Source organism: Phoenix dactylifera, chromosome 1 (assembly GCF_051530095.1).
Source record: "Phoenix dactylifera cultivar Ajwa chromosome 1, Ajwa_hap1_PhDact_Kaust_v1.1, whole genome shotgun sequence".
Classification (NCBI taxonomy): Eukaryota; Viridiplantae; Streptophyta; class Magnoliopsida; order Arecales; family Arecaceae; genus Phoenix; species Phoenix dactylifera.
Genome location: NC_143190.1, coordinates 41,460,022 through 41,521,743, shown reverse-complemented (window position 1 = coordinate 41,521,743; position 61,722 = coordinate 41,460,022). Strand labels below are relative to the sequence as shown.

The 61,722-nt window shown below is 41.4% G+C and overlaps 3 protein-coding genes and 1 non-coding gene across 6 annotated transcripts; 2 read left to right on the top strand and 2 right to left on the bottom strand.

The window, feature by feature from the left end:
* Window positions 1–24,819: 24,819 nt before the first annotated feature.
* LOC103696047 (Met-10+ like family protein) lies at window positions 24,820–34,039 on the top strand. 2 transcript variants are annotated; one of them, XM_008777551.5, is made up of 9 exons: window positions 24,820–25,674; window positions 26,499–26,597; window positions 26,735–26,854; window positions 26,962–27,128; window positions 28,517–28,587; window positions 31,590–31,732; window positions 32,463–32,574; window positions 33,624–33,736; window positions 33,839–34,039. In XM_008777551.5, the coding sequence occupies exons 1-9, from the start codon at window positions 24,841–24,843 to the stop codon at window positions 33,983–33,985; spliced, it is 1,806 nt and encodes a 601-aa protein (XP_008775773.4). In that variant the 5' UTR covers window positions 24,820–24,840; the 3' UTR covers window positions 33,986–34,039. The 2 variants fall into 2 exon arrangements, with proteins under 2 accessions (XP_008775773.4, XP_038973917.3); XM_039117989.3 differs by lacking the exon at window positions 32,463–32,574.
* Window positions 34,040–38,250: 4,211 nt separating this feature from the next.
* Window positions 38,251–39,723, top strand: LOC103696046 (uncharacterized). Its single transcript, XM_039117968.3, has 3 exons — window positions 38,251–39,044; window positions 39,145–39,240; window positions 39,347–39,723. Exons 1-3 carry the CDS (start codon window positions 38,394–38,396, stop codon window positions 39,566–39,568), a joined length of 969 nt encoding a protein of 322 aa, XP_038973896.1. The 5' UTR covers window positions 38,251–38,393; the 3' UTR covers window positions 39,569–39,723.
* Window positions 39,724–55,198: 15,475 nt separating this feature from the next.
* On the bottom strand, window positions 55,199–55,280 carry TRNAS-AGA (transfer RNA serine (anticodon AGA)). Its single transcript has one exon. It is a non-coding gene; the product is annotated as a tRNA-Ser (tRNA).
* Window positions 55,281–56,780: 1,500 nt separating this feature from the next.
* On the bottom strand, window positions 56,781–60,788 carry LOC103696045 (uncharacterized). 2 transcript variants are annotated; one of them, XM_008777545.6, is made up of 5 exons: window positions 60,204–60,784; window positions 59,886–59,949; window positions 58,376–58,540; window positions 57,602–57,667; window positions 56,781–57,498 (listed from the first exon to the last, which is right to left on the bottom strand). In XM_008777545.6, the coding sequence occupies exons 1-5, from the start codon at window positions 60,479–60,481 to the stop codon at window positions 57,250–57,252; spliced, it is 822 nt and encodes a 273-aa protein (XP_008775767.4). In that variant the 5' UTR covers window positions 60,482–60,784; the 3' UTR covers window positions 56,781–57,249. The 2 variants fall into 2 exon arrangements, with proteins under 2 accessions (XP_008775767.4, XP_088557481.2); XM_088701355.2 differs by lacking the exon at window positions 57,602–57,667 and having other exon boundaries at window positions 60,204–60,788.
* Window positions 60,789–61,722: the final 934 nt, after the last annotated feature.

Sequence of the window (61,722 nt, the reverse complement as noted above, 5' to 3'; positions counted from 1 at the left end):
AGGGTGAGTACAAAATATTTGAGATCATATCTTAGTCTTTAAGTACTTGTTTGATTTACGGAAAAAAAATTTTTTCTCATCAGAATATCTTTTCTAAAAAGTTGATTTCTGAAAATATGGTGTCTAGAAAAATAATTTTGGCATGTTTAGTTAACTATAAGAAAGTGGTAGATTGCATAGTGTCTTATATTTGATTGAACATATATTTTTTTATAAAAATTATGTGAAATATCTATTATATCCTTAATAAAGAAAAATACCTTATTTATGATTTTGAGGCTTAAGGGTAGTTTTGGAAAAAAAGTTTCCAATTCCTAACAAGTGAAAAAATAATTTTTTTATTTTCTTTATAAGTTTTTTTATAAAATATAGAAATTTTATTTCTATAAAAAAACTACTTTTTTAATTTTTTAAAAAAAATCTAAACAAACAAAAGATTTGTTTTGTTTTTTTTGTTCATCATACTCTTTTTTTTTTTTTTTTTTTTTGAACCAAATGAATCCTATTCTGACATGAGGTGTCAATCAGTAGGGCACTCTGGCCTATAAAGTTGTCTTTGTGGAGAAAAGTAAAGATGTTTAAGTGACAAGTGTCCATTGTATACACAACCAATAATTGGAAAGGGTATGAGTTAAAACCAGGTACAGCCTGGGGGATTTCTACCGCCTTCCAAAGAAAAATTAAATGTTATAAGGCATGCCTAGCAATTTAGATGGTTATTATAGTAAGAATAGCGCTATCATTTTCTATTTATGTCCTTGGATAACGTTCATCTGAAAAATTCAAAGCATAGATACACCTTGCAGAACTCGATGAATATTTTACAATCCTGAAGGTGATTTCAGGAATGTTTGACAAACATAATCTTGCATTATCTCTTAGAAAATAATTGATGGAGTTCCATTATTATCCTAAAAGGAATAATAGCTTCTTATTGGATCAGTATTATTAAAATTAATTAAAGCCTTTTTTTCTAGTAGTAATTTCTTTATAATACTGCTATTTCTAGATGTTAGACTCTTTTCAGTTATAAAATTATAAGCTAAATCAGTGTACGGCTTTGAGAGACTGAAGTTACATATTACACATCCATTAGCAAATATCTTGAAGTATCCTCAATAGAATCAAGAAATACCAATTCCTGCATTAAAATGTCTCATATGAATTAGAACGAATGAGTAGTTTGTTGTCTTCTTTTCTGAGTTAGGAAATTAAGCACCATATTTTTTTGGTAAAACAAAATTGAGCACCGTTGAATGATGCAATCCGCACCTCACCATAATATATTCTTCTTTTTTTTTCAAGATTAGTCGGAAAAAACCTTTTCTTTTTTAAAAAAAAGTTCGATATACATAAAATAATTTTTCTATATAATATAACTAAAAACTACATAAAAATATTGACAACTGCGTGTGTTTAATTCTACATTAATTATTTGTTAGATAGATCTTGAATATTTATACATATCAAGAAACCCAAATAATACTTTCTGGATGGTCTTTTTGGATGAGATTCTAAATTATTACAAATAATATCAAAGTAGATCCAACTCATAACCTATGTGGACTAGGAGACTATAACGTGAGTATATTTGAGCCGACCATGAGCTAATCATGATATTTGTGATTTAATTTGAGTGGATTTAGATTCTTAGGCTGGCAAGAACGCCAAAGCTTAAATAAAAGAAGTATGTGATGACGTGGCAACCTTCTCGTCACTTAATTTTAGAGCTCGTGAAGCTTCGCTTGATGAAAGCTCTTGCGTTATGCCCTCTATAAGCAGCGACGAATCTGTGGTTTTGGGCCCTTCCACTGCCGTGGTCAGGCGGCGTGTTATGAGGTGATGGAGATGGACGATGACCTTTGGTTCGCCTACTTTTAAATGGCACTCCAAGGGCACCCAATTAAAGTAGAGAAAAAGGAATCTTCTATTCTTTATCTTTTTTTTTGATGATGACTTATTCCTTTTTCTTTTTTTTTTTCTCTCGGAAGAAACCAGCTCTGGGTCACATTACATGATAAAAAGGTACCAGAGCGCAGTCTTTCATCAATTTAATGGCATACTTAGATGCAATTTAATGAAGCTGATAATATAATCATTTCAAACATATAATTAACTTATATGCAACATAAATAAAAAGTTAAAATATATGCAATTATTTGCTTTATATATCAAGTTAGGTCTACCGTGGTACAGTTAGAATTTTGGAGCCCAAATCCAACCTAAATTTATAAAAGCTCAATCTAATGCTACTTAGATAATGAACGGGGTCGGGTAGGCGGATTCAAGTTGAGCCTAACTCAAGTTGCACACCGATAGAATAGTGTGCAGCTATAACTTTTGTAGTCAGCAGTTAGAAAACATTTAGACCTATTATTTGGACGAAAGCATTCCTTATTTAATCTAAGGGCTTGAGTTGAGGCATATCGATCTAGTTCTAATCAAAATCAACAATTTTGTATTGCAAGGCTGAAATCTTGGGCTATTTATATGGATGGAATGAGACCATTTACTTTGGTCCAATGCAAAATATAGTCATTTTCCCTATATATTGATGGAAGTCGTGACCAACTCAGCTTGAAAAGTTGGTCTAGGTAAAGCGTATGAATCTTTTTTGGGCATTTCAGCTTCAAATAAAAAAGTCAATCTAGACAATTTTGTTTATCAAATAGTTAGTATTGATGGTATTGGAGCAAAGATTGCATAAAATATGGTAAGCACAACAACGGGCATTGTACTATTATTTTAGTTGAAATCTAAATTCTAATGTGGTAGATGTCACTATCGTTGATTTCATTGGCTTTGCATTGTTCTTTTTGTAGCGTGCATACTAGAAATGCAAGCAACTTTATCTAACTCTTTTAAATTTTTTGGACATGAGAGATTTTAAAAGAGCTTAATTTCAAAGATATTTGACTTTTTAAGAATTGTAATTTTCATTTCACATTATGATAACTAAATAACCAAAGAGGATATAAGATAGTCGTAAATAAGGGTTTAAGAAAGCTCGTATCAAGGGAAAAATAATTATGAAATTAGTGCATGGAATATGTCTCCTCTTGCACGCCAAAATGCAACTTGAGAAGGTTTTACACCTATGAATCTTTTAAGTTGCCCTAAAGACTCATTTGGTTTGTGGGAAGAGGAGGAAAAAAAGTATGGTTAGCAAAAAAAAAAAAAAGAGAAAAACCTCATGTTTGGTTAAAGTTTTCAAAGAAGAGAGAGAAAAAAATCCAATAAAAAAAAAATTCCCATAGTTCATGAAAAAGACAAACTCATATGGGATATGAGAAAGTCCAATTCCTACCTACTAGGAATTAGGATAATTTCTTTTCCAAAAATACCTTTAAACTTTTAGATAGAATGGAATAAGATTTTTTTTTTATATTAAGGATATAACAGATATTTTTCATAACTTTTTCGGAAACATAGATGCTCAACCAAACAACCAAATATGCAAAAAATTGCTTTTCTAGGTATCATATATCCAAGCATCAGTTTCTCAAAAAAAATATTTTTTCATGAACCAAACAAGTTCTAAAAAAATAAAAAACCAATAAGATCACCATGGAGAACTGGAATTGTCCATGAAGAACCGTAGTCAACCGATTAGGAAAAAGTTGGACTAGAACTGGCCTAAATTACATGAGTTTTAGAGGCACGCCTGGTTTCCCCGGCTAACCACCAGGCCAAATTGGCCTGGCCCATTAAATGCTCAACAAGGTTGCCTGTGCTTTAGATCTTTGTTACATCGAGCAGCCTAAAATACAAACCCGTTTATGTTTTCTAGAATCCATTCATGGTTGGGTCCAAACTCCAGACCCAACCATCTGCAACTTTCTCAGGCCTGGGCCTAGCTCGTCTCTCTTGGGCCTGGTCCTAGCTCAAGGCCCTAACTTTTTAATATTTTATTCTCTTTTCTCTTTTTTAAGGTTGCGTATTCAAGTTGGTAGAGCCAAACTGGCCCCTTTGACACCTCTTATTACATAGTATTAGGTTGTGTCTTTTCTTTCTTTTCTTTTTTTTCTTTTTTTTTTTTTGCCGAAGGATGATTCACAATGATTTGCTATGAATACAACCAAAGCCGAAGAAATCAAAATATAACATATCCCAAGGCCCCTAAGGCAAGAGACCTATTAGTCCACAACACCTCATTAAAATGATGAGTCACAAAGGAAACCATTTAGTCTACGACTCCATTAGCTTCTCGATATATGTGCCTCATAACAAATAAGGTGTCCCCTCTCAATAGAGTCAACTACCTCTCTCGCTTGGCCTTAAATCCATAAAATCATCATGGCAGAGTCACCTTTTACAAAGATGGACCCAGCTCCCAACCTGCACCATGCAAAGTTGATCCATGCCCATATAGCTCTCCATTCCGCACTAATAACTGAGGTATCAAAGATCAGGTTACCACCCACAGCAACTAGCCTCGTATCCGAGCCTCTGATCACAATGTCCGCTCTACCTCTGGAGCTACCTTCCAAAACACAACCGTTAAAGTTTATCTTGAGGAAGCTCAGAATGGGGGCTCTCAAAATATGAACAGCGTCCTGGACGCTACATGAGCTAAGGAGGAGTCCAACGTATCTCAAGCTATCAAAGGTACTTCATCAGTGTGCGATTGAGTGATCTCCACAGCTTGAGCAAGGGCCTTCTCCAGCGTGAGTCTCAGGGGCAGGATGCCCTCTCTAAATGTCTAGGCATCCCAAGCTAGCTAGATATGATAAGCAATATAAGTGGCATCAACAACAATAGGTCTGGACTACGACCTGGTAGAGCTTTTCCGAACATACTCCAAAAAGGTATATACCAGGTTGCCGACTGAAGCACCACCAGAGGGGTGCCAGCCATTCTCCACACTCGGATCGCTCGCTCGCACTGGAAGAGAGCATGGTCAACATACTCCTCAACCTCACAGCTTGGGTAGATTGGGAAGATATTCAAGCCCCTTATGCCTAGAAACCCCATAGTCGGAAGACGAACTTAGAAAAGCTTCCAGATAAACAGAGCAACCATCGGATGAACTCGGAGCCACCCGATCTAGCCGCTATCATGCCTCTGAGCAGGCTCTCCTGAGGAGATGATAGAGATCCCTAGTCCGCACTTTTGGACTGCATATGGATCTCCAGATCCTCACATCTGGTACCTTGTGACTAGGTACCTCAAGGGCTTGCACCCTCTCCATAAGATGCCCACCAAAGAGCTGAGTGATCAAGCTTGTGTTCCATCCCCTATCTCCATCGAGGAACAAATCACAAACTCTTATGTTGTCCACCACCTCAATACTGATAGTAGTTGGCCAACACCTCATTAGCAAAGTGTCCACTTAGGTGTCTCTCATAACAGACACGCTCTGACCATCCCTAATCAGCCATCTCGTATTGGCCAACACCAGTAGGGCATAAGCGCAAATCGCCCTCCACATGAAAAAGGTGTTTCTATCGCCTGAATCTCGTCCACTGCAATCTAAAGGCCGTATTTGGCTCTCATCATAGTGCTCCACAGGCAGTCAGGCTCAAGTAGGAACCTCACAGCATGTTTGGCTATCAAGGCTTCCCTCCTCGCCAGTAGAGAATAAATACTGAGGCCACTTTCTCATAATGGCCCCATGCAACTAGGTGTACTCCATGCCCACATTCATGTGCACCCCATAGGAAATTGCGGATTAGCTACTCAAGCTTCATCATAGGCGCTCTCAACATGAGGGTATTGGACATTAGGTATATTGACATAGAGCTGAGGATGGATCTCAGCAAGGTCAACCTTCCCATTATCGATAAGGACCTAGCTTGCCCCCCCTAAAGGCGCTCCTGAATGCTTCGCTCCAAGCTAGCATACTCACCTCTCTTGAGCCTTTGCCTGGTGATCGACACTCCTAGGTAACACCAGGGCCCCTCCTGCTCCGAGATGCCAAGACACTCTCTTATGGAGTGCCTCAACTATAGCTTAGTCTTCAGACTGAAACAGATAGCGGACTTATGTAGGTTCACCTTTTGGCATGAAGCAGCACAATAGTCCTCCAGAATTCTTCTAAGGGCAGTTGATGATCAGTTTTAAGACCACGCAATAGCACATATCTGGTAGGATAGTTGTTGCCCAGATAGACAACCCAAGAGGGGGGGGGGTGAATTGGGTTTTTAAAATAATTTGACTAATTAAAACTTTGTGGATGATTAATTAAAAACTATAGCAAGTTATTTAATTAAGGCCTAGTGCTGTGAGTAATGTGCGGGGAAGAAGATGAGAGACAATACACTACAAACACAAAGTTTTATAGTGGTTCGGAGCTAACCCTTTCTCCTACGTCCACTCCCTAAGTCTCACTTGGGAATTTCACTATAACCCCCTTGGATTACAGCCGGTTGTTTTGCAAGCTCACAACCAAACTTGTTGTTTTACGAGCTCACAACGAACTCGGTCGGTTTTCCCAGGCTCACCGACTAGAACCAACCCCGATTGTTTTCCCGGGCTCACAATCAAACCCTTACACACGTTGGTTTTAACTTGGCTCACCAACCAACCTTAAACCTCTTGATTCAATCCCCCGATTGAATCAAGTAAATACAAGAGATAGAAGAAAACAGAAAATAGCTTCTCAAAAAGCAGATTTAAAACAATATAATCGTAAAGGAGTTAGAAGCCCTCAAACGCTTTTAAGCTGGTGAAGAGGTATGGCTTCTGGAACTCCGGTCTCCTCTTGAAAGAGTGGTCGACTTGAATGCAGGAGGAGGAAGCTTTGATTGTTGGGAAGAAGTTGTTGGAGCAGTAAATGCAGATCTCCCCTTTTTCGTTTAAGAGCACTTGGAGAGCTTGAAAACTTGAATGCTTGGAGTGGAATATCTGTTCTCTGCCTTGCTACAGTCCTCTGTGGCTATTTAAGCCAACCCCCACGGAAACTAGCCGTTACTCTGCTTTTTCTGGCCGTTTTGCACACTCTGCGCAGCCTGACAATATGACCGTTGGTGGGTTGGAGTCGACTCGCGCGATCAGGAGTCGACTCGGCTGTAGCAGGAGTCGACTCACGCTTTTCCGGAGTCGACTCGGCAACTGTTCCAAATTTGAATTAAAGTTGCCGTCTTGACTGGGAGTCGACTCGTCTTGACCTGGAGTCAACTCGCCAACTTCTGGAGCTGACCTGGCAATTTTGGAGTCGGCTCATCCACTGAAGTCCGTGGATCCAATTTTGAATTTTGTCCACTCGAGTCGACTCGACTGTCCTGGGAGTCGACTCGAATCTCAGAGCCCGAACTCCCGTTTCTCTGTCTTTTGGCTCATCCAGTCTTGGAGTCGACTCGAACTTCCTTGGAGTCGACTCGGCTCTCAGTTTCCGAAAGTTGGTCTTCTGCCTTTTGACGTGAAGCTTGTCTCGGAGTCGACTCGAGCTGTCTGTGAGTCGACTCGAATCTCAGAGTCCGAAAATCGTTCTCTGACTTTTTCCTTGTGTTCCTCTGAGAGTCGACTCTTACCTTCTTTGGAGTCGACCTGCTAACCATCGGAGTCGACTCGCGTTCCACTGGAGTCGACTCGAATCTCAGACCCGAAAACTGCTCTCTGACTTTTCTTTGTGTTTCTCTTGGAGTCGACTCTTACTACCCTGGAGTCGACTCGTTGAACATTGGAGTCGACTCGCGCACTTCGGGAGTCGACTCGTTGACAGTTTCTGAGTTGAAGCTTTCTGTCCTTCTGTCTGTTCTCAGTCGGAGTCGACTCGTACTGATCTGGAGTCGACTCGAGCTCGTGCCAGTGAACTTGATACGCTTGGAGTCGACTCGTGATACTCGGGAGTCGACTCGAGTCTCAGACTTTGGTTCAGCAGACTTCTTACCTTATCCAAAATACTATGAACCAAATCTAGAGACACTTGGACAGGATTTTCACTGAAACACTCAATTGAATTCATTAGTAATCACAAGATATACTCAAATGCTTTGAGCTCATCAAAATCAAATGGGGTTTTAATCAATCACTCCACAATCTCCCCCTTTTTGATGATGACAAAACTTTGAGTATGTGAAAAATGAATTGCTCATAAAACAATGAAGTAAAATCCATAAATGAATTCAAATGTCTGATAATTTAATTTATCCAAGTTTGAAAGGAGTGAAACATTAAATTTCGGAGTTAGAGCTCCCCCTTTCATTTGGAATTATATAAGCCTTCATATTATGCAATCAATTATTTGGCTTATATGTCATTAATGATTTAGCTTGATTAAAATTCAGATTCTCCCCCTCAACATATGCATTCAACTATGTTTTGATTCTCTGAATTTCCTTTTAATGCTTTGAAGTTTTTGAACTGAATTTTATCTTTTTAGAGGGAAAATCTGTCAATTTGTTCTTGAGTAGGATTCAGCTAATCTCCGAATATCCCTTGAATAGATTCTGGAGATTACTCCATTAGGAGCCCCAAAAGAGAGATAATGAGCCTCGAGGTACCGAATCCACTTAGAACAAATTTGTGTGTGTTATTAAGAGTTTATCTTTTTATTTATTTCTATTGATTTCTTTTACATATTTTTTCATATTTCTCCCCTTTTTACATATTTTATACATATTTCTCCCCCTTTTTGTCATCATACCAAAAAGGAGGTAATCACACACAATCAATGGCACAACCAATCATCAAATGGCACATAATTGAAGATAAAATGTCTACTCATTGTATTGATATGAATGTGAATACATGTGAGAATACAATAAGTAAAGCAAAGCAAGACAAAACACAACTCAAACACATCTATGTCCTCCTCGAGGATGAAGCTCCCCCTCTCGAGGATGTGGCACCTCCTCTGGAGGATGGTGCTCCTCCTCTCAATCGGCTCTGCTCCATGAGGAGGGTGACTGCATCTGTCACATGTCCGAGCTGCGTGATAATAGACGTGGTGGCTCTGCTATGTGTAGTGGAGAGCTCTGTCACCGACGCCTGAAGCCCAGTCACCGATGTCTGAAGTGCGTCCAGCTTGTCGATGAGTACATTCGCTAAGCGCTCGGCCCCCTCGGTGGTGGTGTGCATGTCACGACCTATCTCCTCTCGCATCTGTCGAGTGGAGCTCGTGACCTCACTCATGCTGTGGAACTGGGCCTGGACCAAACTCCGGACATTGTAGATCTCTTCCCGTACATGAGCCGTCATGTCAGTCACGGCTGTCAAGGAAGGGACCAACTGAGAAGATACGGGTACAGGAGTGGGGGCAGGCACCGCACCTCGGAGCTCCCGAAGCAGCTCATCCCTCAGATCTCGGACGATCTCCTGCCGCAGCTCCCGGAGCTGCTCTGTATCAATACGGACCTCCATAGATGGTGGAACTGAGGAGGAAGGTCCGGCAGAGGTGGTAGGAGCAGGAGGAGTGGATGGGAGGTCTGGATGGTCTGGAAGGTCTGGGTAGTCTGAATCTGGCTCAGGACTGGGTGATGGTCTGGTGGTCTGAGCAGTAAGAGTGGACTTCCTAACCCAGATCCCTTCTCTCTTCCGAAACCCCATCCTGTGCATAGTCCCCGTACATAAGCGATCAGTGCATCGCAAGGCACGAGAGGGTTCCCTCTCAGGAATGGGAATCTCGTACTGCCTAAAAAGAAGAGTGAATAACATCCCGTATGGGAGTGAGAGCCTAGGTCTATCTAGGGGCTCACACATATACCTATAAATGAGCTTTGGGAAGTTGATCGGGGTGTCCTGAAGGATATAAGACATAATAGCTAAGTCCCTCTCATTCACAAAATCAAATCTCCCTGTCTTAGGGAAGATGGACCTGGACAGAATGCTCAAAAGGATTCTCACTTCAATAGGAAGTGAGCTAGCAGATACCTCATCTAGGAGGGACTGAGGTGGATGCCCTAAGACGACCGTAAGGGCCGCAACTCTATCCTCAGGGTGTGCGGGAGCCACCCCTACTAATGGAAGGTGAAGGATATGGGCAATGAGGTCCTCTGTGACACGCAACGGGACACCTACTACCGTGCCCTCGATACCTCCATCTCCCCGATGGACGGTGCTGTAAAACTCTTGAACTAGGCCAGGATAGGTGGGAAGGTCCAAGGTGAGGAAGTACTCTAGGCCCTGGGCTCTAAGCCTATCGCCTATGGTGAACCCCTCCCGGAAGAGATAGTCGAAATCGACAAACCTCCCGGAGGTGACGGCCTTCCCGGCCAACGGCCTAACGAGAACCACCCTAGGCGGGGAACGATCCGGAGGTGGTTCCCTCGCGGGATCGTGCCGCGCCTTGGAGCGCCGCTCGGGACCGGCCTCGGGACGGGACCTCTTCCTAACGACGGTCTTACGAGGCATCTTGACCTAAACGAGAAGAAAAATACCTAGAGGACGGTGAAGGACCGACAGAGGAAGCTCGGGACGGACCGGAAATGACCTAGGAACGGACGGAAACTCAATGTCCGGCGAAAAATCGATGGGAAAAGGGCTTGGAGACGATCGGGGATGACCTAGGAGTCGGCTCTAGGGTTTTGTGAACAGTGGCGGCTTGAGAAAAAGTGTTTGCGAAACGACAAACCTAGGGTTAAAAAGTCGGATCCCGACTGCGAGTCGACTCCCCTGAGTCGCGAGTCGACTCGACCTCGAGTCGACTCCAGAATATGCGCGAGTCGACTCCCGACAGTGTGCGAGTCGACTCACCCTCAGCTGCCAACTTTGCGAGTCGACTCCCGCAAATGCGCGAGTCGACTCCCCCTCAGGAGCCGGCTCTGAAACTTACTCGAGTCGTCTCTAACCTTGGCACGCACCTAAAAACCATGCCATAATCGTGCCAAATGAGGGAAAATCACCTAATTAAGGACTGATTTGATGATCACTGCATAGAAACTCTATTTTAACCTCATTCTAATCATCAAAATCAATTAATCTAGTGAAAAACCCACTAGGATGGATCAATCACTCCTAATCCCCTCCTAAGCACACTAAACCTCTCTTCACTTAGGGATTTTGTAAAAATATCTGCTAATTGATTATCAGTACAAACAAATTGGAGTGACACATCACCATTCAATACATGATCTCTTATGAAGTGATGTCTTATCTCAATGTGTTTAGTTCTTGAATGTTGAATTAGATTTTTAGTTAGATTTATGGCACTTGTATTATCACAATTAATGGGGATTTTATCTTGTTTAATGCCATAATCTTCTAATTGTTGTTTAATCCATAAGATTTGAGCACAACAACTCCCGGCTGCAACATATTCAGCTTCTGCAGTGGATAATGCAACCGAGTTTTATTTCTTGCTAAACCATGAGATTAGGTTTTCTCCTAGAAATTGACAGGACCCGCTGGTACTTTTTCTATCAAGCTTACATCCAGCGAAGTCTGAATCTGTGTACCCTATTAAGTTTAGGCTAGATTCTTTAGAGTACCACAGCCCTATGTTCTTAGTTCCAATTAAGTATTTAAAGATTCTCTTAACTGCAGCTAGGTGTGATTCTTTAGGATTAGCCTGATATCTAGCACACATGCACACACTAAACATAATATCAGGCCTACTTGCAGTAAGATACAGTAAAGAACCTATCATACCTCTATAAAGTTTTTGATCTACAGATTTACCTGATTCATCTTGGTCTAACTTGCATGATGAGCTCATGGGGGTGCTGATTGACTTGTTTCCCTCCATATCAAACTTCTTGAGCATCTCCTTGATATATTTTGCTTGATTGATGAAGATGCCTCCTTCAGATTGTTTGATTTGAAGCCCGAGGAAGTAGTTCAGCTCTCCCATCATGCTCATCTCAAACTCACTCTGCATCAAATCAGCAAATTCCTCGCAGAGGCGATTGTTAGTAGCACCGAAAATGATATCATCAACATAAATCTGTACTAATAACATATCCTTATTTTTCTTTTTCAGAAATAATGTTGTATCTACATTTTCCCTAGAGAATTCATGTTCTAATAGGAATTTACTAAGTCTCTCATACCAAGCTCTAGGTGCTTGTTTTAGTCCCTAAAGTGCTTTGTTCAGTTTATACACATGATTAGGGTATTGATGATTTTCAAAACCAGGAGGTTGTTCTACATACACTTCCTCATTTATATACCCATTTAAAAATGCACTTTTTACATCCATTTGAAATAGTTTGAAATTCTTAGAGCATGCATATGCTAATAATAGTCTAATAGCCTCAAGTCTAGCTACGGGAGCAAAGGTTTCATCAAAATCTATGCCTTCTTCTTGATTATAACCCTTTGCCACTAGTCTAGCCTTATTCCTTATAACAATTTCATTTTCATCTAGCTTATTTTTATATATCCATTTTGTACCTATAATTGGATATTCAGAAGGCCTCTCTACTAGATCCCACACTTTGTTTCTAGTAAATTGGTTTAGTTCTTCTTGCATTGCATTTATCCAATTTACATCATTTTCGGCTTCTTCTATATGTTTGGGCTCAAAGTGTGAAACAAAAGCTAGATGGCTATTTAGATTTCTTAGTGAAGCTCTAGTCCTAACCGGTTGAGATGGATCATCTAGAATGAGTTCCTTAGGATGCCCGTGAGCATACCTCCAAGCTTTGGTTAGCCCATGATCCACAATAGCCTCTTGGCTTGATGATTCTCCTTCAATCAACTTTTGATTATCATCTTGTAATCCCATCTCATCTATCTTTTCCTCAAGTATTTCAACATCATCATCAAAATTAACTTTCTTACTAGAGGAGATGTCACTAGAGTCATCAAATACTACATGTATAGATTCTTCTATGACTAAGGTTCTTTTATTAAATACTCTATAGGCTTTACTAGTTGTAGAATAACCTAAGAATTTTCCTTCATCAGATTTAGGGTCAAATTTTCCTAGATTGTCTTTCCCATTATTATGCACAAAACACCTACATCCAAAAACATGAAGATAATTAACCTTTGGTTTTCTGTTTTTCCACAGTTCATATGGTGTTTTCTTTATAATGGGTCTTAATAAAACTCTATTTAATATATGGCAGGAAGTATTAATGGCTTCTCCCCAAAAGTACTTAGGGAGGTTACTTTCACATAACATCGTTCTAGCCATTTCCTCTAGAGTTCTATTTTTTCTTTCCACAACTCCATTTTGTTGTGGTGTCCTAGGTGCAGAAAAATTATGGGTTATCCCCTTTTTACTACAAAATTCGTCAAATAATTGATTTTCGAATTCGGTACCATGGTCACTTCTAATGGCTATGACTGAAGACTCTCTAGCATTTGTTACTTCCTTATGGAACTTTTTAAACATAGAAAATGCTTGATCCTTATGTGCTAGGAACATGACCCATGTGTACCTGGAGTAATCATCTACTATAACAAGACCATATTTATTTCCACCTAGACTTGTTGTTCTAGTTGGACCAAATAGGTCCATGTGTAATAATTCTAGAGGCCTAGAGGTAGAGACACATTTTATGGATTTAAAAGAGTTCCTAGATTGTTTGCCAAATTGACATGCTTCACATATTTTGTTCTTTTCAAATTTTAATTTTGGCAAACCTATCACGGAGTCTCTTTTAACTAATTTAGTTATTGTGTCCATGCTTGCATGACCTAACTTACGGTGCCATAACCAACTAGCATCATTATCTTTAGTTTCATTTACAACTAGACATTGGTTATGTTTTGCAAGATCTTCTAGGTCTACAACATATACATTTCCACGTCTAATCCCTTTAAAACTAAGCTATTATCATTAGGATTTGTTATAATACATAGTGATGGTTTAAACATAACATCATATCCTTTATCACATAATTGACTGACGCTTAACAAGTTATGCTTAAGACCATCAACATATCTAACATTATCTATAAAAGTAGAAGGGGTGATTTGAACTTTACCAATACCAATGATGTGACCTTGGTTGTTGTCTCCAAACGTCACAGCACCTCCCTTCTTAGCTTCAAGGGTGAAAAATTGGTCTTTATCACCCGTCATGTGCCTTGAGCAGCCACTATCCAAATACCAGCAATTTTTGTTGACCTTGGCTGCAAGACACTCCTACACAAGCAAATCATGTCATCTTAGGTACCCAAGTTTTCTTGGGTCCTTCATGGTTAGTCAAGTTGGTTTCTTTTGGAACCCATACCCTTTTAATTTTTCTTTTAGTTTTACTTTTCCTAAAATTACATACATTTGCTTTATGGCCTACTGTACCACAACAAAAGCAGGTTATTTTCTTAGTTTTTGTTTTCCCAGCTTTAACAAAGAAGTTACTAAGAAGTTTTTGCTTATTCCTTGGTTTATATCCTAAACCGGCTTTATTAAACACTGCACGTTGACTATTTAGTATCATGTTTAATTTTTCAGAACTATAGGTAAATCTTTCAACTAAGGATTTGTATTTGTTAAGTTCTTTAGTTAGTGTTTGATTTTCGGCTTTTAGATCATTAAGTTCTTTAGTAAGATCCTTATCTAAGGTTTGTTTATATTTTTTAAGTTCTGAAAGTTCCTTAGTTAGTTTTTCATTATCTTTCGTTAAGGTGTTAGTCTTCTTAATTAAGAGTTGGTTGCTTGTCTTAAGTTCTAGATTTTCTTTGGTAAGATTATCTTTATCCTTAATTAATGAATCATGCTTATGAATATAAGTTTGGTTAGTTACTTTTAGTTCTCTGTTTTTAACATTTATATCCTTATACTCAATCATTAATTCATTGAACGCATCATAAAGTTCATCAAATGTAAAATCAAAATGCGTATCGGAAGTTACCTCGTTTTCGTTGGCCATGAAGCAGAAATTGGCCTTCTCTTCTTGTTCTTCATCTGATGAGGAGGAGGATGAGTCGGAGTCCGATAGAGTAGTGACAAGTGCCTTTTTCTTCTTGTACTTACTCCCCTTCTTCAGTAAGGGGCACTCCGTTCTTATGTGACCCGGCTTCTTGCACTCGTAACAACCAATCCCCTCATTTTCCCTTTCCTTACCTTTGTCTTTGCGGTAGGAATTTGAGGGGCCTCTCCTTTGATGATAGGACTTCTTGTGGTTGATGAATTTCTTGAACTTGCGCACAAGAAGAGCCTCACCACCATCTTCCTCGTCTTCTTCTTCTTCACTGCTGCTGCTGCAAGACAAGTCCTTGTTAGAAGAAGTAGATTTAAGGGCTATTACCTTTTTCTTATGGGAGGACTCTTCCTCGTTGTGTTGTTTCATGGTGAGCTCGTGCGTCATGAGGGATCCAAGAAGCTCCTCAAGTGGTAGCTTGTTCAAGTCCTTGGCTTCTTGGATTGCTGTCACTTTAGCTTCCCACGACCTTGGTAGACACCGAAGGATTTTCCTGACAAGCTCATTGTTAGTATAGTTCTTGCCAAGGCTTTTTAGACCATTGACAATATCAGTAAACCTAGTGAACATGGATGTGATTGTTTCATTTGAATCCATTTTAAATAGTTCATATTTATGAACCAAGATGTTTATTTTGGATTCCTTGACTTGATTCGTGCCCTCATGGGTCACTTCAAGTCTGTCCCAAATTTCTTTTGCTGAATTACAAGTTGAAATCCTATTGAATTCATTACGGTCTAAGGCACAATAGAAGACATTCATTGCTTTAGAGTTTAATTGTGCCTTCCTCATGTCATGTTCATCCCAGTCCATTTCTAGTTTAGGTACCTTAACACCATCTACGTAAATGGATGGGATGTATGGCCCATTTACTACAATGGACCACATCTCATAGTCTTGGGCTTGGATGAATATTCTCATCCTAGCCTTCCAGTATGAGTAGTCAGATCCATTGAAGAAAGGGGGTCTTTGGGTGGACTGACCCTCAATGTGAGAAGATCCAAATGGGGTTGTCATTTTGATCTTTTAACTCTTGAGTGGAAGAGTTTTTGGCTCTGATACCACTTGTTGCCCAGATAGACAACCCAAGAGGGGGGGTGAATTGGGTTTTTAAAATAATTTGACTAATTAAAACTTTGTGGATGATTAATTAAAAACTATAGCAAGTTATTTAATTAAGGCCTAGTGCTGTGAGTAATGTGCGGGGAAGAAGATGAGAGACAATGCACTACAAACACAAAGTTTTATAGTGGTTCGGAGCTAACCCTTGCTCCTACGTCCACTCTCCAAGTCTCACTTGGGAATTTCACTATAACCCCCTTGGATTACAGCCGGTTGTTTTGCAAGCTCACAACCAAACTTGTTGTTTTACGAGCTCACAACGAACTCGGTCGGTTTTCCCAGGCTCACCGACTAGAACCAACCCCGATTGTTTTCCCGGGCTCACAATCAAACCCTTACACACGTTGGTTTTAACTTGGCTCACCAACCAACCTTAAACCTCTTGATTCAATCCCCCGATTGAATCAAGTAAATACAAGAGATAGAAGAAAACAGAAAATAGCTTCTCAAAAAGCAGATTTAAAATAATATAATCGTAAAGGAGTTAGAAGCCCTCAAACGCTTTTAAGCTGGTGAAGAGGTATGGCTTCTGGAACTCCGGTCTCCTCTTGAAAGAGTGGTCGACTTGAATGCAGGAGGAGGAAGCTTTGATTGTTGGGAAGAAGTTGTTGGAGCAGTAAATGCAGATCTCCCCTTTTTCGTTTAAGAGCACTTGGAGAGCTTGAAAACTTGAATGCTTGGAGTGGAATATCTGTTCTCTGCCTTGCTACAGTCCTCTGTGGCTATTTAAGCCAACCCCCACGGAAACTAGCCGTTACTCTGCTTTTTCTGGCCGTTCTGCACACTCTGCACAGCCTGACAATATGACCGTTGGTGGGTTGGAGTCGACTCGCGCGATCAGGAGTCGACTCGGCTGTAGTAGGAGTCGACTCACGCTTTTCCGGAGTCGACTCGGCAACTGTTCCAAATTTGAATTAAAGTTGCCGTCTTGACTGGGAGTCGACTCGTCTTGACCTGGAGTCAACTCGCCAACTTCTGGAGCTGACCTGGCAATTTTGGAGTCGGCTCATCCACTGAAGTCCGTGGATCCAATTTTGAATTTTGTCCACTCGAGTCGACTCGACTGTCCTAGGAGTCGACTCGAATCTCAGAGCCCGAACTCCCTTTTCTCTGTCTTTTGGCTCATCCAGTCTTGGAGTCGACTCGAACTTCCTTGGAGTCGACTCGGCTCTCAGTTTTCGAAAGTTGGTCTTCTGCCTTTTGACGTGAAGCTTGTCTCGGAGTCGACTCGAGCTGTCTGTGAGTCGACTCGAATCTCAGAGTCCGAAAATCGTTCTCTGACTTTTTCCTTGTGTTCCTCTGAGAGTCGACTCTTACTTTCTTTGGAGTCGACCTGCTAACCATCGGAGTCGACTCGCGTTTCACTGGAGTCGACTCGAATCTCAGACCCGAAAACTGCTCTCTGACTTTTCTTTGTGTTTCTCTTGGAGTCGACTCTTACTACCCTGGAGTCGACTCGTTGAACATTGGAGTCGACTCGCGCACTTCGGGAGTCGACTCGTTGACAGTTTCTGAGTTGAAGCTTTCTGTCCTTCTGTCTGTTCTCAGTCGGAGTCGACTCGTACTGATCTGGAGTCGACTCGAGCTCGTGCCAGTGAACTTGATACACTTGGAGTCGACTCGTGATACTCGGGAGTCGACTCGAGTCTCAGACTTTGGTTCAGCAGACTTCTTACCTTATCCAAAATACTATGAACCAAATCTAGAGACACTTGGACAGGATTTTCACTGAAACACTCAATTGAATTCATTAGTAATCACAAGATATACTCAAATGCTTTGAGCTCATCAAAATCAAATGGGGTTTTAATCAATCACTCCACAATAGTGATTACGGATATCGATCCACAGAGATTGGGGTACAATTATTTTCTTAAAAATAATATTTGAAAAAGAGAATTTATGAGGACTATTGAACTAAATAATTTAAAAGAAATGCAATTGAAATGATATCAGTTGAGAGAGAACCTAGGGTAAGGAATTCACCACTAACATCGTAACAAGGATTATTTGTATTTTAATTTATTCTTGGATTAACATACAAATTGGTTACAAGCCTAATAAGCATTTAAACAAAGTTTCACAAAAGTAATTCAGGAACATCCATCTTCAGTTGGCATGAAATATCTACCCTAAACTAATATGGCAGGACACTGCATCTTCCCTAAGCATGGATGATCTTTTATTAACTTCGTGGTCATGAAGAACAGTTGTATAAACTTGACATTTAAAATCATAAAAATTAAACGTGAGATAAAAGAAGATATCCATTAAAACAATAAGTTCATACAACCCCAAGAATAGAAATAAAAAAATACAAAACCCTTATCCTTTTGCTAGGGCTGCATCCAGCCCTAGTGCAGAGCTCAGCCCTCCATGTAAAAGTGAATAGTAGTAGCAACGCAGCAGCGGGCTTCCATCTCTTTTTTTCTTCCTCCCGCCTCTGGTTCTCTCCTCCTTCTGTCTCTCGTGGGAATTCCTCTGAAGGATGGATGGGATTAGCCGACTCCCAAGAATACCGTTCTCTGTTCGCGCTTGGCCTTTTATATGCAGCATACCTCCCTCTCTCTCCTCCTATGTGGCTGATCCGAATGGGAGGATAAGCTCGTGGAGGCTTGATCTTCGGATGCATTGGAGGTGCTGGATGGCTGAGAGGTGATCCGGAAGCAGGAGAGATGAAGATGAATCACGGAGAAGGCGCGTGAGCTTGCTGGGAGCTGGAACTTCGTTCGTGGTTGGGATAACGATCCATGAAGCTGGGGAGAAGTGTGGACGGTGGATGGCTCATGCTGAAGAACTGAATCCGTGGATGATGGAGCTTTCAATCGCTGAATGGCAGAATTCTGTTCTGCTGGGATGCAGGGGAAGTGATCCGAAGGGAGGATATGGCTCATGGGATGAAGATGAATCACGAAAAAATTGCTGGGATCAGTTCGGAAGATGGCCGGGACGTGGAGACTGTTGTGAAGATACGATGGAAAGAGGATTACGGACGGAAGGAGAAGCTTGGAATGTGGAAGGCTGAACGAGGAATGACATGCTTGATTTTCGGAGAGGATAAGCTCTGTTCTCAGGGGATCCGGAAGTTAATTTGAGTCCGCGAGGGGGAGCAGCTGGCAGTGGTTGCTGGTTCTCATCCGGAAGGGAATGGACACGCGGAACAGGAAGAGGACGCTGGGAGGATCTCGGAAGCTGGTAGGAGCTGCACTTATCCGTGGGCGATGGAAGGAATCGGCGGACGATGGAGGTTGGCTTGATTCGGCTAGGAGGGGATCGTTGCTCAATCTGATCTTAATGTTGGGGAAGATCTCACGGACGGGGCTAAAATTTGAGTTTATCCGTGGATCATGGGTTTCATTCCGAAACAGGGGAAAAAAGAATGACGTGGAAGGAGCTTTGACATGGGGTGATGTAAATGGGAAGAAGAGATTTTCGGAAGATGATCTTTGGAATCAATCTGGAACGAGAGAAAATCTGGGAGTTCGGAAGAAGTTTGTGAGGATCTCGGTTTGGGATGTACGGGATGCTTGGTTTGAATGTGTGATTTTCTTTGGCTGGGGACATGCCCATTCGAGACTGTTTGGCTGAGAAGAGGCCAACGGTTATAATTGTTTAGGATCCGTGCGACTATAGATGGTATACTTTGAGATATGAGAGATAAATAATTGAAGAGAATTTATTGTTTTTGAGATTAAAATAGGGGAATTGGATCATGTGGAAAAAAAGTTGGAACGAGTGGGAAGAAATTTAGGTGAACTTGTGAAGAGTCAGAAATTAATGGGAAGCACTGGGTTTTGGAGAAGAGTTCTTGGAGTCGACTCCGGAGGATGTGAAATTGTGAAATGATGCAGTGTCAGTTTAGGCTTTACCTAATTGAGCTTGACTCAAACTGCATACATTAAGCTTAATTAATAATCAAAATTGAATTAAAATGCATTGATGAAGGTGAACATATTTTCTCATATTTAAACTTTAATATATATATATAAATACTAATAAGTGCTATGTAAAATATATTTATTTATACATTATTTAGCACTTATCAGCAGTTGCATTCCTCATGGAGGTTCTAGCTACAAGAAGGCTATCATTTACAAAGAATAGGTGCAAGAGCGGTTGAGCATCTGAGGCCGGCACATAAGCCTTGAGCAATCGGTTTGAGCAAGCTACTCGCAAAGCTCAGGAGAGAGCGTCAGCACAAAAAATAAATAGGTAAGGTGAGAGAGGACAACAACCAACTACAGAAAAGAAAAAGATCATAAGGGTGCCATCGATTAATATCGAGAAGGACGGGGCCTGCACGCAGCTCAGCAACCACCGGATCCAAACCTCATGGAAACCAAAATTCTTCGGGGCACTGAGGAAACAATCCCAACTAACCCGATCATAGGTTCTCTCTATATCAAACTTGATAGCCATAAGACTACATTATTGGGGGGGCCTCAACATATCGTGCATGAACTCCTGAGCAAGGAGGACATCGTCGGTGATACTCTAACCCCCCACAAAGGTAACTTGCTCCGGGCTAATGAGTCTGGGAAGAATCGGTTTCATCCTACACACCAAAATCCGCGCCATTGCCTTATACAAAGTAGTACATAGACTGATCGATCTATAGTGACTAGGATCCGAAGCATCCTATCTTTTTGGGATCAATGTGACATAGGTTCTCTTTCAGGCCTCAAGCATCTCAGCAGCACTAAAGAAGTACTTGACTGCAGCCACCACCTCATCTCATATGATAGTTCAATACCTCCTAAAAAATAGAGGGGGAAACCCATCCGACCCTGGTGTTTTGTCCTCCATCATGGATCAAGAAGCTTCCTCAATCTCCTTCATAGACACCTAAGCAATCAAAGCAGCATTCTCTTGATCTCAACTCTATCTGATGGTGGAAAGGAGCAAGGCCCTCCCCTGCCAAGCGTCTTGGTCCACCTCAACTTGAAGAACTCAAAGATAACATGTCTGATCGCCTCACCATCATTGACGATCTGACTCGTATCATCCCTGAGGGTGCAAATCGGGTTCCTCTGTTTTCTGATGATAATTGACTGGTGGAAGAATCTGGTGTTCCTATCCTCCTTCCTATTCGACTGGACTTGTGACTTATGGTACTAGAGAACCTCCTACTTCCGCAACAAGGAATGATGGAGAAATAGCTTGGCTTTTAGAACAGCTAACTCCCCTGTGGAGAGACTACCCCTTTGATCCTCTCTCGCTTGAAGGTCAACATACTAGCCTCCACAAGTTTGAGTTGTCTGAATATGTTGCCCACCACCTCCCGATTCTACCTCTTCAATCTTTGCTCGACAAACTCCAATTTGCAGGTAACACGATGCATGGCATCCCCTCGAACTGGCACACCCCAGGCTTCTTGCATAGTATCCTAAGACTCGAGGTAGTCAGGCCACAAGTTCTCAAACTGAAAGGGGCACAACTGGCAGTAGCAAAAGCCTAATGATTCTCTTCCAGACACTGGCCCAATCAAGTCAGTTATTGCACCAGAATCTAGGTTTGGAGAAAACAGGGTCAATTAAGCCGTTGTTGGATATGAAGTCACAAAACTCCCTGTAATCAATCTTGTCGGAATAAGGCTTACCCCCTTTCTTCTCATGGGGCCCTTCAATATAGTTGAAGTCAACCACAGTCATGGAGGAAATATTTTGTGTGATTAGATTAGAGGCTTCATCCCACAAAATCTGTCATTGTCAGTATTCAATGCTTGCGTACACACCCAACAAAATCTAAGGTTTATTTGATACTAAGATAACCATTACAACTTGTTGGGTGCACTTGTGGAAGACATCCATAGTGGCCACACTAATATTCCACAAAACAATGATGCCCCCTGCAAGACCATGGGACTCAATTGCATAGAAATTCCAAGACATTGGCAGTCGTTGTCTGGCATAGAGGAGACTCCTTCCAGACAATTGCATCTCAAAAAGCAAGAAAATATTTGGACTATGAATTTGCACCAGTCTCCTGAAGGCAAGGAGAAAGGAGGGCTTCCCCACCCTCCTACAGTTCCAAACTAGAATTTTCATGCTGAAGGTTGAGAAGGAGCACAATCGGGATCTGCTAAGCTACAACCCTTAGGTTTTGGTGCTTGGCCAGTACTTTAGGTCCACCCACCTGCTCCATGGCTTGCTCGTTCCCCTCCAATGCCTCCTTGACTCTCCTCACTATCCCTTTGTGCCCCCCAAGGCTGCAACATCCATAGGTGGCGATTGGTCGTACCTAACATTTTAGGCTGCCGATGACCCAACCCATCCCTTCACTACCTTCGACTGACAACCTTCTGCCGGACCACAGGAAGAAGGGTAAGATGAGGCTTCAAATATGCCACCTTCCTCAAGCCTAGCATCCAATGGTGCCATTGGCAAAGTCCCCTGAGCCAGCACGACATCTCCACTCTTGTCAAAGTCCTTCATTGGGTGCTCGATCAACTGAGATAGTGCTAGAAAAGAAGGTCTCCCAACAGAACCCTTCGAAGTGTCCACCAAAACTAGCCTAGATGATGCATCTGGCCCACAATACCCGCCCACCTCCAAACTGGGCTTCAAGGTCATGCTCCTAGGTCGCTTTAGGTTGGGCTGCCCAGATCCTACACCCACCATACTAACCTTCGAGCCACCCATTTGGTCAACCGGGGCATCTCCCCTCCATTTCGTGTGGCTGCCCAACTTCCGTAGTAGCTCGAACTCGGACCCCAACCTAGGCTCTCCTACCGTGGACCCGACATCCTGCTGCCAGGTGTCATTAATAGTGTAGCCTTTCGGGGGAGATCGACAGCGCCCGACCTTAGTAGGCTTCTGCCACCCATTTGAGTTAGGTGGCAAGCCGAGCAAAGTTGGCCGAGTCTGGGATGAACTCAGCTGCGAGGAAGACGAGCCCGGTCCAGAGGACTCCAGAGTCGACTCAGTAGTCTTCCTCACTCGCTGCGGCCCTTTCTCCACCCCAGGCTACTGAATTCTTGCCATAGTGAGCCACGAACTGAAGATCAATTGCCGCTCAACCTCCTTCCACTTGATCTCCGCCTTAGCGTCGTCCTCGAGAATCTTATCATCCTCTATCATCATCAATGCCGTCTCTTCCATTTCTGGTTGCATCATTGTCTCCACCCCCATCTCCAACAGTGGATATTTGCAATCCTTTTCAGAATACCCAATTCTCCTGCATTGGTAGCAAAAAGACGAGAAATTCTGACACACGAAGGCATGCCAGAAGACCTTGTGCTGACCCCTAATCAGAGTTTCGGGCTTCAACGGCTCTAAAACATTGACTTCAACTTTAACCTTGCATACCCTAATTTTTTCAACTGATAAGTGAAGCCGTCCACCACCAAAGGCCTTCCGGCCGGTGCCGCTATATCTAGGATAGTGGTGTTGTCCCATTACTCAAGTGGAAGATGCACGAGTTGCATCGAGACCATTGTTCCTGGAACAAAATCAGGGGTCCATAGCTCCATTGCTAGCAATTGGTCGGCGATCAGCCAGGGGTCGCCCTCCAGAGCTCCATTGCGGTCCACCTTCGAGTTGAATCGAAAGGTTAGATGGTCTTCGGCCAAATAAAATGCTTCCACCTTACAGGGAAGCTTCCCCCTCGCCTTCGAATCCTTAGCAACCCACTTAGCCGGGACCCTTCGCCCTATACTCCGCGTGATGACTGCTTGGTTCTCCTAGCCTTGCTTGGACGCTTCCACCCGCTTCTCCAACGGCTCCAAAACAACCAAGAAGTGCCTTCACAGATTCTCCAACTCCTCCTTAGTGATCTTATGATCGGCCCACCCTGCCTGCCTCGGTCGTCCCTACACCCCTTTGACATTAGGGATCTCTTTCCTGGTTGCCGACGCTCCTCGTCCCCCATTGTCGGACGAGCCGCCTGTCGCATCGCCACCTTGATCCCCCATTGTCAATCCGCTTCGAAGTTGTTCGATGAATTGTCCGAAAGAGTTCACGAAAATTGATGCAGTCGCTCACTCAATGGGATGCTCCGAAACCTTCTCCACTTTCATTCCTACCCTTCACTTTCATTCCTACCCTTCCGTTTTGGTTGGGTCCTTGATAGTTCAAACTATGGCACTTAAATATGTAAAAGCTTAGATCTAATCAAAATTGCCTAGACTCAAAACTGGGTTTGTATCCATCCATGCCCTTTATAATGTTGCATGCTACCATGTGCATAGCAGCGTGCTAGACTTTAAAGTCATTCATCTCTCTGGACTGATGCTCTATGTCTTTTAGGTATATAAATATATGGGTGATTTGCATTTTATCTCTATTCTACGGCCATCTTATTTTACCCCATCTACTGAATCATAATAATCTTTCATTTTCATTTTGAGGGGTGGATTTTTTTACTAATGATTAATAAAATAAATAATTGTCATGATATTTTGGCAATAAGAGAAAGAGATAAAAATTATTCAGAGGGTCAAACTTGGGAGGAAGATTGGAGTTAATGCCATAAATAATATTTTAAATAGTAAATTCTAAAAATATTAAAAGAATAAAAAATTAATTTCTTATGTCCCATCAAAGGGAAAAAAATTGATATTGAAATACCAGAACTCATTGTAGACAAGTTTATTTAATAACATGGAGTTCCTTTCTCTTTTAATATCCCATTCTAGAGGTTTTTTTAGGGTTTTAAAACTGATTTGGGATGTGGGATGCTGGTTGGTGGGGCTAGTAGGTTCTAGAAGGGTAGGGGTATAATTCTAGTACGAAATGAGAATTAGGTATAATTTAAGCAGGTATAAATTTTGTTAATATATTCTACAACGAAACACATCCTTAAATGAGAATTAGGATTTATAAATAATTTTCGTATGGCATTTTATAAAACGAGACTCTATAAGTAATTAATATCAACACATGGACTTTTTATGATATTTTTGTTATATAGATAGACTATATAAGCTTTGAGTGTCCCTCGAATCCCCAAGCCCTCTACCCCCGATGTTTTCTTTCCTGGCGCTCCGACCTCACTCTCCCTTCCCCCTTTCCTTTCCCTCCCCCCACCGCCTCCTCCCCAAACCCTCCCTCTTCTCCGCCCTCTCCGCATCCCTAACCCTAACCCTAGATCCCGACGACCGGCCACTGCACTACGGCCCCTCCCTCCGCCGCGGCCGGAGGCCCTCCCCGGCGTCGCCCCCCTCCCGGGGCTCCGGGGACGGACCGTTGATCGACAGGGCGAGCTTCGCTCGCGTCTTCGATGTGCCCGCCCTCCGGGTGCCGGTGGAGGAGTGTGCCGCCCTTGAGAGCCGCCTCCGCGGCCACCTCCTCAACTGGCCCCGCGTCCGGAACGTCGCGCGGGTCCCCGGCGACGATATGGAGCCGGAGTTCAAGAGGATTATGAGGGACTCCGAGGGGGACGGTGGAGATCGGCTCCGTTCCCTGGCACGGCGGGTGGATGGGGGATCCGACGGCGAGGAGGTGGTTGCCCTGAGCCCGGTGATGTACAGGGACAAGCTCGCCAAAGATTTCAACTGGCGCGGTTTTGTTAGGTTTAGGAATTTGGCGAAGATCTCGCGGCCGAAGAAGAAGAAGAAGAAGAAGAAGCGGGACGGGGAGGGGGAGGGGATTGAAGCGAAGAAGAGGATGGAAAAGAGTGAGTCTTCTTTCTTGGAGTTGGTCGAAGAAGGTGGAGGAGATGGAGAAGAGGAGGATGATATGAGGGGTTTGCTAGGAGCAGACTTCCATGCTGGGAGATGGAGAGGTCCAACTCGGTTGCTGCTGTTAGATGAGCGGTATGCAAACAAGGGCATCGATGAGCTCCCAGAGGCCGTCAAGGTGGCTTTGATGCTTTTGTGAGTTACTTTATTTGATTCTAAATAAGAATAGAGCATGATTTCTTATATCTTGAGAAAACCCAGTGGTAGAGAGTAGATGCATAAACTACTTTAGTTGGACCGTGTACTATGCTTTGTAAAGTCTGCAAGTATATGCATAAGCTGGAGCTAGGATACTCAATCTTCATCAGTAAAGTGAGTGTCTCAGTTAATAAACTCAAGTAAACAACTTTTTTGTTGACCCTTTATATCTACAGTTTTATTTTCTTAAATTACAATGGTAGACACTTCAAGAGGACAAGTTTACCTCCAGATGGGTTTTCTAATGTGCTTTTACCTGACTGGAGGTTGTTTTCCAGAAATTTCACCTGTAGCTGTTTGAGAAAGATGCCTTGATGTATTACTGTAACAAAGTGAGAGATGCTTTATCCTACATTGAAGGATGCAAAAAGTTCTGGAGGTTGATGTGCTTGTAGGCCTAGATGTTCTCTTGGTATGTTGTTTGAGAAAAGATCTTGAGTGGTGAGATAATAAGAAAAGAGAGAAGGGGCTAAACGCTATTTACTGAGTTTGGCTCACATGTGTACTTCTAAAATATACTAAATGTTGTTTTGCTTTATACTTTATTTTGGTGGATTTAGAGTCAACATGAAATATCAGAGGTCCACATTTGTGGAAAGACTGATGCATGTTTTGCTTGTGGCCTTGCATATTTGTTTTTCTTTGTATACTGAATATCTTGTTAGAAGGGTAAAGGGGCATCTTATTTTTCACTTCCGAATGTTTTCAAAACTAATGTGTAGAGATTTTATTTTTCCCTTTCAGGTTGTGTTACTAGATGATAGTCAGGAATGCATGGCTTCAATATATGAGCTTGTGCAATGCCGTTTGACATTATTTTATAACTATTGGCAGATGAACGAGGTATGTGGCATCTTCGTTTACTCTCCAAATTCCCATAATTTCTTGTAAATCCCTTTTCCTTTTTGCAGTTTGTAAGATTCATTTTTATGTAGTTCTTTTTTTCTCATGAACTGTTTACACTAACTATTTTCTTGCAGCTTTTGGAGGTCTTGCTTCCTGAGAATATGGTTGTTCCAACAGGTTTTGAAACAGTTGGGCATATTGCACACTTGAATTTGCTAGAAGAGCACTTGCCCTACAAGAAACTTATTGCTCAGGTTGTGTTTCAACAATGTACATATACCTATCTAAAGTTTATATTCCTAGCACACTCCTTGTCTCACAATCATTTCTCTAAATAGATAAGGTTCTTTAACTCTTTCAGGTAGTCTTGGATAAGAACAAGCCAAAGATACAAACAGTTGTTAACAAGATTGATGCTATTCAAAATGAATACAGAACGATGCAACTTGAAGTATTGGCTGGCAACCATTCTCTTGTTACTACAATTGTTGAGAATGGCATACGTTTTCAAGTTGATTTAGCAACAGTGTATGTTCTCTTTTCCTTGTACAGATACTAAAATAGATCACTTATTTCTCATAATATAAAAATGGGGCTGATTACCTGATACCTCACCAAGAGCTGACTGGTTGAACATGATCTAGGGCTTAACATTCCAGTTTTCGACACATGAAGAGACTTTTTTATTCTCACAATACAGAGTAAGGGGTTCATTCATGCCACTTACTTCCATTTTTCCTTACTTTTAATGAAGAAGAGGCTCTTGAGAAGTGTCTAAGCTGTTGAGGGCTGTGTATACCAATGTGGGATATTGAAGCGACAACTTAGAAACAAATGCAGAGATCAGTGAGTCTTTAAATAGGATATGCTGATGATAATTGGTTGTTAGGTATGTTAGAAGGCACTCTGGACCTTTCTTTCTGAGATGCTTAGATCAGATAATGTGCAAAAACGTGTGTGTATCTCCAGTTTTTGGCTCAGTGCCTGGTTTTTATGAGAACCTTCCTCACTCCCAGCAACTTTTGTTTGTGGATCTGCCATTCCTATTTTGTTTGCCAAGCCTCCTCTTCGTGCATTCTTAGCTTATTGTTTTTATTTTGGAAGGGTTGATGAAGATCGTTCTCTAGATGGTCTAGGTTTTCTTTTTGGCTATTTTTTTCCATCTTTGAGGGGTCATTCCTTCTTAAAATTGTGAGTGAAAGTCTTTATCCTCCTTTTGGGTGTTCGTTGGGTCTCTATCCTACTTTCCTAGTGAAATTTTGTGATACAGACCACCTTATTCTTTCCGTGAAAAGAAAATTAACAGAAAAGGAGAAAAATTGGTCATAGATGAGAGGGAGCACCTAAGCTCTGAGTAGGTCCTGGTACTGGCTGTGGTTGGGCCCATGAGATGGTCTCTCGGCAACGGTGTTTTTTGTTTCTTTCTTTTTCTTTTTGTTTGTTTTTTGATTTTTTTGGGTGAATGCTGGAACAGCTCAAAGTTAATATTTGTTGGTCATCCAAATTTAAGCAGCCGCACTGGTTGTTTGGTATGCCTTCATAATGTGTGAAGAACATGACTATGTATTTCATGGGACTTTGTAATAACACCAACCTTTTTGACTTAATGCTCTCCTTGATGTTCCTTTTACGATCAAGCTGTTAGTTTGTTAGGTCTTTGGCTGATGGGGGAGCAAGGTGGGTTTGACTAAATATAATAGAGTTTAGAGGATGCTTCTTTCTTAAGTGATTGAGCTTTCTCAATCTTTTCTGTATTGGGTCATTCCCATGTAGGCGCCTAAATCTTCTCTACTCCATTTATGTTTAGAATTTTTATTTTATTTTTAGGGAAATGTGCTTTTTTTCATGTTGATTTGAAACAAATTTTTCAAAATTTTTGGACTACCTATCCGATGGTGTTTTTCATTTCTGTGTAGTTACTGGAATTCCAGATTGGCAACTGAAAGACAAAGGCTTGTTAGTGGCTTTACAAGCTCTGATGTGGTTTGTAAGTTTCCTTTATTTCTTATTTAAATTACTGAATTAGTTTGTTGCTTCAACTACCTGCTGTTTGTTCTACCTATTTTTAGATAAACATTGTATAGCATGATAGGCATATATCAAGTTACATGTAGTTTATTAAATGTTTGCATGGTTTAAGCAAAAACAGTGACATTGTTTAGTCAGAAAAAGTGTGGCTTGGAAACAGTTGATCCATATAACTATTATCTAATATAAATTCTAGGTTTAGGACAAGGATTAAAATGCTGAGTGTGCTGGTTAGCATTGACATGGCATGGCTGCATGGCAATGCGTGTGTGCCTATGCATGCCTGCTGTGCCATGCACTGGTATGGCCCTACCACTGGCAGTTAATCTAGGTAAACTTATTTCATTTCTATATGTGTAATGTTTCTTTAGAACATTATATGTTTTTTATGTATGTTGGAATTATCTTTTGGTTTACTGTTTGTGAATGATATGATCATAAGATGATGGCAGATGATATTTGTTTCATGGATCTCTGACCTTTTTTTTTGGCATCGTTAGTATGATAAAAGAATCACTGACATATGTATATTGGTATATTTGTCAATATTTTCACAAAATTCTGCGGTCATATTCGATCTCATTGGAATAATAGAATAATCGCTCACATCTGAATATTCGTATATGTGTCATTATGTTTTCTACACTGACACCTTATTCTTGTTGAAGAATTCACACAAGGCAAGATATCATACTGCAGAAATGGATTGACATTATTATCCAGAGAACGAATAAGTATTATAAGTGTCACTTAACTGGATCCTTCTTGAATAATTTTAACAAAAGATTGTGAGTATTTTTGCAAGTTACATATCCATGAATTGAATTTGGTGATTGTGCATAAAATGGGTCTAAACATTAAAAAGAAAAAAATATCATAAAAGAAAAGGACACTTCTTTTCTTTCTTCTTTTCCTTGACTTCTGATGTAGCACAGTAAGGGATTAAAATAGTTTAGAGCTAATTCCAACACAGAACTGATTTAATATATTGCAGAAAATCAATCTGCAGTGTTAACAATCTAGTGAAGAAGAATAGTAGCAGAAATAAAAGAAAGCAGTTGAAAGCATGGACTAAATAAAGTGAGGTAACAAGAGAAGAAGAAGAAGAAAGAAATAGGGATAGAAAGAAAGATAAGAAAGGCCCAAGCAAGGTCTGCCGTACCCGTAGGCGTACCTGTTGCCTACCGGGCCGGTACGGTTCGGTTTGTACCGGAACCGGTCCGGTACAAACCGATAGGTGTTTTTTTTTGTTCTGGTTTTCACGTCCGCGCGTGGGTTAAATGCTACCCTGTGGCATTAATGAGCCCGCATGGGTGCGCGGGCGCGCTGCCCTGCACGGGTTGGGGAACTGCGTCGGCGGGAGAATAGCCCGCGCGGTGGTTCACAGTGCGGGGAAACGCGCGCGGGCGCGGTTGCCTAGTGCGCGGAATCGCGCAAGGTGGGGAATCATGCGCGGGCGCATGGGGTAAATGCCACAGAGTGGCATTAATGAGACCATGCGCCCGTGCGGACATGCTGTCCTGCGAGGCGGTTCACAGCGCAGGGATCGATTCCCCAATGCGCGGAACCGTGCAGGGTGCTCTGCTCAAGGAGCGCGTGGCCCTGTGCGCGGAACCGCGCAGGGTGCTCTGCTCGAGGAGCGCGTGGCCGACAGGGCCACGCGCTTTCCCACCAGAAAAAAAGAACGTACCGGTGCAAATTGGCCGGCTTGCATCGGTACCAGCCGCTACACGATCGGTACGCATGCGTACTGGTCAGGATCGGTCCAAAAACAACTGGAACCGGTTTCCACGCTGTCCGGATACCGGTTTCAGGCCGGACCAGTCCGTATCGGGCCGAACCGGCCGGTCCGGTCCGGTTCGGCAGACCATGGGCCCAAGCATGACCTGAAGAAATCATTTCATTCATTCAAAACAAATCACTTACAATGCTTGTTTATTCAGCCATAGATTTTATGTGACTTGCTTTCCAAGCAAACTAGGACTTTGTAAGTAATCTCCAAAATATTTTCTAAAAAAGTCAAAATAGCATATAATCCTATATGGAAAGACGCCTGAAATAACCAAAAATCAAATCGTAATAATTTCATGACTTGTCCAACCCAACTTATACCTAATATAAGATTCTCTTACACCAATTTCACTTAAAGTAGGACTATAAAACTAATTCTAGAAATTATCTAAACAATTTTTTTTGAAAAATATAGAAAATTGAACTACACATTTTTTATTTGCCATCATAGATATAACTTGGATTTCTACCCAGAAAAAAAGCTTTATTTTTTCTTCTTAAAGTTCCAAGAGTATCGATGGCCAAAGGGCAGGCTCTGGGGTCTTCTATTTAGACCTCATATCTACTAAAAAGTTAAACTTCATGGGGCCATTCATAACTTGACTCTATCTAATCAAGGATAGTCTCTCATGGATTATTCATCATCATGCTCTAAAATCTGCAATGCAGAAAGCATGATATCTATGAAGTCTCGTCAGGTGATTATAACTGCCTCAATTTTCAATACTTATCTAGAACTTCATTGTGCATGTGTATGCTTAGCTCTGTGCTTCAGTTGTCTGATAAGGCCATAAGATTTCAATCTCTGATGAAGCTTGTTTTAGTTGGTGTCTGGTTTCATGTCATTGGAGAATAAGAAGCCTTGCCATACTGCTGGTATAAGATCGTGTTTTAGATGTGTAAGCTGTAATTTTTAACTTTTTCATGAGTTTCCAAGTAAGGTTGTCAAGTAGTTGAACAATATTTATCAGATTAATCAAAATCTTCTCATGTTTGTCTTTCTCTTTCTTTCCATAAACATTTGACATGCCATGCCATAACATTAATTACTTTAGTCAATCATACCTGCATCTTGGGTTGCAGCTGTTTGATGAAGCTCATGTTGACTTCATGTTTCCTTTGAAGTGCATTGCAATAAATGGATGATCCTGGTCTGATATCAATGAACAGGTGACGTCTTCTCTGGTGTTGGTCCAATAGCTATTTTTGCGGCAAAGAAAGTGAAGCATGTATATGCTAATGATTTAAACCCCATTGCTGTAGAATATCTTGAAAGAAACATTGTCCTTAACAAGCTTGAGAGAAAAATTGAGGTATGGAGATTCTACCAAATAGCCTCTATGGATCATGATTATTGACTGTCAAGATGAAGTTGTATTGTGAATTATGACTTGTTTACACATTCAACATTGAGATGTGGCACAACTTGATGAATTTTCTAGCTTCTTTGTTTCATTAACTCTGTTTTAGTCATGACATGCTTATGCATTCTATGATAATTTTTGTTTTTCACATTCTAACATATTTGGTGTCTCCAGTGTCCTAGGACCAAATGAAAAGTAACTGCATGAAATCATAATTTATAGCCTGTTTTTTATAGCATGATTATGGTACCTATCAGTTTTATGATATTCCTATTATTTCTGCCATTACTGGCTAGTACTTTTCTCACAATTTATCAGCTATTTTGTATTTTAGAATTCAACTGTGTGATGAATACGGGGCATATGGTAGCCTGTAATGTTTTAATCACTCCAGATTTGAAATGCCATGGAATTGAACAAAGAAAGTCGAGGTTCAACATTTTAATCTTTAAGTTTTTCTAGTGACAGTGTATTAAATAATTGATCCATGTGCATATGCAGATCCATGTGTAGCACTTCTTATTGTTTCTTTTTCCTATCTTGATTTGTTTTGCTTCTACTTGAGAGTATAATTCAGTTGTGACTTTTCATTCTCCTGATGCCGCAAAGTAGCACTGCCTACAAGTATAAATTCTTTTGGTTATTCTTTTGCTCATAAGTCTATTTCCGCTCTTGTCAGGTTTTTAACATGGAGGGCAGGAGGTTCATTGGTTCTATATTTGCTAACCAACGGCCTTATTCTATTACACAAGTGGTTATGAATTTGCCTAATGATGCTGCTGAGTTCCTTGGTTTGTTCAATATGAATTTATAATATTCAATTTCGATTAGCTTTTGCTTCAATTTCTCTTAGTATTTGTTGACTAAATGAGGTTCCAAGGTTTCCTTTTCAATTTCTCTCATTTAATTAGATTGACGGGCTAAGTTTTCAATAACACCTTTATTGCCTTGTATCATCTCCTGGTGAAGTCATTATTTACTGTTATAGCAGAAATGATGGCTATTGATTGACAAGACCAGTTGTTTGACCCCCTTCTTCCTTTCTTGTTTTGCCAGGCTGGGTGGCTGAGTGGGAATAGGGGTAAAATATCAGTTTTGTAGGTTGTTATTATTCGTTAAAATGGGCAATAACAGGCGGCAACAGTAAAAAAAAAACAGCATAATTTGATTGTCATTGTTCATGGAATAAACTCTATCATTGTTCTCTTCCTGTTACGAATTCACCTAAATATACAGAGAACTTGTTAAATATCGGCTGAAGTTTTAATGTGGATTTGAGAACTTCGTCTGCTATTAACTTGCTTTTTCACCAATCTTGAACATCTCATTGGAAGATATAAAAAACTGTTGGGGGATTTTGGTTTTCTGTATGCCATGAATTTATCACTAAGGTCCTGTTTGGTATTGCTCCTGATTTCTGTTTTGTTTTCAAAACATAGAAGAAAAAGGAACTAGTCAGAATAACATATATGATGAAATCTTTGTGTTTCTTCAAATCACTAGCAAAATCTTTATAGTTCTCGGAAGCAAATATTTTATCCTTTCAGAAAAGAATGAAAATAAAGGAAATGGATGGCAGAAGCTTTGTGCAAATGCTATCTTGAATGTCAATCTCCAGATGATATTTCATTAATTTGTAGAAAAACAAAAACACAAAAACAACAACGGTTCTAAACAGGCCCTGAATTAATGGACAAGCTAATCTCGAGCCAAAATGAATTCTGGATGGCTTCATTACTTATAGCTTGTAATTTGTGGATTGTTGTTGAAGTGTCATGTTTTGTTCGTGGAATGTACATAGCACCATGCTCGAGTCTAAAAGAATATGATATGGTTGCAGATGCATTCAGAGGCATCTTCGGGAAGAGACGAGGGGAGAATGGTGACGCATTGCCTAAGATTCATCTCTATGGATTCTCCAAGGCCCAAAATCCAGAGTATGACTTTCATGAGGTTAGGCTCTGTTGCTTGGCAAACAAGAAGTGTCATTTTGATAAGATAATTACATTGAGGAAACTGTGTCCTAATATGTACAAAATGGTTTTCTATTTGCAGCGGATAAACATGGCACTTTGCGAGACGGTAGCCAATGTAGAAATGCATAGAGTCCGGCTTGTTGCACCTGGGAAATGGATGCTCTGTGCATCATTTACTTTACCACAAACTGTTGCATTTTGCAAAGCAAACTGGTCATTAGAGTAGATTGTTGTACATTGGTGCCCTTCTATAATGATATATCCTTGTTTTCACAAGAAAGGTGCAGATAAGTTGCATGCAGACTTTTCTCCTGCGGAGTTGCATGTCTGAAATAATCACGGTACAATTCCTGGAATTCCTATACATTGCTTGAATAATTAGACCCAGAACCAACCTCCTGAAGGCTCACCAACTTGTAAAAAGGCAAGGAGATGACGATGGAAGACGGGAAATGGCAGAGGGTTTTTTTCCCCTCCAGCTAACAAGAAAATTATGCAGGGTTCTTTTTTATAGATGTGAAGAGCACAGCTTCGTACTCGCTTGTAAGAAGAGGCTTTGAGCTGAGTGTAAAATAATATTTGGCATCAATGACTTGAATTTATGACAGTTACTAATATGATATTAATTGGTCACATTGGAGATCAACAAGTCAAAGTATTTTAGCAAGTCAAATCGAGGTGGTGAAATTAATACGTGTTAGTGTCTTGGTGTCTTGATTTCTAGCTTTCGATCTGAAGCATATTTTCGCAATCTTGCACTTTGGGTTGATGGCGGTAATAGGATGATGTTATCAGGTCCCTTTTTTTTTGTTTTGTTGTTCCTTCATAACGAGGAAATGAGGGTTGTGTGCGTGCTTTGGTTCAGTTTTGTGAGGCATCAGGTCGCCTCCAATCGTATGATCCTCGTTAGTAGAACTGGCACTGGTCCATAATAAAGACTGCAGGTACTGGAAAAGCTGATACAGGGTAAGTGTGTAACTTGAATACTTATTGCTTCTGATATGGTCATTGTTTTATATGTTCTTATAATTATTTTTGAAGACTATGTTACATCCTTATGGCTATGGGATGTCTGTGGACACCAAAGGGACCAACCTAACCTACTCTCTCTTCATCTGCTTTCTCCCTCTGTAGGCCATTATTTTTTATATTGGCCGCGTATCTCAGTTCAGATACAACCGATCTTCTCCTCTCTGACCCCACTTTCCTAATTTTGTTGGGCTCTGATGAAAAAGCCTAGCATCCTCCATTCTATTTGCAGCATCCTTTTCAATGGAGGCCGTTTCTCTTCTTCCTTTCTCTTGTTTCCTGTCGTCCCACTTTAGCTTCTTTTTCTCACTTCCCCGTTTCATCCCTTTGTCCCTTTATGGACTATTATGGAGCTGGTCCCCCCTCCCTACTCCCTCCAACTTTTCATAGAACTGGAAGGAAACAAAAGTTCTCGTCCTCCCTTCCACCCCACCTCCACCACCAGGTTGGATTTTTCTCCTCCTTTTTCCTCCATTTTGCCCATCCAATGCCATGTTACCCACGGTAAAATGACTAAATTGCCCTTTTCGTACCATCATCTCTCACGTAGATGTGGATGAGCCTTTCTTTCATGGGCAGGTCGATATAGGAAGGATTCGGACCCAACTGGTTCGTATCCGACCAAGGTCTTTGTCCACCTTCAAGCCAGAGCGGATTTCTATGAATGATGATGCAAACTTACGTGTGGAGGCATGCATGTGGAAACGAACAACAACTTCTTGTCCGCTCGCTTCTTTTATCATGACGTGCAAGTGGCAATGAGGAATTAATTAGACTTCGAAATGGTGCTTGCTGGTTTGCGCCTTTTCATATGATCCAATTTTTGCCGTGAAGTCCGTCTTCTTTATCATATCAAACAATTTCTGCGGTCATTTGTCAATCTTTTTTTGACTTTACGCAGGTTCTTGGCAAAGTAAATATCAGCTTTCCACAAAGGATGTATCTCAACCTACGAACTGCATCGAAAAAAAAAAAAAGCTTCCATATACCCGTTGCAGAAGAAATATTACTTTTTCTTGGGCTTTGCAATAAAGTAATAATTTAAGACCAATAGGATCAGGTCGTGGCCATAGCCTTAAACTTAGGACAGTAGTTTTCGCTGAAAGATATAGTTAACCTATAATATATTACAAACCGTATCAGCAAAACAAAATCCGATTACTCACAGGAATTAAATCACAACATTTTCTTTCTGTCTTTTTCTTTAAAAAAAAATAATCTGGGAACGTCGAAACACGATACGTTAAGCAAGGTGCGTGCAGGGGGCATTCTCGGTATGTAGCAGGGCTAATGTGGACGACAGTTCGCACAAACCAAAAAGGCTGGAAGAGTGGTAGTCTGAAGCAGCCGCTGCTGCTTTTTTTTTTTTTTTTGTTATTTTTTTCGCTGCGTGTCGGTGTGTGGGTCCCCTCCACAGACTCTGACGTCCTTTCCCCCACCAATCATTCCTCGCAGCGGCACGATCCCCTTCCCCAGTCCCTCCGTATCCACCGTGTCTGCTCCCATGCGGGTAAAGAAAATAATATATTTATTATAATAATATTAAAAAAGCTTTCAATTAAAATAAATATATCCAACTAATAAACTATGAATAAAAAAAAAATTCCTACTCTTTTGCAGCTGGACGCGTGCCGGTCTTTTTCCCGTCGCTTTTGCCAGCCGCCACTGCCCGTATCCGAACTCATCGCCCCACTTCTCGTACGACGCAGCTTCTAAGCGGTGGTCCCATTCCCACCCTGCCACGTCATCACCTAAATCCGCCATGGGGACCACCAACGCGGCGGCAGCTCACTGGTCGGCACCGTAGACTTGGAGAAGCCTCTCTACCTCTCCTTCCTTCCATGGGGAGCCTACGAATCCAGCGACGCGGTTGCCTGAACCAAAGGAATCTAGCCGTTTTATTTTGGTGTGGGAACTGCTACCGCTTTCCCAAAATAACACCAACCTAATGATAACAAAATCTCGGTAGAAATTGGACCTATCTTTCTCTTTCCAGTATAACTATCATATTAGTGCCACAATCTTATTACGTCGAACAGATCTTTTCTTGCCTTGATATTGAGCTCGCTCTCTTCCCATGAGCCTACTCCAGTAGACGCTAGTTTTGTAGCCCCTCGTTTTGCCAGTTACGATCGGATGGCTATAACTGCTCATCATGAATCCTCCCTTCTCTTGGTCAGTTCAAGGATACCACCGATGCTACGTAGAAGTTGGCAGCAGGAGGCATAAAACGGCATCATTAGCCACTGGAAGCTATAACGGCCACTACAGTTGTGGTATCCCGGATAACTCAGCGAACGCATATATACTTGATACTTTAAAAATTAGCCATTATTCAGTAAATAAATAGTTGTGGCAACTCACAACTACTCTTTGTCTTCACCCCCTATAACCAATCAAATTTGCACCTTCCTCTGCTCTTAATATTTATATACATTTTCCAGGAAATATATTTATCCATATATGTTCTAAAGAAAGAAAGAAAGAACTATACCGCATTAAATCAAGATTTTGTTTATCAAAATTAATCCAGACAAATTAATACTTGCCGCATGTTACCGTCCGTCAAATATCTAACGATTATAATAGAACTGTTCGAAGCCTGCATTCATAATTACAAGAAAATACATTTTCTATCCTGGGTACCAGGCAAATAACTATAATAAACATTAAGAGTTCTTAGTATCATTGTTGTTTCTATTACCAAATATGGCAAATTTGAATATATATGAAAAATCTTTATCAAATGCATTCTCTTAACGCTAAAGAAACCCCAAAAAAATTATTGAAATGACTTCTTCGAATTAGCTTGTTGATCCTGCAAAAGTATATTTTCATATAATTTAAATTTAATTCAAAAATCTATGAACAGTAATATAATCAGATAGAGATGCTATTTGGTCAAAAGGGCAGTTGTACTTCCACACCAATATCGTGTTCATAGCTTGTCAAACTTGAACCCACATGGCCGTTGAAGTGGTGCTGGTGCGCATCCAATCACATTTCGACTTGCCAGTGCACAGCCTTATATGGAAATAAAGTTTTTCTTTTGTCCCGTTGCATATCGCTTCCCATGAGTATATAGATGGATCTATCGTCATTTTAAAAAAAATTCAATTAATTCCGTTACACCTGAGTATGTGACCGTTCCAAAGACGGCCACTGCGATAGATAACGGCGTTAGCCGGAACTTGGATTGGGCCCCACACGAAGGGCTTTAGGAGCGCGGGTGGGGGAGAGAGAGAGAGAGAGAGAGAGAGAGGGGTAAGGGCAGTGGAGGCCCAGTTGGCAGGAGGGCTCCGACCACGCCCGCCACCAGCAGACCGTATATGCAGCCTTCGCCCAGTTTCCGGACACGTGCCGGTCTCTCTCTCTCTCTCTCTCTCACCGGGACCACCACCTTCCACCGGCCTCGAATGCGCTTATCTCTCTAGATCGCTTTCTTGCTCACTCGCTCTCTTTCTCTGTCTCTAAAGAGGAGGGACGTCCAGCATGTCCGACGCCCCGTTAAACAAATTCAAACCCTAAGTTCCTCTCGTCTCCCCTTTCCTATAAATACTCCCCCTACCCCACATTCCTCTCTCTCCTCTTTGTTTAATTTTCCAATGGCGACTCCAGCATTCCTCCTCTGGTCCTCCGCTGCCGCCGCCTCCTCCTCCTCCTCGCAAGAGAACAGAAACGACGGCGGCGCCTCCCAGAACGGACTCCCGCCCGCGCCGGATCCCATGGCCAAGGACTCCTCCCCGGCGAGGCCGAAGCCGAGGAAGGCCTCCAAGGCGGCGGCCCCCAAGCGCCCCCCTCAGCGAGGCCTCGGCGTAGCCCAGCTCGAGCGCCTCCGCCTCCAGGAGCGCTGGAAGAAGATCACCGAGATCGACCCCGCCCGCGAGGTCCATCCCTTCCCGGGCCAGCTTCCCGTCTACGAATACCCCGCCGCCGTCGCCCCTCTCGCCGCCTACGGCGCTCCGGTCCCCCCTCCCGCGCCCGCCGCCGTCGCCGCCTACGGCGCCGGTTGGGTGCAGTCGCCGGGGATGTGCTACATCCAGCGGTGCCGGCCGGCGAGCCCAGGACTGGGGGGTTACGGCGGTGGCGCCGTCTCCTCCGTCCGATCGGTGCTCCACGAGCAGTACTCGTTAGATCGGTACCGGATGGGGATGGGGAGTGGGGAGGGCCGGTTCCAGGTCGGGATTCCGCTTCCAGAGCCCCCTTCAAACCAAAAGATGCAGTGCTTCTCCGATCAGTGCGAGTTCTGTGCCCGGGTGAGCTCTCTTCTCCTTGTTCTCAACTCCAATCTACATTAGGGTTTCCATCTTTCTCTACCTTTCTTGACGTATTGCGATGGCGGTACACATCATGTAGAAGAAGCGTCTGTTCGGCGACAATCCAGGGTTCAGCGGAAACAACGGCGTGGATTACTTCGAGATGGATCTGGCCGCCGCTATGGCTGTTGATCAAGTGATCCTATGTCCTCGAAAAGCACACTTCCAATCTACTGTTCCATTAATGCATTCCCCTTGTTCGCTATTTTCGTTTATTATTTTTCTCTTTTCTTGAAATGTAGGAATCGCAGGGCTTGTATGGATGCGGGCATAGAAGTGGGAAAGCGATGATGGAGAGCAGCGAGGTGATCAAGGAGTTCGACTTCTTCCCCCAGAGCCGGAGCGCGTCTTTGGGACATTCCGAGTTCGGTAATCGGACGGCTGGAGATGCCTCCTCCTCCTCCTCTTCCTCCGCCGCCGCTTCTCCCAGTTTTGTCGACCTCTCTCTTAAGCTCTCCGTCTAAAAGGAGCCCCTCTCTTCTCTTCTTCAGCTTCTTGTTCTTGTTCTTGTCGTTTCTGTTGTTTTGTTCTTGTTCTTGTTTTTTTTTTTTCTCCCTAAGCTCTAACTCTGGTGCTCCTTGTTCTCTATGTGATTAATGTCAGTAGCTTTTGATTTGCATTTGCTTAATTATGTTAATGAAGTGATTAATTAGTTGCGGCAGAAAATGGAAGATTTAGGAGGAGCGGCCGTACGGGAGAAGAAAGAGCTGAAGAGAGAGAGAGAGAGAGAGAGCGGGAGATCTTCTTATTCGTAATTAAGTACGAAGGGAGTGAATGAATCCAACTCTAGTCCCAGACCACGGTTATTAATTAGCATGTATGCAACGGTGCTAATAACAAACGGTAATAAAACTAACCGGAGTTTACTTTGGTTTCCTCTTTAATTAACCGGCAGGTTAGGTGAACGCGATAACACTCGCGGTAATGCTAAGAATTCGATAACCGCCTGATTGGTGGCTGTAAAAGAGTAACACTACTAGAGTAGTTAGTTTTCGTGAAAGGGAACGGCTGTGGGTTTCGGTGCAGGGAAAAAGGGCGAGAGGCTGTCCTTCCAATAATGTTACAATGTTCTTTAAAGCGAGCTTTTAACTGGTACGTGTTATCGTAATGGATATGAGCATTTGCAGGAGGTTTCCAAAATATTTGATACTTGAATAGTTTGATGCAACTGAGAAACGGGTGAAGCATTCTCTGAGTTCGCCTCATTTTAAGCCTGAGAGGGGTACAGCCAAAAAAGCTATGTACATGCAAAAGAGGTGGATGGAAAAGGTTAGAGACCGAGAGAGAGAGAGAGAGAGAGGGGATGTGTGGGAGCTGCAGGGGGTACGGAGGGTGTCGGAGCTTCTTAGATAAAAGGTGGAATAAATAACATTTCTTTAGAGCAGTACAAGCTCCACGCACTTGTTTCTTCTCTCTTCTCTCTCTGACCGCGTGGTTTTTTTGGGATGAGTCAGTTGGTCGGGGAGTGAGAGAGAGGCTCCTGGTTGCCTCCATTTTTTAATGAGATTGAGAGGATGCCTGTGTGTTCTTTCCTTAAATTTTACATCAAATGGTTAGGATATTGCAATCAGAATCCAGCTAAATGTACAAAACGTAGCTGCTAAGAGAGCGTAGTATGATGTACGGCAGTGGTGTCTTCGATGGGTTTGCTTCGTAACGAGGAATGTTGTAGAGAACTCAAAGGGCTACTTAATGTATTCCTGGTTGTCTGAGCGTAGGGAAACAGGCCTGGAAGTATACGAACAAGTAGTGTGTAGGCTATGAGGAAGTGGAAGGAGAAAGTCTTAGAATATAGAGGAACTACCAGATGTTGAAATTTTGTTGGAAGGAAGATAAATTAAGAAAGTTTGAAACCATCAGCTAGAAGCCACTTAGATTTTACTTAATCACCCTAAGGCTAGAAAATGGCCTCTCCCTACCTTTGCAGGGCTGCACATTTTATCGTCAAGACGGGGACATTCACAGATGGTTGCTAGACTATGGAGCTTTGACCAAATCAAATTAATTCAAGCTTTCTTTAAATTAAGGTTTCCAGATATAACTCAAGCTCTTTAAGCAAATCTTGCACTTGGGGGTTCAGCTAATTTTTGGCTACGTGGTGCTAGATCAGGAAGAACTTATTAGTAGAAATTTTTAAATGTGGATCAACTTATAAGCATGGGCAATTTAAAGAAGTAGATATTGGTGAATTTTTCCCCCACAACCTCAATGCTAAAGGTCGTAGAAGTTGGGATATATGAATGGGTTTGGGTTGTATCTTTGACGTAAAAGAATAATTGTTCTATGCTGATATTAACCATTAGATTGCATTTTGCACATATCTCAAAGTACTCTAAACTTCTTTCTATTGAAGAATATAGTTTAGAAATTGCTATATTTTGTTGTAGAATAGTATTATAAAACAAAATCTACAAAAATAAATTTAGGAGATTAAAAAGATTTTGTCTGAATTGAGGTGTGTGATCAATACTGCGCTAAGAACGTAATTCGCCTCTTACGTGCAGATTTGCGGCAATCTCGTCCCTAAGGTACAACAATCTGGCTCAGCCCGATCCTCCTCTAATGAGTAGGAACACTGGAAGGCATAACCCAACTGACTCTTTCAGATGCTCAAAAAATTAAAAAGATAGAAAGTAGAAAGTTGAAGGATGGAAAAACTCTCTATTTGTGGAAGAAACTCTAGAAAGACAGAGTAGCATTGAGAGAGAGATCAGATTATATTGGATTAATCCTACAAGAATCTATTTATATAGTCTATTCAGAAGACCAAAGAAACATGGTGCTTCCAAATATATATAATATTTCGAAAACACCGTATCTTTTCGGAAACCAACGCTCTCTCGAAGAGTCATAACTCTTTTGAAAGAGGTGTCGAATAAAAAGTATTTTAAAGCATTTAAAATAACTAAAATTTAAGAGATAAGAAAATTTAATTTTTTTAAAAAAATTAAAACTCCAATAATCCCCCACGAAAGATTTAAAATTTTGAAAATCATAAAGTAGAATATTTGGGCAACTTATACTGTGCAATAGGTGAGGTGTCTTGTGGACTTGAACCTCACTTAGTGTTGATAGCATCTATCTTAAAGAACCATAGTGAATTAAACCTTGAACTAAGTCTTTTGACTTAGACTTCTACTTATCACATGCACAGTATGGATTAATTGGGTCTTTATGCGGTTAGCGCCATTTAAAGGCCTTGCATTTAGTACCTTGATTTTTTATGAGAACTTTGTTAGGGTTAGCCCAAACCCCTATTCGCGGCTTATAAAATAATTCTCACATAGTTAGTCCTCTAAGGATATGTGTGACCTATAATACTCTACAAATTTTCTATTTTAGACTCATTAAGAGTATAACTCAACTTTTCTGATATATTTTTGTCACTGATAAGCTCTCATCATAGGGATGGGAGGAAATATACTCTGAGAAATGTGCTTTGACACAATCACTTAATTAGCTTCGTTTCTACCACATTTAACCTCATTTATGGAACTTCAATCACAGAAGTTGAGTATCCATTGTCGGTGACACAATAGTGGGCTTAATCCCTATCCCCCTTGATGATTGTAGGACTCCACTCCTAGACAAACCCTAAATTAATTGATCTGCTAAGTTTTTCTCAGACTTGACAAATTCTAAAAAAAATGATATTACTTTTTTTGAGTTATTTTACAATTTTATAACGAATCTGAATATGCCAGATCATCTTTTTATTGGTACTTTTTTGGTTTATCATTTCTATCATGATCTTACCACAATGGATTGATATGGTCGGAACTGGCTTTGGTACTAAAGATAGCTAGCTCTAAGACAAGATTTTTAATCCACTCTGTCTCAATACATGTGGTATCCAGAGCCATCAATTCGACCTCCATGGTGCTTCGAGATATAAAAATTTGCATCACAACCCAAAAACTTATTCAAATTAGTTAAACTCTCTATTTTTTTTCAAATTTTTTACATTATTTAACCCCATTAGAGAATTCCAACTTAGCCAAACCAACCTCAAGGCTAAAAATTGTAATAGAGACTGTACATGCACTAATGTTATCTTAAAATAAATTCTTAGCATGTAAGATATTCCACCTTTATCTCACTCATGAACTGAGAGGAACTTTTCATAAAGAACTATAACATGTATTAGCATTTCATGATTGACTGGCCAGACATATGCAATCATGCTTACACTAAGAAATATGCCAAATAAAGTAATTTTATGATTTTTGCACGTTTTTCAAAATAGTAGCAATAGAAATTTTGGAACAACTAATCATATGTACATTTTTTAAAGCAACAGTAATTTTTGCATAATTTTTAAAGATGTAGAAAATTTCTGCATGGATTTTAAAGGTGAAGAAAATTAATTTGAACAAAATTTAAAGCTGCAGAAAACTTATGCATGGATTCTAAAGCTGTTGTAGCTTTCTACATAGATTCTTTTAATTTGTAGAAAATTTGTGCATAGATTTTGAAGATGCACAAAAATATTTGTACAGTTTTTAAAACTTGCAGAAAAATAGTTCGCGCAAAATTTAAAGCTATAGAAAATTTCTATATGGATTTTAAAGCGGCAGTAATCTTCTATAAAGATTTTTTAAATCTGTAAAAAAATTTTGCACAGACTTTAAAGTTACAAAAAAATTCTACAAAATTTTAAATATGCAAAAAGCTTTCGTAAAGATTTGAAAGTTACAGAAAATCTGTTTGCACTAAGTTGAGAGCAATATGAATTTCTTAAAAAAAATATTTTTTTCTTTTAGAAAACAACTTGTAAATGATAGAGTTAAAGCTATCTAATTCTATTAAACCAAATTAAATTAGATAAAAAATCAAATAGTAATTTCTAGTATTATCAAGATTCATGTTCTTAGACGATTGGAAAATATAGTTTAGAAATTGCTATATTTTCATTATAGAATAGTGTTATAAAAAACTACTAAGATAAATTCAGAAGATTGAAAAGATCTTTTCTAGATCGAGGCGTGTGATCTGCATTGTCCTAATAACGTGATTGACCCCCTATGTGCGGGTCTGTGGCGATCTCGTCCTCAAAGTGTAACAACCCGGCTCAGCCCAATCCTCCTCTAACGAGCACGATCGCTAGGAGACTTAAGTCAATCAACTTCTTCAGCAGAAAGTTAAAGGGTGAAAAAACTCTGTCTGTAAAAGAAACTCTTGAGAGGAAAAGTATCAGTGAAAGTGAGAGATCGGATTATATTGGATCAATCTCGGAGGAATCTATTTATAGACTTTATTCAAAAGACCAAAGAGATCTGATGGTTTCAAATATATGTAATGTTTTGGAAACACTGTATTTTTTTGAAATCAACATTTTTTTTATAGAGAGTTTGAAAGAGACATCTGATTAAATTTTATTTTAAGAAAATAAAACTCCAACACTTTTATCCGCATGCAGAGGTCTCGAGCACTATCCAAAGCACCCCACCACCCAGCGGACAAAGATGCATTCCGAGTTCAAGACCTCCCTTTATGATCCTTGTCTTCATGATGTTATTGTTGAAGTAGGAGGATCTTTAATATTTGAAACCGGTCTTGAAGCGTGAATTAACACTGCCCTTAAGCGAATTTTGCCTCCACTATGTTGCTGTTGGTGATCCAACAAATTCGCTCCAGGATACAACAAAATCGAAACAGAATCCTAGCTAGCAAAATTAGGATTCCCTAGAGTAACGGAATGAAAGATTTTGTAGAAGAAGTTATCTTAATCTGTGAATGACATTGGTAATTTATAACCCTGAATTAAACTCTGAACCAACACAACTTTTGGAACAGTGTCTGTTCAAAACATAACTGCTAGTGCAGTTATTTTGTGTAAAACGGATAAAAACTGCCAATATGAATTTTATTTTACATGGATAAAAGTGCCAAGTGCCAATCTTTGATAATATAATATTGGCTTTCCCTCCACAACTTCCCACCAAAAGTTACTTTAACATGTGTAGGATATGAATGCTTATAAAGCTATCTAAAAAAACTCTACACAAGTAATGTGGGACTAAAACCCCTCTCAACATTACACACTATTAAAAGGAAGGAGACTTCCAATAGTTATAGATAATGGATCCATAGTATCCCCTCGATTCATTTTAGCGGTCATAGGATTTATGTGTTTGTAGCCACATCAGTGGGCAGCTATATATGCAGATAAATATTATTATATATTGATAGTAATGCTACTTTTATCTCTGTTACTTTAATAAATATATTTCAAGATGGGCTTACGTGACCACTGATCAATGTTATGGCTGCTTCTTCTAGAGTTATAGGGGGTCCATTTAAATTAAAACCATCTATATAAAACATTTTAGGCTCATTAGTTGGTACATGTTTCTAAAAATTACCATAATTGTTGTATTGTACCCAGTAAAAAAATCATTATAATTGTAAACATTTATAGTAGTTAGCAGGCTAGGCTTCGACAACTTTTGTAAGGAGTTCCGGTGGTTAACATGCAAGCTTGTGAAGGGCCTATTATGCCCCCGACCTAAGATCGCAAGCCGGGAGTTGTGGCAAACACCGCATATTCATAGAAAATTTTCTCCGCAAGTATGCAAGACATCTCAACATGATATCATATACGAGCAGTGGAATAAATTTAAATAATTAACATTCAATTCTAATTTAAATAACTAAATTAAAAGTCTTATAAAACCAATGATAATCCAAAACCTTGCATCAACTCTAAAATAAAATCTAGTCTAAATAAAGATCTCAAAATTTTATCTATAATCACTCTCCCATGATAAATCTCTGAGTCAAGCTAGTTCTTTGAAACTGTAAGAAAATAGTAAGAACTTGTAAAATGAACTAAACGGCCCAATAAGCAATAAACACTTTAACTAGATAAATTAAATAATAAAATAATAATAATAATATGCTAAAATTAAAGATGCGAAGTACACCAATTCAAAACCAAATCGATATACTATCCAATCATTTCAAACTTTAAATTTTATTTATAAATTATTTTTAAAAAAATATTAAGATCATCTCGATGTTCATAAACTATGACCACTTTTGTACCCTGTGGCTGGGCCATAATATGAGCTCATCAAAATACCATCGTATAACCCCCACTAGCAGGATATCGATATACCAATGTATAACTCCCACTGGCAGGGTGTCGATATACCAACATATTACCTGCACTGGTAGGGTATCGATATGCTAACGTATAACCTCCACTAGCAGGGTATCGATATAACAACACATAATTTTTACTAGTAAGATATCGATACATAGTCTAGCTGTGAGTCTAAATCTATTTTGAAGCAAAACTCTCTTTCTCAAAGCATATTTAATATTCCAAATCGTAAGATACATAAAATTATATGACATCGAAATTAATTGAATATAATCCATATCGAAACCAATACATTCAATCAAAAATTATACAATATTCAAAAAAGAGGCATATATAATAATAAAATACTACACGTCAAGTTCATAAATCAAGAATAATTTGATTCAGAAAATATTTATAATTCACTGATAGATCTAAAAAATAAACTACATTACTTAACTTGCAAGTGCAATTCAATTAACAAATCTAATTAATTTCAAAAAAAATATTAAAATTTCATCATAATTATTTTAAAAATAAAAACCTTAAATTCCAACATCCTCACAAGGCTAACAAGCGGGAGTGCCTGGCATCCTGGCCGGTCCGATCAAGATGATTTCATCGAATCATGCTTGGACTAGGGCACAAATGGCTCAACAAATATCGAGGATGATCAAATCTAATAATATTTGGTAAGAATTAGGCTGGCTGACACGCCACCCGACGACCCTAGATCAGGACTCTTTACCTAGGTCGATCCAAAAATCACTAAGAGGCATACTTATGGGGTCCAAAAACTCTAGAGAGAGAAAGTCTATGTAGAGAGAAAAACTTTGTAGAGAGAATAAAAGAGAAAAAGTGGGGAAGAGAGAGGAGTAAACATAGCTCTCTCTCTAACCGAAGAAGAGGAGGAGAGGGTGGCTGCTGGTGGAAGATGGGATGTTCGAGAAACTACGGCCGGCCAACTGGTGGTCGGCAACCAGTGATAGCAGGCGGCCGACGACAAAAACCCACTCGAACACAAGGGTTTCTACCCCTTACATCACAAAATCTGGATATCTCGACAACCGAAGCCCCGACCATAGCTGCAAACCATCGTGCCAAATTGGGTGGAGACCTTGGTAACAAGTGTCATCGACCGAAATGATGGAATGATACTGCAAAAATCTAAAGAAAAAAAAGGTTAAAATAGAGCATCTGATTCTTGACGAAAATCCAGCGATCATCGGCTAGAATCAAAGCTTCCAAAGACCATGAAAGTGGGGGAGAAAAGTCAAGTAAAGGTTTTCATTTCTTATCTGCCTTCTCGGTGACGATTTGTAGTAGCAACGACGTCGGAAGTGGTTGGCGTTCAAGCAAAAAAATTAAAGAATTCCGATGATGACATCAATCTAGGACTTGGGCTCTCTGGTGGGTTAAGAAGGGCAACGAGACAAAGCTCTAAATAGAGCTAGAGAAGGCTAGAATCTGCCCCTAGGTCGAATTCCATCCGATAGGATCAGGAGGAAGAAGAGACGCTCATCATGAGTCCTCTTCCTTCTTCGCACGTGCCCAGCACGTCAGCCCTTTTTTCCCTCTTTTGGGCCAAACCTTTTCCAACTGGGCTAGTCAATTGGATCGAGCCCAATTTACTAAAAGGGTCATGTATTACAGGCCAGACCTCAATCCAGACCAAATTCATAGAGTAAGGCTAGGCTTCAATTTTGAATATGGAATTACTCTTGTTGTAGGATTCATTTTAAAGCAAGGTTGTTGCTAACTAAGACGATTGATGTATGCCAATCAGAGGACCTTGAGATGATAATCCATGAGGATGATATGAGAAATAGGAAAAAACTCAGCTGCAAGACGAGGATTGCTAGAAGAAATACGGTGGTTTCTTTGTTTTCAACAAAAGTAGATCTAGAAGCTAAAAGAAGATATCTTGAGCAATTGCAAAAATTAGGCTCATCGACATATATTCAGGGTAATGTAGGCTATCCTAAGTTTAGCATCTAAATTAACAACCCTGCACTTTCCTTGGCGTGTGAAAAAAATCTTAATTCAAGCAACTACAGGTCATCTATTTTATTAAAAATCATTGACGATCACAATCATGCAATATAATTTGTGGTATATGTCACGCCCCAAACCCAACACCCAGATCCGAACATGTAACATGGCTGCACACTTCCTAGGGTAGAACCCTAGAAATATCTAGGCCTGAAAATTTGTCATAACCTTAAAATCCGTAATCAAAAATGATCTCAATTCATATGAACAACAAAACTGGTCCAATTATAAAATTTAATCATCCAACCAGTATCAGTGATTCTCTATCTATTCATCCCTTTCTATGTGATCTCAACTAAAGCCCAATACCAGGCATCCTACAACACTGAAAATAAAAAGAAAAAGGGTTGTGAACTTTATAGCCTAGTAAGAATTCCAAACTGCTGCACCATTAGTAATTAGAAAATAATCAATGAGTAATACCAGATAAAATAAATATTGGATTAATACTCGAAAAGCTCATACAAATAACATACTCATTGTTGTGGTTCAAATTTGGCCTGAGGATGACCACACCGGTGGAGTTGAGGGAGCCGCCGGTGATTGAAAGGAGAAGACGGGAGCCACCTCCTGCGCGATCGCTGCGGACTTGCACAAAGCATCACCGGTGGTTCCGGTGAGGGCCCTCTGATGATCAAGTTAGAGTGGGATAAAATTAGTCCAGCCAAAAGTTCCTTAGAAGTTACCTGATCGAGCTATTTATAATCTCGGTGGAGTGGCCTAGGTGGCAGAGGAACTGCCGGCCCTCATCATGAGGGGGCGTGGCTCTAAGCCGTATGGTGCGCAGCTTAGGCTGGCTGGTGGCGTGCAATACTGCCTGTTCTTAAGAACGGTAGGATGTTGACAGTCACGGCAGGGCATGGCCGAAGTTGTCAAGGTGCCGTCTGACTGCTGAAGGCCGATTATGGAGACGTGACACGGTAGTGTGGTGAAGTACGGCCATGTAGGTGGGCGTAGACCCACACGTGGTTGCGGTCGTTAACGAGGTCGAGCTTGTTAAATAGTTGCGTCATTCATTTGACGTGGTTGGCTTGGCGGGTGCTGGGAGTAGCTCTGCTTCCCAAGTTCCGAAGCGTGCTCGGTGGAGCGCCCCGAGCTAGAGGGTCTGGGCGTATTGCTGGAGTAGGCGCCCCGAGCTTGATCGAGGTGGGTCTATTCACCGGAGGCCCACCGAGCTTGGTCGGGGGAGTCGGCGAGTATCTGAAGTTGGTGGAGCTTTTGGTGGAGTCCTGTAGGAAACTCCAGGCTCGGTACACCCTAGATTTAAAAATAAAGTTTATGCGAGGCGAGCTCGTAGCTCTTCATTCAATAGTGCGGGCCACTTTAAGACTTGCCCAGGAGAGCGAAATCGGAGACAAACAACCATAGATTAACTTAAGGATAGAAGCCTGCCCGAGGGCTTTAGTTAGCTCGGGAGCACAGGCGAGCTCGGGGGTGAACATCCACCTGAGAATAGAAATCCGCTCGAGGGCCGAGGCCAACTCGATATTTAGAAAACCACCCGAGGGCCGAAGCTACCTCGAAAATAATAAGCTTAGGGATAAACATCTACCTGAGAATAGACATCCACTCGAGGGTCGAGGCCAACTCGAGACTTAGATATCTACCCGAGGGGTCGAAGGCAACTCGGGAATAATAAGCTCGGGGATAAACATCTACCCGAGAACGAAAATCCACTCGAGGGCCGAGGCCAACTCGAGATTTAGAAATCTACCCGAGGACCGAAGCCAACTCGAGAATAATAAGCTCGGGAATAAACATTTACCCGAGAGTAGAAATCTACTTGAAGGCCGAGTCCAACTCGAGACTTAGAAATTCACCCGAGGGCCGAAGCCACCTCGGGATTAATAGGTTCGGGGATAAACATCTACCCGAGAGTAGAAATCCGTTCGAGGATCGAGGCCAACTCGAGACTTAGAAATCCACCCGAGGGGTCGAAGCCAACTCGAGAATAATAGGTTCGGAGATAAACATCTACCCAAGAGTAGAAATCTACTCGAGGGCCGAGGCCAATTCGAGACTTAGAAATCCACCCGAGGGACCAAAGCCAACTCGGGAATAATAGTTTCGGGGATAAACATCTACCCGAGAGTAGAAATTCGCTCGAGGGCCGAGGCCAACTCGAGACTTAGAAACCACCAAAGAGGCCGAAGCCAACTCGATAATAATAGGTTCGGGGATAAACATCTACCCGAGAGTAGAAATCCGTTTGAGGGTCGAGGCTAACTCGAGACTTAGAAATTCATCCGAGGGGCCGAAGCCAACTCGGGAATAATAGGTTCGGGATAAATATCTATCCGAGAGTAGAAATCCGCTCGAGGGCCGAAGCCAACTCGAGACTTAGAAATCTACCCGAGGGGCCGAAGCCAACTCGGAAATAATAGGTTCGGGGATAAACATCTACCCGAAAGTAGAAATCCGCTCGAGGGCCGAGGTCAACTTGAGACTTAACAATCCACCCGAGGGGCCGAAGCTAACTCGGGAATAATAGGTTCGTGGATAAACATCTACCCGAGAGTAAAAATCCGCTTGAGGGCCAAGACCAACTCGAGACTTAGAAATCCACCCGAGGGGCCGAAGCTAACTCGAAAATAATAGGTTCAGAGATAAACATCTACTCGAGGATCTTGCGGACGGGGGGTGCTTTTCCTCGGCTCCCCGTTGACGCCGCAAAGCATCCCGAGTCGAGCTCAAAGGATGACTTTGTAGATGCCCCCCACTCAGATCAGGAGCATACTTGTAGAATCCTGCGGATGGGGGTACTCTTCCTCAGCTCCCCATTAATGCCGTAGGGCATCCCGAGCCGAGATCAAAGGATGACTTTGTAGATGCCCCTTACTCAGATCAGGAGCGTACTTGTAGAATCCTGTGGATGGGGGTGCTCTTCCTCGGCTCCCCATTGACGCCGTAGGGCATCCCCAGCCGAGCTCAAAGGATGACTTTGTAGGTGCCCCCCACTTAAATCAGAGGCGTACTTGTAGAATCCTACAGACGAGGGTGCTCTTCATCGGCTCCTCATTGACGGCAGGGTATCTCGAGCCAAGCTCAATGGATGACTTTGTAGATGGAACCTGCAGTTGCAAGACCCTTGGGCCCTCACTAAGTCCTGCAGGGCGCCCCGAGGCAAGCTTCGGGAGCGACTTTATAAAGTCATCGGTATACAACTCGCACTGCCAGGACATCAAACATGCGCCGAGCTTCCTAGAATACTTGAGAGACGTCTTGAAAAAATTCTGGAAGATAACTTCATTAGATTTCGACCTAAGAGAGAAAGCCCTGACCTGAAGAAGGCTAAGGTCCTTCCTTGGGGGAGTAATTTACATCTGGGGTCACCAGCCTCGAGCCAGTGAGCGTGGCCTCTTCTCGGCCCCTTGGGGCTAGGGCGACATCAACGTGAGACTCATAGGCGGGGTTCCGAACTGATAGTGCCCACACTGGGGCGTCCGTCGTCGGGTCCGTCAGATGGTTCCGAAGTCTACCCATCAAGCTCCGCTCTGTTCGTTGACCCGCCAACGAACCGACTTAGATGGCCTTGGCGGACGATCACTTCGATCTTATCTCGGAGCTGATAGCAATCCTCCGTGTCGTGGCCATTATCCCTATGGAAGTGGCAGTACTTGCCTAAACGCTTCCGTGACTTGGATGGTTGTATCTTCGAAGGAGATTGGAGGTAGCCGCAACCCTCAATTTCCGTGAGGATTTCGACCCGGGAGGACGTAAGAGGAGTATACTCCTCAAAACTTCGGTGGGAGAGATGTCTCCCAGATTTTATAGGGGACCTGCTCCTCGATTGATAACACTCCTCGCGGAGTTCCGCGACCTGATCCCAAAGCATTTGGATTTATCGCCGCACTTCCTTGACTTTATTATCGAGTTCAATAGTTGATGAAACTCCAGCCGGATGAAGGGTTTGAATAACCATGGCCTGGGTTTGGACTTGCTAGGCGAGCAAATAAAACTGCTTTGGCTAGATTTGAGAAGTTTAGTCTGCCGGCAAGTGCGATGCAGGAGGTGGACTTTGGAGAGGGCAGTCAGGCGTTGATTTCCAGCTGCTCGATGCTTTTGGGGCCCCTTGGCTCATTATCATTGTGATCACGACTCAAGCCCTTCCTTTAGCGCCAAAAATGTTGTGGTTCAAATTTGGCCCGAGGGTGACCACGCCGGTGGAGTCGAGGGAGCCGCCGGTGATTGGAAGGAGAAGACGGGAGCCACCTCCTGCGCGACCGTCGCGGACCTGCATAAAGCCTCATCGGTATTTTCGGTGAGGATCCTCCGACGATCAAGTTAGAGTGGGGTAAAATTGGTCCAGCCAAAAGTTCTTTAGAAGTTACCTGACCGAGCTATTTATAGTCTCGGTAAAGTGGCCCAAGTGGCAGAGGCACTGTCGGCCCCCATCATGAGGGGGCGTGGCTTTGAGCCGGATGGCGCGCAGCTTAGGCTGGCTGGTGGCGTGCAGTACTGCCTGTTCTTGAGAACGGTAGGGTATTGACAGTCATGGTAGGGCATGGCCAGAGTAGTCAAGGTGTCGTTTGACTGCTGAAGGCCGATTATGGAGACGTGACACGGTAGTGTGGTGAAGTACGACCACGTAGGTAGGCGTAGACCCGCACGTGGGTGCGGTCGTTGGCGAGGTCGAGCTTGTTAAATAGTCGCGTCATTCGTTGGACGAGATCGACTTGGCGGGTGCTGGGAGTAGCTCTGCTTTCCAGGTTTCGAGGCGTGCTCGGTGGAGCGCCCCGAGCTCGAAGGTCGGGGCGTACTACTGGAGTAGGCGCCCCGAGCTTGGTCGGGGTAGGTCGGCGAATGTCCGAAGGCACCCCGAGCTTGGTTGGGGGAGTCGGCGAGTATCTAAAGTTGGTGAAGCTTTTGGTGGAGTCCTAAAGACGAGCTGACCTTGAGCCGAAGTGAAGATTCAGCTGATTGTCGTTGACGTTTATTGGGTCGGAACTAGGCGGTTCTTTAGTTATGGGCTGGACGATCCACATTTCCCCCTATCACACATAAGTGCTCATTACCATCTTTTCAAAGAAGCATATACATACATACATACATGCATGCATATATATATATATATATATATATATTTAATATATATATATTACATATATATATATATATATTAAATGTAACCAGTTGTTCAACAATAATTTTTTATGTCATTTTATCCATTTCTCATTAACTTAATTTTCATGTTTCTCATTGATTAACTTCCGACTTTGAACTAATCAAGATTATAACTCAAGCCAAGACTAATATAATACCACACGTAAGCCCATGGTAGCATCCCCATGTGTCAGCCCATGGTACTATAAAGATTTCATGTGTATGCCCGTAGAGCTATCCCACACATAAGCTTGTGAAGGCTATCTCCAGTGTCAGCCCAGGCGCTATAAAGATTCCACGCGTAAGCCTGTGGTGGTTATCCCACACATAAGCATGTGGAGACTATCCCCATATATCAGCCAATGGTGCTATAACGATTTCACGCATAAGCCCGTAGAGGCTATCCCACGCAGAAGCTCGTGAAGGTTATTCCATGTATCAGCCCATGGAAGGCCAGGAATTGTCCAACTTGTTTGGATTTATTGAAGCTTATGTAGTGTGTCCTCGTACAATTACGAGGCCTTTCTTACCCTATAGGGATCATAATCAAACGTCATATGACGAGGTTAGTCCAAACTATATTTTATTCATCTAATTTATATATTATTCTTGTCAAATCAGTTACCACTGATACAATGAATTTCTTTGAAATTCAATCATGTTCTCAATATCTGATACGTATAATAACTATACAAATATATTTGTACTGAAAATCATATAAAATATATCATTGTATGCCAAATCAAATTTATCGATGTAAATCTTACGATGCAAATCCAATGGTACAAACTAATAAACACACACACACACACACACACACACACACACACACACACACACACACATATATATATATATATATATATATGGTGGCATGCCTTAGTTCTATTTGAAAATTTGAAATTGGATTGTTTGGCAATTTACTATTGAGTTATTAGATAATTGTTCATCTTAGACCTTGCATGATCTCTAGAGTATTGCTCTGGGGTTTATGCGGCCGTGTTATGTGGCCAACTCAAGTGATGGATTCGGAGCATGACAGTATAAGATGATTAGCTTTGGAGACTAGAGAGCCAACCGAAGATCACCAATAAGACCTGACTTGATGGACCCAAAGCTGGTCCGTGCCTTTTTGATATTGACTAGTGGAACCATGCAGACATTCCAAAGTATGGTTTTTAAGTTCCACCGCAACCACTGAACTTTAGTAAAGTTTAGATGGCACTGCCTCTTGCCAATTTATGCATGGAGGAGGGATTCAATCCTAAAGGACGTCAACTCTCCTCCGGACCCTTGCTTCTTTATAATTAGGTTTGTGAGCATTAGGTTCGGTCTATATACTGGACCTGAATTGTAATCACCAAAAAGAAAGAAAGAAAGAAATCAATCTATCACTTACTGTTATTAATAAGATCTGTTATGTCCAAAACCTGAGGTTGGTTTTCAGTTTGGCTCACAATGAGGAGAAGTGTTTTGCTGGACAATCTTTTCTAAAACAGATTTTTAAGGCCTTTTCAGACCTTATGGAGACACAAGGCATTTTCCTCATCAAATTACATATATTTCATGCTAGCATTAATTTATTTTTCTTGTAATCCCCAATTGAGATTTAAGAAATGCAGGACATCTTGATAAACCACAAAGGTATTCATTATGGATACCAAGTATTTGATTTGTGAAACTTTTCTAAATGTTCGTGTTCACCTCTAGGCTTTTCTAGTCTCGTGTCAAAAAAACTAGACTCCTAAAACGTAGCACATGATAGGAATTCCCTCCATAATAAATAAAGCCTTCCATGTAAGGCATAGCCTTGCCCACGTTCAAAAATAAAAATGCTCAAGGAAAAAAAGATCGTGAACGGTAGGATTCGAACCTACGCGGGCAGAGCCCACATGATTTCTAGTCATGCCCGATAACCACTCCGGCACGTCCACGTCTCGTTCGGGGTTTGAAATTAATTAGTAACTATTTGTTCGAAGCCAGGACCTCAGCAAACGAGCAAGGAGTATAAAGTATGGAACTCATAGAAATAAGGGAAAAAAAAATCCAAAACGATGTGTACAGGCTCTAGAATTACCCTGTCGGATCTAAACTTCGAAAATAGCTGACTCCTTACTTTTGGTCAGAAAACATCTGATCCCTTTGTCGATGCATATAAACAGAGTAAACCCTGCGATGAACCAGTCTGTTTATATTATCTTGCTAGACTTCCGAGTCAGTAATATTCCTTGTTTTCCAAATATAACTCTCCACAACCTTTAGCAGATAACCATTCAATGTAAATAAGCTAGCTTGAATTCAATGAGATGGGGAGCTCATGAAAGTTCAGGCAATTAATTCTTCTGATACCTATTCCAAAACATAGGTGAGAGTGGGAAGCAGGCTTATCACCAGTAGCCTCAGACAATTGAGATAACTATCAGTGTCACCAAAGGCAGCTACACTTGAACATGATACAAGGGTAGATAAAATTGATCTAGCCTATAGCTGACAAATAACATGTTACAATAGCTCGGAAAGAAATTTAGCTTTATAATATGCTTTAGTTTAGCGGTTACCACATAGCCATTGTAGGTGTTCTGGCTTGTCATGTTATTCCCTGCGTCTGCATGCACGCGTGGGCAATTTTATTATATATGCATATCGATTCTAACAACCATCATCATACAGTGACATGATTTTATGCTTACCTCTATTATTTATACAAGTATATTTCTAGATATGGTTTACATGACTATTGGAAGATGTTATGACAGCTTATGACAACCTGAGTGATGAACGTATAGTGGATCATATTCCAAATATTTCATTAGAATTGATATTAAGAATCCTGTGGTTAACAGTCTAGGCTTTGATCATTGCTGATGGTTAACAGGCATAGCTTGGAATGGGCCGAAACTAGCTCCCATGCAATTCAATTGATAAAAAGTAAAGCCAGTATGTTTTGGTAACAAAGTAAAGCCAGTATTCAACTTTAGGACCGCACCCATCCGGCTTGCATGAATTGAAATGGAACTCATTTCAACTATTCATGCAGTGCTGTACAAACTACTCAATACTTTTAAGCTTTGAAAAAATATCTTTCCATAGCCGGCATAAGAAGCTCGTCTACTCTTTCGCCCCTGATATCATCTTCTTCATCATCCTTTCATACTTTTATTTTGTCAATTTCTATACCTTTCTGTACCGATTTTTTTTTTTAAAGGAAGTGTTCTCTCACTTCCTGTGTCTCATCTCAAAAATAGAAATGGTCTGAGGCTCGATCTGGTGGAAGATGGGATCTAGAAGTCAAAAAGAGCCAGCCCCTTCATAGTTATACGAAGTATACCCTTGCCAAGACCACAGATTACATATCTTAGTCTTGCCCCAGCTTCCAAACAATAATAAAACCTCCAGTACAAGTAAGCCAGCTTGAGCAAAATCAGATAGAGAGCTCAGGAAAGTTTGGGAAGAACTATTAACACCCACACCAAGAAATCAGTAGGTGTGGCAAGACGTTCATAACAACTAGCCTCAACGCCATTAGAAGGCAAAATGTTAAAACAAATTGCCTGAATAAAGTCTTTACAGTTCTGTTACGGCGAGAAGCTACAGCTCCCTAGAATTACATATACAGAGGGCTGGTTGTGCCCCTTCCCAAGTACAAATCCAGTGCCAGCCTACTGCTACCAGGTCCTGACTCGAAGCACTGCTTAGATGATGGGGTTGTTTCGCACCATCGATGCTTGTTACGATCTTCGTGAGATCTAGACAACAAAGTCCAGGCTGGTTATCATTGGAAAAAGCTTGCAACTCATCAGTTGGCGATCTACCGATCATAATTTTAAAATAATAGAGTGCTTCTCTGGGCTGGTACAGTAAGCTCATTTGACCATGCTGCATAGTTAGCTAGCTTAGATTTCATCAATGCTGTTCCAGTTGGGCTGATGGTACCAGAGGTTCCGAATGGCTACCACCAGTACTCCATGAGTGCTCACCACCATCGGATTTTCTTTCCATGCTGCAGAGCTCTGGTGACCTGGTTGGCATCAAGGGAGGCTTCTGGAGAGCAATAAATGCCTTGTTTCCTTCGCCGCTGCCCAAGCATATGGTGTCACCCCGGCCATGCCACACACCATCCTGGACATTGTTCATCTCCAGCGTTCTGGACTCCTGCACAATCCAACCCAACTCTGCTGAAGTTTGTATGGGCTCAATTATAGATGCTTCAACACAACAATATTGATCATTAGGGTTTTGGAAATTTGATGATTACCTGGCATAATGTACAGCAGGGGCAGATGAGATGGTTAACACAGTCATCTAAATAATTGTCGCTGCCCTGCGGGCAAACATTAAATATGCAAGAACAGCAAAAGAATACATGCATTAATAGTTTATACATATAAAATGGCTCCTATAATGTGTAGGGTAGCATTAGATGCCAATCACATTAACAGTTGAGACAGGAAAGAATTGTATTATGTCTAATGCAGACACCTGAGAGGCCGAGACCCATATATAAATTCAAACATGTTATATAATACTATCAGACTCTTAGTTACCATAATTGACTACAGGTGCAGGAGCGGGTGTAGGCAAGCAGATAATTCAGAAACACTTTTGGTCAGAAAGTGTTTAAGAAGTGGGTGTGGATTCGAGCTTCCAAGAAGATTTTAAAGTAGATGCATCGCTCTAGGTAGCAGGTTCTGGCTACTAATTCAGACGAGAACTCTACCTGCTTCCATACTCATTTAATAATGATTGACAGCCGAATGGAGGATATTTACAGCCCAGGGTTAAGTATCTTGAGATCTTCACCAACATACTCAATAGAGCAAATCTTCAGGAAAATGGTTTTGGGGGGCAGGGGAGTCATAACCACAAAACATCCACAACAGTAAACATGCTGCACATGCTGTTCTAGGAAAGTGAAATTAAATAATGAGGAAAAGTTGGAGACTAAAACCATAAAACTCATTGGTACTGTTAACTAACAAGTCGATAAAAACAAAAATATCAAATGCAGTAGCATCAGGGATGTGCTTACCCTTATGTTAAACTGCTTTCTCATCCTTGTCCGAAAATAACCGAGATATATTCCAAATGAGATGACAGAAGCAACACCGATAAATAGAAAGCTATGCTGCTTGGTCATACCAAAAGCAATGAGGTTGAACAGTACAAGAATTGCAAGAACAAAATAGACAGTTCCCTGGAGAAAAATAGAAATGTTTTCATGTCAAAAGATCAGAAGATCAGATAAACAGCAAGGTCATGTTTTACTTTATCATAAGCAAAATGCAGCAATAAATTGAGCTTAATAGTTACTATATCTTGACATGTGCTCTGCACGTGCCATAAGAATACATAGATCTGACCTTTTACAGAGAAAGAGGATGGAGGAGAATTGAAATATCTTTTCTTGATGGTCTGGGAAAAGCCAGCTTTCCAAGAGTTCTATTATTTTATTATTTTACAATTCCAATGATGTTGAGATTCTAGATTTCCCATAAGTAAAAGGAGGTATGTATAGGAGTCATTACATCAAAAGATTGTTCTTGAGAGAATGTCCTTCCATTTTAAAAAAGTCTCATGTTCTAATGATAAAAAATATTGGATTTTGAGTTGTGTACATAACAAAAAGGAGAGAAAGGATTCACACACTCTCTCCCCTCTCTCTATGCCGCAGCTTTCTTTGTTTTCGTGTATAAGTGAAACATGCTGCCTATTTGCCTTTGATTTGGGGAGGAAACGTGATTCTGAGGCTCTACTTATTGTTGGCTGCAGTTTATCAATTATTGTTCAATTGTCAAAAGAAAACAAATGCATATAAGAAACTTAAACCAATCGTCTGCACCTTGTTTAGCAACTGATCACCTTTTTCATCAGTGTTTCTTGGGCTAAAATAGCTTGATATCAATTTATTAGGAAAGTTAAATTATACACTCATGGATTCTACTAAGGGAGTTGGTATACGTTTCTTTGGTGAAGACAAGGGGTTAGATGTGGGTCTGCAGACAGAAAGGTGTATGGCCTACCATTTTGAAGGTAACATAAACTGACAAAGTAAGGGAAAAGATGCTCTCACAAGTTTCAAGGGCAATACTGCAACAACCAGCAATGGCTCAACACTCATATGAATGATTAAAATTCTTGATGTGTAAAGGACAGACAATGTGGATGTTTACAGACCACTCACAAAGAAGAGATTTCCAAATAACTTTTAGCACTAGGTCCAAGCCAGTGTAGCATGAAACATTACATAATTCCAGAGTAAAGTGGTGTTAACTATCTCTAGCCCTCTTGGAACTGGAGAGATTCCAGAAAGTAATTCTCTGCACTCTATATGATGCTGGATTGCTAGCTATAGGCCAGACCCTTAAACTGTTAATTAGAACTAGTATCACATCTACTGTGTTATTGATCAAACAGCATATTGATTCACTCCTAACTTGCAAATATTCTCCTACCTCCATCATGAAACGAAATGTGAAAAAATTATGGGTCAAAATGACATATAAAATCATTAAAAATATATCTGAGAGCAGGAAGCTCACCTGAAGAAAACAATATCCAAGTTTGGCTCTTCGCATGTTCCTCCCAAATCTATAGCACGGGCAACTGCAAAAACCAAAATTCTACAATCAAACAAACCAACTCTGTTCCATAATAAACGTCCATACAAGATATGTATTTTGAATTTATACGTTGTCCCAAAAATTTAGGGGTTTGAAAGGTAAAAAGGAAACAACTTTCTGAAAGTCTTCGTCTTGAATCCACAACTTCTAAAGCCCTCAACTCATCTTCTCCAAATGAGATCTTAGCACAGTAAGAAAAAGGTTATTAAAACCAGAATCAGCAGAGGCGGAGCTCACCATGCGGACTCGATCGCGATCCGCCGGTCCTCGAAGCAATCAAGGACATGTCCCTCCCACATCCGCTGCAGCCCATCAAAATCCCCTCCCTCCTCCTCCTCCTCCTCCTCCAACATCCCCATCCGCCTCTTCTCGACCGAGAACCCCTGCGTCTGGAGCGCCACGGTGGCGCAGAGCATGTCGAAATCCAGCACGGCCAACCCTTCCACCACATTCTCCCCCTCCACCGCTCCCCTCATCACCCTCTTCTCCTCCACCTCCGCCTCCGCCTCCGCCATCACTCACCAGCACTTCAAATCAAGAGAACTGGGGCTAGGATTAGGGTTAGACTTCGCCTCTCCCTCTTGTTCCTCTTCTCATTGGAATCCCTCGCCGCATTCCTCGAAGCAAACTCCAATCCGCAATAACTTTTCCCTCCCACATCCAATGACTGCTCCCCTTGGAACCCCTAAAAGCCTCGCGCTATTTATTAACTTTAATTATGATTATGATAGTTCAGAAAAGGTGATTTCTACGCACCAAAAAAAACAAGAAGAAGAAAGAAAGAAAGAGAAGGTGGTTTCAGATTAGACTTTAGAGAGATTCCTCCGAGCGACAGGGCGAGGGAGGGGAAGGAGGTGGTTGGTCGGCCCACTAATTGGAGGTGGGTCCCACAGTCTCAGCCATTTTTTACCGCTCGCGGCTCGTCCCACTTCGATCGGGTGGCGTCCTGCCACGTGTTCTTCCTGTAATTATTTAGCCGGCTCGGCCGTTCTTCCTCCTCGCCCCGATTCAGACGCGGCTCTTGGAAGCGGCGGGATCACTGGATTATATGATCACCGCCGTTTCGACGGTTATGATTAGTGGATCACGTAATTCATCGAAGGGGATCGGGCCGATATCGACCTTGGATTGGATATTATCACAAGTTCGTAACTTGTAGCGCGGGATACAGGGAGAGGATATAGGATATAACGTGTAGCCAATGGATTGGGATAGCTTTCCCGACAATCCCTACCTGTAGGCACGCTGTTCACGTTGTCCAGACACGAACCACCGATTTCCCGCCTCCCACGGTGGAACGGCGCGAGTACACCACAACTCGACGAATCCCATCAATCTTCCATGCTATTAAATCGATAACAGAGGGAGAGAAAGAGAGAGAAAAAAAAAAGGCGTTTTGGATTTTTTTGAAAACAAAAATTCTAAGATAATCTGGAATCCATGTCTAAAATCTGAATTACTAACTCATGCTCTCTCTCCCTAGCTCTCTTGGTGGATTTTTTATCTGTTTCTCTTTATGTGCACTGCAAACGCATTTGCATGTTAACAACCTATTTTTATATTTGTTGGATCACAGTTTCTGATGACGCATTGGATTATATATATTCATTCAGAAATATCCTTCACAACCAAGATATGGACTCCATATCAGTACAATTTCAAACTATGTTGCTACATTTAGTATGGAATCCGTGCGATATGCTGAATATCAGTACGTCCTACATATCGTTTATTAATACCAAATAATATAGTATGA

Excerpts from the sequence above, each read along its gene's own strand:
- LOC103696047 (XM_008777551.5), top strand. The coding sequence starts at position 24,841 with ATGTTTTCTTTCCTGGCGCTCCGACCTCACTCTCCCTTCCCCCTTTCC. Across the intron at positions 26,855-26,961 it reads ACAAGAAACTTATTGCTCAG|GTAGTCTTGGATAAGAACAA; the intron begins GTTGTGTTTCAA and ends TAACTCTTTCAG. Across the intron at positions 31,733-32,462 it reads AGCTTGAGAGAAAAATTGAG|GTTTTTAACATGGAGGGCAG; the intron begins GTATGGAGATTC and ends CGCTCTTGTCAG.
- LOC103696046 (XM_039117968.3), top strand. The coding sequence starts at position 38,394 with ATGGCGACTCCAGCATTCCTCCTCTGGTCCTCCGCTGCCGCCGCCTCC. Across the intron at positions 39,045-39,144 it reads AGTGCGAGTTCTGTGCCCGG|AAGAAGCGTCTGTTCGGCGA; the intron begins GTGAGCTCTCTT and ends CACATCATGTAG. Across the intron at positions 39,241-39,346 it reads CCGCTATGGCTGTTGATCAA|GAATCGCAGGGCTTGTATGG; the intron begins GTGATCCTATGT and ends CTTGAAATGTAG.
- LOC103696045 (XM_008777545.6), bottom strand. The coding sequence starts at position 60,481 with ATGGCGGAGGCGGAGGCGGAGGTGGAGGAGAAGAGGGTGATGAGGGGA. Across the intron at positions 59,950-60,203 it reads ATCGCGATCGAGTCCGCATG|TTGCCCGTGCTATAGATTTG; the intron begins GTGAGCTCCGCC and ends TGGTTTTTGCAG. Across the intron at positions 57,499-57,601 it reads CCTGCTGTACATTATGCCAG|GAGTCCAGAACGCTGGAGAT; the intron begins GTAATCATCAAA and ends TGGATTGTGCAG.